Source organism: Solanum dulcamara, chromosome 9 (assembly GCF_947179165.1).
Source record: "Solanum dulcamara chromosome 9, daSolDulc1.2, whole genome shotgun sequence".
Lineage (NCBI taxonomy): Eukaryota > Viridiplantae > Streptophyta > Magnoliopsida > Solanales > Solanaceae > Solanum > Solanum dulcamara.
In genome coordinates this window covers 8892261-8964349 of record NC_077245.1, presented here as the reverse complement: position 1 = coordinate 8964349, position 72089 = coordinate 8892261, and the positions used below count along the sequence as shown (strand labels likewise).

At 33.8% G+C, this 72089-nt stretch overlaps 4 protein-coding genes and 2 pseudogenes across 7 annotated transcripts in view; 5 read left to right on the top strand and 1 right to left on the bottom strand.

The window, feature by feature from the left end:
- LOC129904538 (uncharacterized) overlaps positions 1–3603 on the top strand; it is a 6743-nt gene extending 3140 nt beyond the window's left edge. Inside the window, exons 4-6 of the mRNA XM_055980095.1 lie at positions 1–4; positions 139–478; positions 3105–3603. The exon at positions 1–4 is cut by the window's left edge and continues 30 nt beyond it. Of these exons, the coding sequence (XP_055836070.1) occupies positions 1–4; positions 139–478; positions 3105–3181 (421 nt within the window). The 3' untranslated portion in view covers positions 3182–3603. The remainder of the gene's footprint in view (positions 5–138; positions 479–3104) is intronic.
- An 11642-nt stretch (positions 3604–15245) lies between these two features.
- On the top strand, positions 15246–16348 carry LOC129904466 (protein TRANSPARENT TESTA 1-like). The gene is made up of 2 exons (XM_055980034.1): positions 15246–15629; positions 15956–16348. Exons 1-2 carry the CDS (start codon positions 15246–15248, stop codon positions 16346–16348), a joined length of 777 nt encoding a protein of 258 aa, XP_055836009.1.
- Positions 16349–21558: 5210 nt separating this feature from the next.
- LOC129902555 (7-deoxyloganetin glucosyltransferase-like) lies at positions 21559–65639 on the bottom strand. 3 transcript variants are annotated; one of them, XM_055977863.1, is made up of 3 exons: positions 65020–65639; positions 63966–64923; positions 21559–21705 (listed from the first exon to the last, which is right to left on the bottom strand). In XM_055977863.1, exons 1-2 carry the CDS (start codon positions 65537–65539, stop codon positions 63983–63985), a joined length of 1461 nt encoding a protein of 486 aa, XP_055833838.1. In that variant the 5' UTR covers positions 65540–65639; the 3' UTR covers positions 21559–21705; positions 63966–63982. The 3 variants fall into 3 exon arrangements, with proteins under 3 accessions (XP_055833838.1, XP_055833839.1, XP_055833837.1); XM_055977864.1 differs by lacking the exon at positions 21559–21705 and adding an exon at positions 60409–60907; XM_055977862.1 differs by lacking the exon at positions 21559–21705 and having other exon boundaries at positions 63860–64923.
- On the top strand, positions 44554–46916 carry LOC129902554 (7-deoxyloganetin glucosyltransferase-like). Of its 2 annotated transcripts, none has more exons than XM_055977860.1 (2): positions 44554–45147; positions 45812–46916. In XM_055977860.1, the coding sequence occupies exons 1-2, from the start codon at positions 44649–44651 to the stop codon at positions 46756–46758; spliced, it is 1446 nt and encodes a 481-aa protein (XP_055833835.1). In that variant the 5' UTR covers positions 44554–44648; the 3' UTR covers positions 46759–46916. The 2 variants fall into 2 exon arrangements, with proteins under 2 accessions (XP_055833835.1, XP_055833834.1); XM_055977859.1 differs by having other exon boundaries at positions 44555–45165.
- Positions 57540–58748, top strand: LOC129903498 (uncharacterized; annotated as a pseudogene).
- Positions 61385–63552, top strand: LOC129902553 (7-deoxyloganetin glucosyltransferase-like; annotated as a pseudogene).
- Positions 65640–72089: the final 6450 nt, after the last annotated feature.

The window sequence follows — 72089 nt, the reverse complement described above, 5'->3', positions numbered from 1 at the left end:
TCAAGTAAGTACCGATATTTCCTCTTGCTCTTTTTTTTTAAACATACTACTCATGATCATCAACCTCTCTTTTCACGTTCAAAATAAATAAAACTCTTTATTGAAAATGATAATAGAAGGAATTTAAATGATGAGCAGGCGGGGATGTACAATCCATCAGGGACGTACCAGCAAGCAGCAGCAGCAGCACATTATTATCAACAAATGTATGGAAGTTCATCATCACCATCTCCTGCATATTATTACGGATATTCCATGCAGGGATCAAGGGGAACATATTCTGCAGCTACCGGACATCATCATCAACGCTTTCAAGGCCCAACTGCTTCTTATCTTTATTATCCTACTACTGCTGCTGCTGCTCATCACTTGCCTGCCGATGCTGCTTCTTTTACTCCGCCGCCTCCGCCTCTACTCCAACATCCTCCTCCTCCTCATACTGCAGCTACAAGGCTTCAATTTCCTTCTACTACTACTGGTAAGTCCCCTTTCTCAATGTATTCATTTTTGACACATGAATATAACATATTATAGGAATTAGCGACGTATAACTTTTATCTCTAAATTAAAAAAAATCCCTTGCTAACTCACATGCATGTGATTTAATTTTACGCATATATAATCAGACTTAACTTATGTACGTTTTTGTCCTTTCTCTATCTTTTTTTTAATAGTATAAAAATTAAATTCCATAATAGGAATAAGTACAAGCGGGGGCTAGGCCTTACTTTACGAGTCCTAATTAGATACCAAACCTATACTAATTAACAATAATGGAGAAAATAAGAGGTAGAGAGTACTAGATATTCTATTGTCATCATATAATTTATTATACATTTAGGAAGATATTACATATGAGAGGATACTTAGATAATGCAAAATTCTAAAAGTGAAGAAGTAGTAATAATAATAGTATACGTGATTATTATTTCAGTGACCTGATAGAGTAGAAATTCTCTATAGTGTATGGTGTGTATATACGAGTTACACTCTCTAAGAAAGTAACAATTAAATATTAGGAACAACATATTGTGTAACTTTTCTTTTTCTATCTAATAATTTTTTTTTACCCCTCTTTAGGGACTTTCTTACCCCCTTTTTTTTCCTTACTTAGTGATTCGAACCCCATAACCTTCGAATCGAAGGTGAAGAATACTTACTATTTGTAAAAATGACAATATTAGATATGGATTTAGATGAACTTGATAATTTTTCTTTTAGGCGATTATATATTTGAATTAGAAAATTTATTAAATATATATAAATATTTAATTTGCGAACAACACAGTAATTAAAACAAGCTATAAATTTCTGACTTCAGCATGACATAAAGTTGGAAAAGAAACACTAAACCAGATATGTTTCAATTATTATATATAAAAAAAAAAGTTGCAAAGTGATTATACTTTTAATCGAGAATAATTGTTACAGTCTGTTATAGTTGTAAACATTATAAAATGTGAAAAGGTATTAGTGTAAAGATAGAGAGGGCAGGGAAGAGGGCCATGTGGGGGAGCCTAAGCATGTGACATTAGCTGTCTTGGGCAAGGTAGTGATGTATCAATGGGTCAAATGAAAATCATATGCCAGGGAGGCATGTGTGTGGATTTTCTTTAGCTGAGTGTAAAATAACAGTAAATGCATGTGAATGGTCATACAATTATCTAAGACTATAGTCTATAGATATATATATATAATGGTTGGTTCTCAATAGGCAGTGAATCAAGTGGCTGAATATAATGCATATGAATCCCCCCACTATATATCCTCCCCTATTTAAAAATTAAACATTATGCTATTTTTGGTACAACATGTAACTAGCCACCCTGCTGTTCTTTCAGTGCATGTCTTCATTTAGGAGATTTAATTGGGACCTCTCTTTTATACTACAGTGGACAAGATTGAATATTTAATTTGGATTTTTTTTTCTTTTTCGACTTATAATATGTTTGACTAAGTTTTTGGAAGTAAAAAATATTTACCTTAAAAAAGTGAGGTGTTTAACTAAGCTTTTGAAAGAAAAAATACGTGTTTTTGAGAGGTGGCAAAATTAAGTTGTTTTTAGATGTTAAAAACATAGTTTTGATTCAAAATGCACTAGAAAAATATACTTGAAAGCACTTTTAAAAAACTTAGACCAAACAATTTAAAATTTATTGTAAAAAACAAACTGTTTCTCACCAAAAAATCACTTTAACAATAATTTTTTTTAAAAAGTTTGATCAAACTGACTATAATTAAAACATGTGTATGGAAAGACTAGTACGGATTTCAAAAGTCTTAATTAACCGAATAGTACTATGGCGTTGAACATATATATGAGTTAGAAGGTAGTAATAATTAAATCGCGACTCCAACATGGATTGTGATGGGACTCTTCACCCTAAATCAGAGGTAGTCTTGGAAATGAAATTTTTTTTGTTGGGAGTGCCACCCCCGAATGGACATGCAGTGCACGATTCGAATTTAATCGAAGCTCCGGACAACGGGTGAAAACCAAAAAATAAAAATAAATGATACTCCATAGATTGTGACTTCAAATTTATTTTCCTATTTGATAAGTAGTATTCCTTTTCCTGCAATTTCCAGCTGTAGCTATTAATTGAAGAAATTAGTGCAAAAACAACTTACTCCCTGTAGACTGTAGTAAATTACAGCAATATCACTGTATTTGTATAATCACAGTTATACATACTAAATAATGGATATACATAATGTGTAGCTACTAAACTACATCAATAGATAGAAAATGAGACGAAATGATCGATCTCTTATGTCCACATACAAATTGAAGAAGAAAATAGTTATATTCAATTCTCTTATGTGTAAAGATTGATTCTGTTCCATACGTTATAATTTTTGTGACAGTATTAGATGGGATACTAGAGTTAGAAAAGAAAGAAATACTTGTGGAATTTGTGGTGTTAAATACGCTTTGAAATGTTTATGGTTATAAAAGCATACTTTTGAAAACATACTAATGAAAAAAAATATTCCCTCTATCCCCTCCCCCCCCCCTCCCCCAAACCAAAAAAAGAGACTTTTTTTCTTCTTTTTTAAAAAAAATGTACTGATGATATTTTGTGTATAATTGTAAATGACAGAATCACAAATTCCACAGCAAACCTCAGCTGAAACAACAGAAGTTGGGGCAGTGACTACTGAGAGTCCAAATACATAAAAAAAGAGAGTACAAGCAGCTCATCATCATCATCAAAGAATATTTATCAGTCATCAAGCATGGTGAAAATAAAAAAAAGAAAAGAAACTGTACAATCTTTAACCAAAAAAAAAAAGAATTAACGAGACTTTACTCTATTTTAAAAAAAGTCTATCCATTAATTTTTCTTAATTTGGTCCATGCATTCCAGAGGGCAGAAAACAACAAGAAGAAATGGCTGATAAAGATGGACTAATCAGAGATATTACATGGCCAAATTCATCTCTTCTTTTATTTTATTTCTTTAATTTTCCATTTTAAACATTTCAATTGTTGTTCATTTATTTATTTATCATTTTTACTAAACATCCATCGATCCTTTTTATTACTGTACCAACAGTAGGACGGAAATATTAAGCTCTCAATAACGAATTTATGACATATTTACCCTCTTTTTAAATTTGTTTTATTATTTTTGACGTTTCCTAATTCCTGTGTGCAGTTGGCTATACGTTATGTATTCGTTCATTATTTATTTATTTATTTCCTTGTTTAATTTACTGTTGGGATCATCGAAAGTTAAAAGGATAGAAATGTAAAAAAAGTCTTCTAAAGACGGCCTTATTATTGTTGAAGTGTGTTATTATCTCATTCAAATGTTTAAGTTTTTAGAGATATCACACTTATATTTTACTAATTAAATCACCGACATGTCCTCTCACATTCGTCCAGTTTTTAGAGAGATCACACTTGCATCATGATCGATCTCAAACTCAAGACTTTTGCATGATTTGAGATCGATCATGATAAAAGAACAAAGAATCTTTAATATTCTACCTCGAGCTTAAAAGTTAGTTTAATAGGTAAGGATTGTCAAGAGTTAGTTTAATAGGTAAGGATTGTCGAGATTAATTGTCATGCATCCACGCAACAGTTAATGGTGAAGAAGACAACATAAAGGCCCAATATTAAGTTAAACAAAAACTGATTGAATTTAATTTTAATATCATACCGAAGTTCATCACCAATATTAATAAGCGTATTTACCCCCTCAAAGGGATACTCTTCAATATATACTATCATAATATGAACTCTCTTTTTTTGGTAATCATACTATGAACTCTCTTGAACATAAATAATGAACGTGTCAACCCTCCCCTATGGAAGAACTTCCCAAGTACTTCAATGGGCTTATTTCTAAGATTTCATGATTAAATGGTTGAAGGTCACTGAAAATTGGGTGAAGATTAATACTGATAGAAGTTGAGATGCAAGTGCAAGAGCTGGAATTGGAAGAACTTGTAAAGATCACATAATATTTTTTTAAGGCCTTTGATAGAAGTGTTGGTATGATCTAAATGACAATAGTAATGTAATTTTGCATTGTGACTCAAAAATTGTGGTTGAGATGATCAAACGCAACTACAATATTCCTCGACAAATGAGGAACATCATTACTCATATTTAAAATATATCAAGTACTATTAATTACTTGTAAGGTTCAACATTGTTATAGGTTAGCCAATCAAGTCGTAGATTCTTAGCTAAATGGAGTATTACAAACGATCGAGGATTTGGATAATTCTGCACATGTTCATCTTCCATTGATGGTCATCGGACCTTACAGATATGATCTCATACAAATGGAGTCTTTTTGATGTAAATAGAGGAAATATTATTTTATATAAAAATTATCCAGTTGAGATGTTAAACTAGGGGGTTCACGGGTCGATTTGAGTCGATTATTTATAAAACCAAATTATTTTAATTAATTTTTGAATTATTAAAACAGAAAAAGGTCAAAATTACTCTTGAACTATGCAAAATAGATTACTTATACCCTCCATTACATTTTGAGATCAAAAATACCCGCACTGTTATCCCAAGAGACCAAAAATACCCTAAAAAATTAAAAGCCTAAATTTTAGTGATGTAGCAAGCCACGCGGGATTAATCCCTCTACCTAAGTGTTGGCAATAAGGATTCACTATTAAAAACTGTACCTTTAGGGCGACAAAGTTACCGCAAAATTCAGAATATCGACATTAAAAATTTTCACTAATTTTTAACAGGGACATTGTTTTTAAAAAATCAAAAATTACGTCGATCAAGGAGGAGTTTGTAGATACTACATGTTTTATTTTTATTTCATATATAAATGATGTACAATAATGCATTGTGTAGTAGGAGATTCAAGTTTAGAAATAATTTTGGTGCTATTCGTAATAATATTGGCTTTTTAAAATACTGATAGTACATGTATATTGATTTTAGATAAATAGGTCGTAACCGAAAATAAATCACCATATTTTCTTTATTGAAAAAAATAGGCTTTGGTGGCGACTTTTAGTTGACACTAAAAATCAGTGCTATTGCCGCCTTTAGTCGCCACTGAAAATCAATGAAAACCTTTAGTGGTGATGTTCTTGAATTTTGTCGCAACTTTTATTACCGCTAAAGGTCCAGTTTCTTGTGGTGAATCCTAGTTGACAACATTCAGGTGGAGGGATTAGTCCACGTGGCTGGCCACGTCACTAAAAAATGAGGTTGTTAACTCTGGAGGGTATTTGTGGTAACTCTTGAGGGTATTTGTGGTCTGTTGGGATAATGGCGGGGGCATTTTTAATCCCAAAATATAACGAAGGATATACGTGGTCTATTTCGCATAGTTCAACAATTTGATTCTTTTCTGTTATTAAAATCAAACTAAATCAAATAGAATATATATTTATCAGTTTGGTTGTTATCGATTTTGGTTCGATTCGGAAGGGTTGTTCGATTATTAACTATATACAAAAATATAAGAAATGATTGATTCAAGTGAGAAAAAAAAATCTAACAATTCATTCAAAAAGAAATGAATTGTCTTCGTGCTATTTTTAATTTTATAATTCTTATACTAAAACTCCTTATGTTTAACTTCTGGCCTATATTGTCAGCTAATTCGAAATTATCCAATATATTAAACAACATAAACTTATTAAATAATGCATAAGCTATTGATATTTTTGCACAAATAAAATACGCATCATACTTTATTCTTTTTCATTAGAGTACTGAAATTTTTGCATAAAAAATTGTTCAAAAAATAGTATATTATGTATATATAATTATAAAGAATATGTATATAATTATAGGTTTGGTAATCAAATCAAAATATTATTAGTTTTTAAAAATGTAAGACCAAATCAAATAAAAATTAATTTATTTTATCGATTTGATTTGATTTTTTTTTGTATGCATTGATTTTTGTCCAAATCCTAAACACCTTTATGCTGAACTATTATTTTTGCCTCTTATGCTAGACCTGTATATATATTTAAAACTTTCATAATTTCTGCATATATATGCTATACAGCATATATATGCTATACAAGTAGTCATTGATTTCAAACTGGAATAGAGGGTCTAGCTATATTTTCCTCAGCTTTGTAATTTTTAATATTATACCAATATAAAAATAATGCCATCATATGACGATAAGTTTTTGATTTTATCATATATTGATAGTAAATGCAGAAAATCAGAAACAATGAAATGAAGAAGAAGAGAACTATTTTTAGAGAACTTTCATCCTTCATTGATTGAATGAGTTGAATTGTACCAGAGAAGATATGCTGCATATATAGCTCTTCTTTCTTAGTTAGTAACTCATTCTTTTTAATTAACTAACTGAAGGTTGTTATAAGTTGTTATAACTAACTACCACAACTGACCATTCTACTCTCACACTCTAACTAAATCTTAACAACATCTTCATAACACAACACTCTCCTTCAAGCTAGGAGGTGCAAAAATGTTTAAAACTCCTAGCTTGGATAGAAGATGTTCATGTTGTGTTCTAGACAACCCTTTTGTCAGTATGTCAGCCGGTTGTTCTGTAGTAGAAAGATAGTTCACTTTGATTAGCCCTTATTATATTCTTTCTTTTATAAAATAACAATCTATTTCTATGTGTTTGGTCATCTCATGGAACAATGAATTTACTGCAATCTGGATAGCAGCCTTTCTATCACAATACACTTGAACTAGCACTTGTATTTCAGCATCAACCTCTTTTAACATCCCTAGAAGCCGCACTAATTCAGATACAGTCGACACAAAACTTCTATATTCAGCCTCTACTGAACTCCTTGACACAGTGGCTTGTTTTTTTTGCTTTCCAAGACACCATAGAACCACCAAGCTTTATCATGTAACTTGTTACAGATCTTCTGGTAAGTGGACATGAAGCGCAGTCAGCATTACGAAAGGCAGTAACCAAATTATCTGAACCACTTGATAGTTACAACCCTTATTGTAATGACCCATTAGGTAATTTTGAGAACGAGTTCTCCTCCTTTCATAAAAGACCCTTTTCGTAAATTTAAGTTGAAAATTTCGGACCTTTAGGTAACTTTGGTTATTTAGTTGAGGGGTAACTTTAGATAACTAATTTAATTGATGGACTAAATTATTAATTTAGTTAATATATTATACCATTTATCCCATATTTATGAAAATTAATTGGTGGTAAACGGAGGTTACAACATTATTTTCATACTCAAGGCGCCGCGGCAAAACTCTCTCAACAACAGGTTCTACTTTACATAATTTATTCCTACGATTTATCAATACCAACGTGAGGGTGATTGGAAGTTAGGCTGTGGGAGTCGTGTGCCTTATTTATTCTTTCTAGTGTCTTTAGAAGTTAATAGGAATTCGGATAAGAATAATTGTCATATGTAATAAAATTGTTTATGATCATTAATCAAGGAAACAATAATGATAGTGGCTCATGCCTGCAATTGCCAGAAATAAGGTATTATTTTCGTGCTAAAGGTTCTGTACATTAGTTCGTAATAGTAGTTTCAGTTTTAAATTTTTATTTTTCTAATTATCACATTATAATTCAAGTTTTAATATGTTGAGATAAGTAATTAAATAATAAGGGTATTGTGTTATATGAATTTCATTAATTTTTTGATATTGGAGAAAGTTGAGATTTAACCCTAGTTTTAAAATTTAGAAAAAAAATATGGGAGTTGACTTGTTATTTGACATCAACATTAGGAACTTGATTATAGATTTGGGTATGTTTTGGGTCTAGGCTAGACATATAATAATATGAGTGTTGTTAGTTTCAAAAAATCTTATTATGATTATTTATTTGATTAGATTATACTTATTTGGAGGCCCAACGAAAAGGGAAGGCTCAAGTACCAAAGAAATTGCTTGATTAATTAAGGCAAGTAAATTTTTAAAACTCAGTTTAAGCTTATAGATGCTTGTATTTCCATGTCATGTATACTAGGGAGTAATGAGAATTGGACTGAGTTATTGACTGTATGACTGACCTTAAAAAAATGGAGATGGAGGGTATAAAATGGTGATCTAATGACATGTATTGGTGGAATGGATATGTTGTGATTATGAGTTTATTTTGGACATATGAAATGATTATGTCGGTGTGAGATATGAAGAATTATTGTTGTTGTCATTTTATTATCGTGAATTATATGAACATGAATTGATTGCATTGATTCTGACATATTATGTGAGACTGAAAATGATATGAAACAAAAGGGGTCGGGCCACACGCTCCGTGGCAGGTATTATAAAATAAAGGAGGTGGGTCACACGCTCCATGGCAGATATTATGAAATAAAGGGGTCGGGCCACATGCTCCGTGGCAAGATATATATGTTGAGGGAATGGGTCACACATTCCGTGGCAGGTTACATGGACAGAAATGTCCCCCATGAGTTCCAGACTGTGATTTAGCGGATGTGTACCGATAGGACAGACATGCATTATTTTATTGCATTGCATTTCATTACACCTTTCTGATATTTGTGAATTTGTGTTTACCCCCATATTGCTTTGTGTGTGCTGAACTTGACGTGGTATGATTCATTGACGAGACTATTGATGAGTATTGACTGTATTACTGTTGTTATTGTACAAGTGTAGAGTTCAGCTGATTTTATGCAGGTTGTAGTTAAGGAGGTTCGGTTGGGAGGACAGGAGTACTTGTATCTATTAAGCTTTGCTTAATTTTAGTTATCCACTTGCTGAGTACCGTGTTGTTTGGTACTCACCCCTTGCTTCTACACTTGTGTAGGTTGTGAGCACAGGCCTGCTTAATCTTCTAGCATTTTCTATCACTTTCGAGGCTATCACTTCGAATATCGAGGTAGCTGTTACATCCATCTAGCAGACACCTCTTGCTCTTTTTTTATGTTTTAGTCCTATTCTAGAGACAAAAACATTGTGACTGTATTTCTTTTCGTACTTTGGTAATAAATTAGTGGATTGTGCACGTGACAACCAATCTTGGGGGATGTTGAATTTATTTTACGTGTTTTCGCTTAAGTTAAATTTTGATTCTTTTCTTTTTCTTCCGCATCTACTTTTCGTTGGATATTAGGCTGAGTTATCTCGGTGGATTGAGATGAGTGCCATCACACTCAGATTCGGATCGTGACACTTATCCAGGTTGTCTCTTCACATATCTAACTATTCTTAATGCATCATCCATATGAGACTTCTTAGGCTGCTATAAGAACTGACTCAATATTTGAGTAATAAAGGATATAGCAGGTCTTGTCATCTGTAGATACATTAGCTTTCTTATCAACCTTTGATATATTATTTGATCTACCAAAGGATCTTCTGAGACTTCCTTGGTTCTGTTCACTTACTCATCATACTTCTTAGAGGTTAGTTTGATATTAATATCAATGGGAGTTCCTGCAGGCTTGGCTGCTGACATTCCAACTTCAGCTATAAGTTCAAGAGTGTATTTCCTTTGGTGCATCAGTATACCTTCTGATGATCTGATGAGCTCAATACCTAAGAAGTACTTTAAGTCACCTAGATCTTTCATCTTAAATGCTTATTATAGGGCCTTCTTTGTTTCTTCTATCATTGATGCTGCCAGTCACCAACATATCGTTTATATATATATGTACAATGATGATCCCTTCTTCTGACTTGTTGATGAATAAAGAATAATCATATTGACTTTGCCTAAACTTTAGTTTGATGAGAGCTTTAGTAAGCTTATGGTTCCATTGTCTTGGTGCCTATTTCAGCCCATATAAGGACTTTGTCAGTCTACATACCTTCTCCCTTTGACTGACAAAGCCTTGAGGCAGTTGCATGTAGATTTTATCCTCTAGATCACCTTGTAGAAAGGAATTAAACACATTCATATGATGAATATGCCATTTCTTAGAGGCTATAAGTGCCACTATAGATCTTATTGTAACTATCTTAACCACAGGTGAGAATGTTTTCTTGTAATCTATGCCTTCTTGTTGACTATAGCCTTTAGCAACAAACCTGACCTTGAATCTCTCTATTTCCCCTGTTGACTTAACCTTATAGATCCATCTACAACCAATAGGTTTCTTACCCTGTGGAACCTCAGTAACCTCCCATGTCTTGTTGCTTTTAAAGGCTTGGATTTCAGCTTGTATAACATCCACCCATCTTTTGTTCTTCACTGCCTCTACATAAGTGGTAGATTTCTTAATGATGGAAGTTACTGCAATATAACACTGATAAGCAGGAGATAACTGCGCATAGCTCATGTAGTTTTCTATTGGATATTGAACTTCCTTATTAATGTTAAGAGACACACAAAGTCTTTCAACCAAGTAGGAGTGTGCTTTGTCCTGGTAGATCTCCTGATAGGAGGTGGAATTGAACCTTTTTGAGTAGTAGGAACTAATGCTTCAGTCAGAGATTCAACATCTGAATGATTAGGCTCATAACTATCTTCAATCCAGTTATTCTCCAGTTCAACATCAATAGGCTCATCTGATGTAGTATCCACTAATACACTTGGTGCTTGAGTAGGAGTGCTAGACTGAGAAACTGGTTGAGTAAATTTTGGAAACAATACCTCTAAAACTGGCAATGTGTCTATAAATACTGGTGTGGCTTAGAAATGTGTAACTGAGAGAAAGGGAACAGGTCCTCTTTGAATATAACATCTCTACTAAGAAAAAATGATCTAGTAGATAGATCAAACAAAACATAATCCTTCTTCACTTCTGAGTATTCCAAATAGACTGCTGACCTGGATTTGGGCATCATTTTATTATGCTCAGTAAGATTTGTTGTAAAGCACAAACATCAAATGGTTCTTAAGTGAATCAAAACAGGTTTGGAACCATAAAGTCTCTCATAAGGAGTTTGATAATTAAGTACACTACTAGGTAACCTATTAATGAGGTAGGCTGATGTAAGTATACAATGACCTAATAACTTCAAAGGAATTTTAGACTGAAACCTTAGTGCTCTTGTCACCTCAAGCTTATGTCTATGTTTTCTCTCTCCCACTCCATTCTGCTGTGGAATATATGGACAAGTTCTTTGATGAATGATTCCCAATTCCTTGAACATAGTGTCACACACTAAATTGACAAATTTTGTATCATTATAAGACCTAATTACCTTGATAGACTTCTCAAATTGAGTTTTGACATATTGAAGAAACACTTTAAGAGAGACACACACATTAAACTTATTTTTCAGCAAAAACAATCAAGTCATTCTTGAAAAATTATTCACAACTGTAAGGAAGTATTTGTTGCCATCAAAATAAGGAGTATTATAAGGACCCCACAAATTAACATATATCAAATCAAAGCATTCATAATTTTTGATATTACTATAAGGAAATACAAGTCTTGTCTGTTTAGCATAGGGACAGACTAAACACTTAGAAACCTTACACATGTTTTGTTTGTTCATAACAAATATCTTAGTGAGTATTATAGGAGACATATGGCCTAATCTTTGATGCCATAATTTCATATATTATTCTTTAACACCTGAATGTACTTGATTAACATCTACTGCAGACTTCTTTTCATCACAATCAGCCTTGTGAATTAACCATTTCAATAGAAGATACAGTCCACCTTCTTCTTTATCAACTTTCTTCACCTTCCCACTGTAAAGCTCCTGAAAAACACAAAAATCAGGGAAGAAGGAGACTGAGCATCCTAATTTCTTTGTGATCTTGCTTACAAACGTCAAGTTATACTTGAAATCTAGTAAATGAATTACATTTGTAATGACACTTCCAGCTGACAAGTTACAAGAACCAATATGAGTGACTTGAGTAGTAACACCATTTGGTAAGAATACATCTTTGGCAATATCAAGTTTTTTTACAGAATTTTTGGCCAATATATCCAGTCTAGACACCATATGATTTGTTGCTCCAGTATCTATAGTCCAAAGCTCACTGTTTTCAGATACAAATAAAGCTTTACCTGCTGTATTTGCAGAGGATTCTGTCTTTTGATTAAGCATCTTAACAATATGATCATATTGCTCATTTGAGAATGTGCATCCCTGAAGCAGTTGTTTCACCTCCCTTTCATCTTGACTCACCTGCTTGTTTCTAAATGCCTCAGCTGTTTCAACTGCATTTTCAGCACTATTAGTATGATAAGCATGTTTACCTTTACCTTCAGGTACAGGAACATTAGTGTTCATGCCATAAAAAAAGTTAGCATGCCTAGACTGAGTTTGACTATGATAGTTGGTGTCATTTGCATTGTAGGCTGAGTTTCCATTAGGAATTTTCTTTTTAGACTTAAAATCTGAAGGATATCCTACTATCTTGTAATAGAATTCCTTGTTGTCCTTTGCATTTACAAAAGTCACATACCAATATAAAGTTCCTTTTGAACCTTTGAGATACCCTTGAACTACTACCAACTCCTGAGCTATTACTAATCTTTGAGTACACAGCAAGAGGATCCATACTTCCTAAGTTCAACCCAATACTATTACCCACAATTGTCATTTTTAGACTGTTAGAGCTAGTGACAACAACCTTCTGACTTTCATCTCCTACTATCAAGACATATGTATGATTGATAGTTGGCAAGAGATCCATCATTAGAATTTGACTCCTAGTTGATATGAATCATTTAAGCCCATTAAGAACTAATAAAGCTTCTGTCTATTCATGTTAGATACAAAGCCATTGGACTTTTACAGTTACAACAAGGAGATGAAACCAAAACTTTAAACTCATCCCATAAGGTTTTAAGATTGGTGTAATAAGCAGAAACTGAAGTTGTTATAAGTTGTTATAACTAACCACCACAACTGACCATTCTACCCTCACGCTCTAACTAACTCTTAATAACATCTTCATATCACAACATATATGACGATAAATTCTTGATTTCGTCATTGCTTAGGATACAAAAAGTGATAAATTCTCTTGGAAATCAATACACCCCCAATTGAGAATTTCAACACGAAGATATGTCACCAAAAAACTTTGTAGTTCAGGTCAATATGTAGCTAAGGGGATGTCACATATGGGCCTACGTTACTATAATTAACTAAACACATAGTTATTTCATGGTTGACCCATGCAAGTTTGTTACAACATTAATCTTTCTAGTACTAATTAATTAATGCCTTCTATATTTGTTACCTGCATTATTTCTCAAATCTTTTCCATCTCACTATGTTCATTTTTGTAAATTCAACTTTTTTTATTTTTTTGTGACAAATTCTCTTGAATCTACACCTAAAAATACAGTTGGTTCGTGTAATAAATAAACCTTAATATACACTACAAAATTTATGGTTGCCTCCCCAGCACACGCCTATCACAAAATTGACTTTTCTTTTCAACGTTATTAATAAAACCACTAATGAAAATAAGGATTGCATGGTACCCCTTTTTGTGATTTTCGGTCCTTAATAAGCAATTTAGAGTTTAATTATCGATTAACTACCACCTATAAACCTACACCAAGAAGTCCGTTGAATTATCGAAGAAACAATAATTGAAAAAGAGTTTAAACTATCCATCGTCAGTGCAAGAAATTTTACATCACCAGATTTTAATTAGAGGCAGAATTAGAATTTTTTGATTATGGATTCTATATATGGATATCATGATTATTTTGCTTACTGGATTCTTGATAGTTTTTTTGTGCATATTATATGATTTTTTTTGACACAAATATAAAGTTTGAGCAAAAAGTGTTGGGTTATGGTGACCCAATAACTATCATTGTGGATCTACCTCAGGTCACCACTATTGATAGCCTATTTTATTTTTAAGATTACATATATTAGAAAAATACTACAGAATTGATACACTAAACTAGAACTAAAATAATAAATAAATTATCACAAATATAGTGTCGTTGAAAGTTATTGTCTTGCAAGCATTTTGGCCCGAGAAAAATATAAATCATTGTAATTGGTCGCTCTCCAAGATTATGCAACCACTTTCAAACACGTGCATTCTTGATTGGAAATTTGCTGAGTTTGCACAAACCAATTGCCCAAAAAAATAAAAGAAGAAGAAAAACTTTGAAAAAGAAGAGAGGACAAACAAGAGAAATCTAAACATGTATATACAGGTAGACTACAAAGTTTGGGTAGTAAAGATCTTTTAATTCGGGAAAATGTACCATGACTAACTTTAATTTTAGGGAAAATATCTTGATTAATTCGGGCGAATGATCCTTAACTAACTTAAATTTTGAGAAAATGAATCTTAGACTTTGCACTACCACCCATTAACAAATATAAACAGATCCCATATTTTAATAAGTCTTATCGGTAAATAGTAGATTATCTTTTGAGTGTCTTGATGATGTAATTTTTTTTTACACTAACGATTTATATAACTAATTAAACTTTAAAATTAAAAAAATATCTGGTGATTAAGATGTTGCCATAAATCTAAATCCCACTGCAGTGAGGCTCATGCAAATTATAGAAGGCATGGTCCACCATAATTAAGTCTATTACATTGCATACCAAAAGGAGATGAAGTTGACAACCAGCTAAGATTAACTATCTTTTCCCTTTAAACAAATTACTAATTAATGTTGTTTACATTTAACGACCAACAATGTACCCCATTTTCTCCAGTGTCTTTTTTCTCTCAATTTTTCCCTCTAAAAGATAACTTTTAAAATCAAACCTAAGGACAAACATTCTTCCTAGGCCTATAAAAACACCTTGAATATCATAGGTTGCTTCATTCTTTCACTCATACTAGGTTTTATCATTAGAAGAAAAAAAAACACGTATACAAAAAATGGAACACTCATATTTTGCTTCATCTTCTAGTACTGTAGAAAATCAAATTGAACCATTTGATTTTTTTGCAGATAAAACCCAAAATGCATTTGAATTTCTTAGTTTGTCTCAACCATCTGATCAGAATATTGAAAAAATGTCTAATTATCAAGAAAACCCTAATCGGGACAAAGAAGATGATGTGACTGTTACCTTACACATTGGTCTTCCAAATTCCAGCAATAATAATAATATACCAATTGATCATAACAAAGGTGATGGAAATATTGTTGGAGCAGCCACTCAATATTGGATACCAACTCCTTCACAAATTCTTGTTGGCTTCACCCATTTTTCATGTCACATTTGTCACAAAACTTTCAATCGTTACAACAATCTTCAGGTGCATTCTTTATTTTCCGCGTATTAATTACATTATTACTTGTATTTTTGGTTGAAAGGAAATTATTATAAATACTTAATATGTTTCGTTACAAAAATGAGGAACTAGCATTTCCAAAATACAAGTGCCTCGATTTTGTCTAACAAAAGAAGTTTCTAATTTATCTGTTTCAATTGCTTCGAACAAAAAGATTGTCACTATCTTCTATACATTCATCTACGACCAAAAATTCAATACTTAGTTCCCAAAATTCCAACGTGTGTTTCTAAATAATCTTATATTTTTTTTTATCTTCAATTATTCAACCATTTTATTTTATAAAGCAGATGCACTTGTGGGGCCATGGTTCACAATATCGAAAAGGGCCAGAATCACTTAAAGGAACACAACCAAGAGCGATGTTAGGGATTCCATGCTATTGTTGTGAGGAAGGGTGCAAGAACAACATAAATCACCCAAGGGCTAAGCCATTGAAGGATTTTCGAACATTGCAAACACATTACAAGAGAAAGCACGGGACAAAGCGTTTCGTGTGTAGGAAATGTGGCAAGTGCTTGGCTGTGAAAGGAGACTGGAGAACACACGAAAAAAATTGTGGGAAACGTTGGCTTTGTATTTGTGGTTCCGATTTTAAACATAAGAGATCTTTGAAGGATCATATCGCGTCGTTTGGTGAAGGCCATGGACCATCTCCTCATACTCATACTAATAGGAGTTGAACCTGCAAATTTTTGAGTTTGAGTTTCCATTAGGAATTCAATTTAAAAAAATTATCATTACGAAGTTTCTTGTTATCTTTGTGCATAATGAATTGCAACTTATAGCACAAAATTAGTAAACCTATCCAAATAAATTCCCTTGTTTTTTTTTTGTGCAACTTATATTCATGTGCTCCATATAATTCACGCTTTTGTACGAAAAATAGAAGAGATGTACTAAGAAAAAAGTAGCTCCTAGACTGTTTTTTCCTAAATCGTTGAGAATGTTCCTCCATCCGAATATGTTGCTTTTTTTTTCAATTATCAAGTATCAGTGAGATCGAATTTTGGAACTAAATCAACATAATATATTCATTTTAAATTAAATGGGTATTCAGTTTGTATTATTTATGAGTTTGTAAATTTTAAATTTTTAAAAAAGAATTAAAGCGATGGTTTTTATTTCTAAAAGTTGATCAAATTAATCCTCTATGAGCGACATTGACATGTAAGAGAGTAAACATTTTTTTCCATTTCAGTTTTATGTAATAAAAATATTTTGGGCAGACTTGCAACCCTTTAAACTTATGTATCACCACTCACTAGTTTTTTGAATTCTACATACGTACACATCCTGACAAAACTTACTATACGTAATGATTTTAATTAAATGAAGTTTTTCCTTACTATACCTTAATGATTTTGGTGAGATTTTTTTTCTTTAACTTGGAGTTTTGTACTACTACTACTTGGTTCAAATGGTTTCTACTGATGTCCTAAATAGTCACTCACCCAATCACTTGAACTAAAAATAGTTGCCGCCTGCCAAATATATAATATGTGTATAATTTTTATATATTGATTCTAGAAATATAAATAGTAAATTTGTCCGACTATTTGTATAAAGATCCTCGAGTTCCATACTATTGTGGGTTTTGATGTTTTATTTGACTTCTTTGTTTGGGCTTCAAAAGATTGTCACAGGTTAGTGGAGTAGGAAGATGATACTTGCCTCTTTGTAGAGATGCATTAATTTGGTCCCAATAAGATGAATCTTTCTTTCTTCATTTAAAATCTGAAAGGGAAAATTATGCGAATAAAAAAAAAAATATTAATTAATTAGTTAATATAGTTATAATTTAGTTAATATATAATTCGCCACTAATATTTACCATTAATTACAGTTTGAGTTTGTATAATATAATTTGTATAACTTTTGTATAGTGTAATTTTGTATAATATATTGTATAACTATTTTTTGTGTTTGTACAAATTCATTATTTTGAGTTTATACAAAAATAGTTCAATTATACAAACACATCCGCGAATTTATACAGTCCATAACAAACTATAGCTAAAACGCCTAAATAAATTTATTATAATAGATATTTGCGAAATTTCCTCAATCTTAAATGCATCTCAACATTTACAAATTCAATGAGATCGATGGTGAGGTGTGTGGTATTTGGATGCAAATTTGTAGCCCAAGTTTTAGGCATGGGTCCATTACTAATTGGTCGGACTTCAGTAATGCAGCCACAGCTGAAAAATAATGCTCCCTCCGTTTTGATTTATTTGTCTTATTTTTCATTCTAGTCAATTTTAAAATGTCTCTTTCCCTTTCTAATAATTCCTTGATTTATTTTTTTCACATGACATGCACAACACTTTGTTTTGATGATTGGTACCAATGTATTGTATTGTTTGTTTAAGTACAAAATTTATTTTGATTGTTACTTAAATTTTATTTTATCATATTATTTAATTTCATCGTTAGATAACGAAGAAAAGTCCTATTTTGTATAACGACCTATTTTGTGTGATCGTGTCGTTACTTTAATATTTTCTTTTCATTTTATCTGTACTTATTATTTAATAATCCTATTTTATTCTTTATCCTGCCTTTTTATGATATTTTTCTCTTGTACTATACTTTTTTCTGTAGATTTATCATTCAAATTGTAGATGTGTGACATTATGTTACGATTGAGAATGATATAATCAATTCAAATATTGTATTCATTAAAACAATACAATAGGATATGTTATGAAACAACACATAACAACCATCAAAACAGAGTATAAAACTGTAATGAACTCAAGTCTAATGTAACAGCTAGGGCTGTACAGGGCAAACCGATAAACCGCACCAAACTGACAAACCGAACCAAACCGGAAAAAAAATCCGACTAGTGGTTTGGTTTGACTTGATTTGGTGTTTGGAAAAAAAACTCGATCATTATAGGATTGGTTTGGTTTTAACTAAAAAAAGTCAAACCGAACCCAAACCGACTCGATTATAGATATACTACTTTTAAATTATGTTATACATAAAAATATTTATTAAAATGTAATTTATAAATATTTTTTAAATTTTTTTCATAATTTTTGTTTTCTTTCTTACATTAAGATTTGGACTTGAGAAGCTCATCTAAATAATATACAAAAAGCCCATCTTATAAAGTTATATTATAAAGTTAAAACTTCAAATAGTATTCTGCCTCCATCTTTTATGTTGATATTTTGTACTAGAATTCTTTTTAAGAATGTAACACCCCTCAAAATTTTTCCCTAAGACTCGGACCCTTCTTGTATATGGGTAGGGTCGAACTCGAGTATTGAGGAGCGTATGCATGAGCTAGGATGAGTCCCTAAGAAATTGAAGGAGGTTGGAGGTGATGTGGGGTCACAAGGGGCCTAGGACCAAATTAATTCCAAAAGATTCGTCGTGGCTAAGTCTTGGGAGGAGTTCGTATAAGGGGTCGACTTCTAACGACCCTATCTTTTCAAAGACGATAATATGGGTGGCCCATGACCTATCAAATTAAAGGTCGTCAAGTCTTCTTTCCAACGCCACCAAGAATGTAAATTTTGAAGTTCGGAGTCGAAAGATATGACGATCCTAAGACGAACTAGCACGGCAGGAATTTTATTTTAGGCCTGGGTTGCAACTGCTGGGGAAATGGCCTTGGCGCTTTAAGGGCGCGACGCGCCACTATCGCGCCAGGAACATACCTCAATAGTTTGGTCCTTGGCGCGGTGCGCCACTACGAGGTGTGTAGGGTCTTTCAAGCCAAATTTCCAGAACTCAGATAATATGGCCTTAGCGCTGTAAGGGCGCGACGCGCCACTATCGCACCCAGAATGTGCCTTAGTAGTTTGGTCCTTGGCGCGGTGCGCCACTAACAGATGTGCAGGTTTTAGGCGTAATCGACCTGGAGCTGCAATGGCGCGACGCGCCACTATCGCGCCAGGAGTATTTTAGCCTATTTTCAGAACTTTTGAGAAGGGGCAATTTGGAAATTTACCCAAATTATATATGTATCACCCTTGAACATTTTGGATCAAAATTTCCAGCCCTCTCTCTCTATCACTAAAAGCCCTAGGAATTTCTCTCTCTCTCTCTTCTTCTTCTTCTTCTCCATTTCCAATAAGAAGTGTTCCAAGAGTTTCAAGATTCGAGTTTCCATTGAATACCCATCATCAAGGTTTTCTCCAAGTCTTCACTAAGGTATGTAAGGCTATGTAAAATATGGGATGAGTCCACCCATGTTCCCTACTCTTGCTTTGAGGTTAGAGGTCCATGAGAATGGAGTTTCTTGGTATGATTTGTGTTTGAATGAGTTTTGTCTCCTATTAATTTGATCCTATTTGTGTTGATGTTGTTGAGCTAAGAGTCTCTAAAACCTTCATGTTAGTGTGAGTTGAGGGAGATGACTTGTTAATATGTTTTGTTGATCTCTTTAACCATGTGATTATGTTGCATAAGTCAATTTCCTTAAATGTGTTATTCTACTTGAATTGTTGGGCTAAAGCCATAGAGTTGTGATGAGTCTTGAGGAGATGTCATAAATGCTTATCTAAATGAGGCTTGATTGAGTTGATTGGAGGATAGAATTGATGAGTGGACAAGGTCCTAAATGAAACTTGCCATTATGACTTGATTGAGTTAAAATGAGAATAGAGTTGATGAGTTGGCAAAGTCCTAAATGAAACTAGCCGTGAGGGCTTGTTTGAGATGATTGGAGAGAGTCTTATGAGCATGGAGTCATGGGAGGAGTATTGAGCACCAAAGCGGGTGAGAGTATAGTCCATACTCGAACCCCAGAAACTACACCGCTAACGTAGGTAGGGATGGAATTGTTAAAGTCGGATGCTTCCCATGGGATCGAACCGTTAAAGTCGGATGTTTCCCATTTTATTGTCCTGAAATGATAGGACTTGACTAATCGATTCTATCCATGATTAGGGAGGCGTTCATGCCCTGGCAAGGTATGGACGGACATGGCAACAACGTTTGATTATTGTACTATCACTGGCTCATAGGTGATGGTTGTCGGATAAGAGAAACTCCCATTTAGGTCTTGATAGTGCTTCGAGTCAGTTGAGTTGAGTGGCTTATGAGTTAGTCCCATCTAAACCATTTCTTGTTAGACTTAGGACACTTGAGTGAATTGTCATTTATTTATGAGTTGAGATCCCGAATTGATATTTATGTTTTCTTGATGTTTGTTTCATCCGGCCATTTTACATACTCGTACATTTCACGTACTGACGTCATTTAGCCTGCATCGTTTTATGATGTAGAGACAAGTACCAAAGATCATCAACCGGCACACCGCTGATTATCTATACACTTCCAGCTACGTGGTGAGTCCTCCTAGCTTCCGGAGGATTTTGAGCTCCCTGTATAATTTTGTGTGGTCTCCTTTATTTTTATTTTTGGTAGCCATGAGCTTGTCATGGGCACCTTCTAAATTGTAGATAGAGGCTTCATAGACCGGGGCGTGACAAAGAAGCATTGCTCTGTGCTTTTTATTAGATATTATGAAAAATACGAGAAATTCGAAAAAACCCAAAAAATCCGAAAAACCCGAGAAAAATTGATATCAAAAAACCTGACTTTTATTGGTTTGATTTGATTTATAGATTTTATAACCCGACACAAATGGTTTGGTTTGATTTGTAAAATATCCGAACCAACCCGGTCCATGTACATCCCTAGTAACAGCAACCAACTTCTCAACCATGTTAATACGACTTAAGTTCAGTTACAATTCCATAAAGTAAATGCAACAACTCAAATAGCAAAAACCAAAACAAAAATGTAGAACTACTAAACATAAGAACTAAGGATTGATACACTAAAGAAGGGAGAAGAAGGGAGATGAGAAGCTAGACTCTAGAATTGGGGATGAGAAAAACAGAGATGCCTTTGTACATAATTCACGATATCTCTGATAGTAATGCCCTGTTCTATTTAACGACGACCAACGGTATCCTCAATCTGGATCCCAAATTATCCTTTGTGAAGACCTGTCCCTATTGCTTTTACTTGGGCCAATATCTATTTGTGTGATATTCCTATTGGCCTGGGGCTGATTCATAACAAAAAATCATAAGATTAATTGAAACGAACAAATTGAACTTCAGATCAAATTAAAATTAGACAAATAAATTGAAACTAAAAAAATGCTATATATTTTTATAAAAAATAATATTACTCATATGGATCAAATATTATCTTTAATAGATACATAAATTTAAATCTTGAATACATTTAGCATTCAAGATTGATTCACCCATTAGGACCACTCTTTTAGTGGGAGATGCTCTAGAGCTTGAAATGTCATATGTACAGCGAAAAAAAGAAAAAGAAGCAAATATTAATATGTTAATGAATGGATATTAAATACATCGATGATCTAAGAATAAAATTAAACGACATGCTTAAATTAAAAAGATAAAAAAATTATATATTTTTTCATTTGAAATCTATTTTTCAACCTTTTTGAGATGCAAAGTTATATATAATTTTTTTTATAATCAATTTCTTCTAATATTTTTTTTCAACATGATACTATAGTCAATCTACTTAAGAAATAAAAATAATATTAGAAAGATAGAATGATATTTATCCGAATCAAAAATTATGAGGATTTGATCCCAAAATATTTTTTGGCTGCTTCAATTTTTTTTTCAAAACTTGAAAATTAAACTAATTTCTTTTCGCACTGATCAAAAAAGTCCTAGAATTGTTTGTCAAAGAGGCTTCAGACTTAATTGATGAATCAGAAAAGGAAATTCAACAAAGGAGGAAAATGGAGGAAGATGATAACATGGAATGCAACATTCAACAAATCAAAAAGGCAGGAGACTTATCACCAAGACACACTAATAGTTTGAAAGCACAAAGAGAAAGAAGACCCATAATTCCTCTACAAGTCAAAACAAGAAGTAGCAAGGAGAGAGCCACCAATAGTGATCAATCACAGAAAAAGTATCGGTTAACACTCAGAATTCTTTTGGGAGGTTAATAAACCTAAATAGAAGGCATTATTATTCTTCCATAGTCTTAATGGGACATTTTCAAGATCCATTATAGTTATATCAATGCAAAAGAAAGTTAGGATTTGATAAGGCCCTGGTTAATAGTTTTGGTAAAATCTGAATTTCTGGAGAGATGATTGGAAGGCACTGTAATTCTTGATTCTATACAACAGTTAACTGTGAAATTTTGTAAGAACAACTCTTACATTATTTCATCAGTTTATGTGAGGTGTAATGCTATTGATAGGTTGGAGTTATGGGAGGAATTAGAAGGCATTGCTGAAGATACTCAATTACCTTGATTGCGCAGTATATTAATAGATGTGTGTTGTCTGAGATGTATTTCTCTGGGAACAAATACACTTGATGGAATGGAAGAATAGAAGAAGATTGTATCCTAAAGAGACTGGACAAAATTTTGGTGAATAATGTGTTCATTGATGCTTTTTCTTTAAGTGAAGTTCATCATTTTTTTTGAAAAGGTTCAGATCATGCACCTCTCAATGTCATTTGCAAGTCAGAAGAGGAGCCTACTCACAAACCCTTTAGATTCCTAAATTTTTGAACTAAGCATCATTAGTTTAAAGGAGTCGTGTAGCAGAACTGAAGTGTTAATTTTGTAGGCAACCCTTTCTTGAAATTTCAAGCTAAAATAAAAAAAGTGAAGATAGCCCTGTCAAACTGGAGTGAGAAAGTTTTTGACAATATTTTTCAGCAAATTGCTATCATAGAGGATGTTATTATGATAAAGAAAACCCAATTTAAGATAATGTCATCAGCTGGAAATAGAATGAAATAGAGTAGAAGGAAGGCAGAACTAAAGAAATATCTCAAGATAGCAGAATATTGAAAATAAAAGGCTGGGATGAAGTGGTTTGTAGATGGAGATATGAATACTAAATTCTTTCACTCTTATGTGAAAAGGAGGAGGAGAAAGTTGCATTTTTCAGAGATCAGTAATGAGCTAAGGAAAATTATTCAAACAAATAAACAAATGGGTGAGGCAACAATGTCATTTTTTTTGAAGCAGTTCAAAGAATAAAGAAATAATTAGGATTTTTCAATGTTGAAACATAATCCTAGTCTTATCACTGATGAAGAAAACGAAGAGAAGACAAAGCTTCCTACTCATGAGGAGGTAAAAAGGGTGATTCTTGAATTATATGGTGACAGTGTCTGTGGCTCAGATAATTTTTTAAAAAAATTCTTTCAGAATTGTTGGGAGATTATAGGGGTTGACATCACTAGATTAATGAGAGCTTTTTTTTGTGGGAAAAAGGTTACCCAAATTCATTACTCATACTAATCTAGTGTTACTACCTAAGAAAGAGGGGATGAAGAATTTTTCAGATCTGAGACTTATAAGTCTAAGTTATTTATCGACAAAGTCATTTCAAGAATGGTGCATGAAAAAATGGTGGAGGTGTTACCAAAGATTATTTCTCCTACTCAATCAGGTTTTATCAAGGATAGGAGCATCACAAAAAATGTATTATTGGCTCAAGAGATAATCAGGGATATCAACATGAGAAATCAAAATATTAATCTGATGGTGAAGCTGGACATAGCTAAAGCTTATGATAGAGTTTTTTTTTTAATCTTTTAAACAAAAATACTAAGAAATTTTGGGTTTCAGAAATCGTCAGTGACATGGTATGGAGGCTGATTTCCAATAATTGATATTCACTTCTAATTAATAGTCAATCGAATGATTTGTTTCAATCTTCTTGAGGCATTAAGTAAGGAGATTTTTTATCCCCTACTTTTTTCGTCATTGCAGCTGAAATTCTTGCTAGAGGTTTAAACAGTCTGCACATGGATAAAGAATTTAACAGATATGACATGTCAAAGTGGAGTCCAGATATAAATCATTTATCCTATATTGATGATATTATCTTATTCTACTCTGGAGATAGATCATCAGTGATAGACTAATGACGGTGTGTTGAGAGATTATGAGAATATATCAAAAAAATGATCAATAAATGAAAGAACTTTTTTTTTATCATCATGATAAAGCTTCTTTGATAGTGGCGATCAGACTGAGAAGACTAACCTGAATAAGACAAGAAAATTTCCCTCTCAATTTTCTTGATTGTCCGGTTTTTTATGGAAGAAAGATCAAGAATCACTTTGAATAATAAGAAAGGTAGCTAGAAGAATCCTTTCGTGGCAGAACACATTTCTAATCTAAGGAATTACAACTCTTCCATGAAGGGTCAAGAATCACTTTGAATAATAAGAAAGGTAGCTAGAAGAATCCTTTCATGGCAGAACAAATTCCTCTCTTTTGGTGGTAAATACATTCTTATTAGCCATGTTTTTTCAATCTTTACTAGTGTATTTATTTTCTTCTATGAATCCTCTCAAAAAGATTATTGAGCAAATTTATCAAATATTTGCAAAATTTTTTGGGAAAGTTCATGAGGTCTTAAAGGTAGGCACTGGATAGCATGGGATGACATATGTCTCACCAAGGAGGAAGAAGGCTTGAATTTTAGATATTTTTATGATGTCAATAATACTTTATTTTCTAAACTGTGGTGGAAAGTATTGCAAAAATTACATCCTACAATTGTTAGGAGTTCTGGAGCATCCTATGTATGAAGAAATATGTTAGTCATGAGAGAGGAAGTAGAGCATGAGATTTGATGACTAGTAGAAGCTGAAAACTCTAATTTTTGATTTGATAACTGGACTAAACAAGGAGTATTATATTTTACTTAATGTGAAGCTGTAGTAAAAGAGGAGGTTGAGGTGAAGGATTTTATTGGCAGTGGTTCTTGAATGGTAGAGAAATTACAAGAACATGTTTCGAAGGAAATGGTAACTCACATTGTATAATGCATCAAGCATGGCAATGATGAGATTAATGATAAAGCTTGATGGATGAGAAATTCTACAGGTGAATTTACCGTCAAATCAACTTGCCATATTTTATGGCATAAAAGAGATAAGATAAACTGGATGAATTGCATTTGGCTTAAAGGCTTACCTTTTAAGATATTTTTCTTCTTATGGAGAGTTTGGAAGAAAAGAATAGCCACAGATGATAATTTGAAGAGTATAAGAATGCAAATTGTCTCTAAATGCTACTGTTGTGACGAAGAAGAAATGAAAACCATGACACATTTGTTACTAACATCTCCCATAGCCCACATGCTATGAAAGCAGTTTGCTTCTTGTGCAGATTTTAACATAGATGGGTTACATTTACAATAACTAATTCTAAATGGTGGGAGTATGAAGCAAATTCTAAATTGCAACAAATAATGAAGGCCATACTTGCCATAATCATGTGGAAACTATGAAAGCGAACGAATGCGAGGAGACATGATAAGGATATCTCTTCAACAAAATGTATTGACAATGTCAATTGATATTACATCAGTTGATTATAATTAAATATTCATGATTGAGAAACATTCCTTATCACTGGAGTGGGATGTTCGACTTGCTTCAAGGATATAGATCCGATCTTTACTTTTATGTAAAAGCGGTCACTGCCAGAGGAAAGATGGGTCAAGTGCAACATTGATGGTGCAACCAAAGATAACTTAAGGGTGAGTTCATATGATTTTTGTATAAGAGACAGTAATGGAGATTTACTGTATGCGGAGGCACAAAACATTGGAATCACCAAAAACATGGAGGAAGAGGAAACATTAATTTGGAAAGCTCTAAGATATTGCAAAGCTGAAGGTTTTAACCAAATCAAGTGAGAGACTGTCACGATCCAAAATGGGCCATGAGTGACACCCACACTTAACCTCCTAGGTGGAAGAACCAACGATACAACCCAACTTACATTAACGATTCAACTTATAAAACATGATAACAATGCGGAAGCTCAAACCTTATTAAAGTAAGAACTAACAAAAGGCACTAAAATCTATTACGTAACGTTCCCCAAAATCTGAAAGTCATCACATAAAGGACATCTAAATTCTAAAACTAAGTCTGGAAATGTCAAACACCAGAATAAATAAATAACATAATGTGTCCGAAAACTAAGAACACCATGCCATGACCGAGAAAATCCATCACACGCTAGAAAGATAGCTCATCCTGAAATCCGATGATCTTGAGACTGACTAGAGCTGAGGTTGAGTCGAAGTTGATGGAACACTCGTTGCACTCCACAAAATAAAACAACGAAAAAATACAAGTAGGGGTCTGTACAAGACAACATATACTGAGTAGGTATCATCGGCCGACTCAAAATAGAAATCAATATGCATAAAGTAATAGCGGGAAATCAACCATAGCACTTAACAGGTGACAACCAACAAGATCAAGATCAAGTGACAACACAATGAACAATTCATAACCAGTCAACAATATCAAGATCACACATGAGGACTCAGGCCTCCACATCACGCTCTTTTGGAAATGAGTTATTAGAGGTTGGGTAGCATTAAGTCATTTTAATTTATTTTCTTTTAATATTACCGTGCCGGAACGTGACATCCTATCCAAATATAATTAATTTATCATTCTTTATTATTACATTCTACTTCATTAATAATATTTCATCAAGCCTTCTTTATTCGAGGCACCATTTTTGATAGGGCAAGTTCAAGATTATGAATTTCACGGTCTTGGAATTTCAGACCAATCACAACAACATACCAACCATCCAAACCACAACAATTAAATGCATAGTAAACTTCACACATTACTCAATGACTATCAATTGCTATTAAAAGTCTATCTATGATATATAATAAACCATAACCTACCTCAACCGAAGAACCAAAATCAAGCAAGCTAATTGACCAACGGTTTTCCTTTCTTCAATGCCTCAGGACCTTTCCAATCTATCAAATATATAATATTCATAAGTAAACGAGTTCGTAGACATCCATACTATATGTCTACGCTAGACCCAACAACTCTCACAACTCTTTAATCAATTTCCTAAATCTCAAGCCTAGTGTTAAGTCTTAATTCCTCCAATATCATAACTTTAATGATATTTAGGTAATACAATACACCTAATATTTAATTATTTATCTCAATACACCAAAACTTGAATTATAGTGCAATAATTATGTGGAAATAAAGTCCGAAGCCACGTTTTACAATTGGCCGTGGTGTTACTGTACAAGAAAAATAGGTTGCAGCTAGGGGTGTTCATGGTTCGGTTTGGGTCGGTTATTGATTAAAACCATAACCAAACCAATTTAATCGGTTATTAAATGTCTAAAATCATAACCAAACCAAGTAAAATAATAACCACGGGTTTGGTTATTGTCGGTTTGGTTCGGTTATTCGGTTTATAACTAGCCGAGATAATTCAAATATTCTCTCTCTACATTCTTCAAATTCTTATGAAGCTCTTTTTTTCTCACGACCCACAGAGATTCAAAATAGAAAATGAAACAACTTAAACATTCGGAAAAAAAAAAGAAAACAACTTAAAATCAATTTAAAATTTGAAAAACTCCTTACAAACCTTCTCAAAATTTGACAATCTTATACTTGGGGTTGAGGAGTTGTGGTTGCTCTTGAGCCTTCACTGTTAGTCTATGACTGTGAGTCTGTGACTTTGTGAGAAACCAACGTGAGAGGAACAAAAATGTAAAAGAAAAACAGATACTAGGGTTTTAAAGTTTTAACTTTTACTTTATGTTGTTGCCTGCTGCTCAAGTGCTTAGTGCTTATTAGAAATTTAGGATTTAAAATTTAGGATTTAGAATTGGGCTTGAGAGTTGGGCTAATGAGTTTGGATTGTTGGACTTGGACCGCTGTTTAGTGTTTATTAGAATTTATAATTGGGCTTGAGAGTTGAGTTTGGATTGTTGGGCCTCAAAAATAAGTATATTAATATTAAATTAATAATTAAAACGTATAAAATATCTTTAATTATTTATAAAAAACTAATATTATACATATAAATAATTATAAATTTTAAGTATATAATTATCGGTTTGGTTCGGTTATTTATTCGGTTATTTTTTTCTATAACCTTAACCAAACCAAATATTATCGGTTATTCAAATTTAAAACCAAACCAAATCAAACCAAACTGAATGTCGATTTTTTTATTCGATTTGGTTAAATTTTCGGTTTGATTTTGGTTTTAACCAAAACTGTGAACAGCCCTAGTTGCAGCTTGATCCAATACCTAACGTGCAATGTACATGGGTGCAAGATTTTCTAATTATCTTATTGCCATGAACAACATTACCCAATAGCTACTTTAATTAAGAAACCAACATTATGCTTCCTGTAAGTCATTATATGTGTATAATAATATATAATCTCTAACTATTACTTTCCTAAGTTTCATTGTTATCACTATTCAGTAAAACAAAGATGGGCAAGGTTGTGATGTACCTGAAGGTTGTCGCCGCAGGTAGGTTCCTCGTTCCTTCACTTCTTTTTTTTTATAATTTTTTTTGTACTACAATTCATAAACCCTACTCTTTTATTTTAATAATTGGTATAGAGTATTAAATAAATTATCAACTTAGCCCACTAATTAAATTAATTATTTAAATTTATCCCTCAACTAAATAACCATGGTTATCGAATAGTCCAATTACCCATTAAAAATTTACTGAATAAGTCTTTTACAAAATAAAAAGTTCTAGTTCTCAAAATGATCTAATGGGTCGTTACAGAGACTGATTCATTAAGTCTCAAGAACATGATTCATAGGAATTGGAGAATACCTTGGAGTCTAGCCGAAAGAATAGAAGAGATATATGGGATAATAGCTCATTATAACACAAACACAACCATAAATTTTAAGAAGAAAGACAGTCGTATGAAAATTTCTATCAGCTACGAAGCAAGGCAAAAAGAAATTTAAATATGGGCGAGCAACAAATATGAGTAATCAAAATAAGAACAAGAAGAATCATTAGCATTAGCAATCATTAGCATGAAAAGCAGAGAAATGACCACAGAAACACACAACTATTACATTTACAGGAGAGTTTGTGGCCTCTTCAAACTCAAAATAGTTGTGCGAAAATTAACTAGCCTAATGTCACGGACTTAGATTCCACCTAAGATAACTTTTATGAAGAAACTTCGTATTACTCGAAAAAATGCTTGATTTTTGAATGGTTTGTTACAAATGAATGCCCCCTTTATTTATACTACTCCAAGTGGATTTAAGTATAAATAAAAATTGTTATACAAGTCCTTCTATATTTACAAAAAAATCCTACTCTATAACAATCTAGAGCTCGTTTGGATGAGCTTAGAAAAGGTAACTTTTATGTATGAAGTGTTTTTAGAATTTTGAAGTGCTGAAAGTTATTTTTATAAATAAGCAGTTGAGTGTTTGGATAAAAGTACTTAATTAAGGAAAATGATGTGAATTTTAGGGTTAAAAGAATAAAAAGTGTAGTTTGGAAATTTAGTTAAAATATAAGGGATATAAAAGTAATTTTCAAGCACTTACAAAAAAAAAAGTTAGGAATCCTAATTTTTCATTTTTGACTGACTTTAAAAACTTTATGACGTAAAGTTAATATTAGGCAAACACGTTCAAAAGCTAAAAAGAGACTTTAAAATCCAAACGAGCTCCCAGAGAACTCTAATATTCCACAAAAATCTAGAGTCTCCTCTCCAAGACTCTAGATTCTTCCCCTTCTTTAAAATCTAAGTAGTAGGTCATAACACTAAGCTACACCAACCAACAAAAAGCGAGAGTCATGGAACCAAATCTGAGTTAATGCCCTTGTGTCCATCTAGGAGATCAGCAAGAAGATACTTGGGAGCAACTTATTTTTCTCCATCTTGGTTTCAACCGTGGAAATGGATGGCATTAGGAAAGAGGACAACAGAAAGAAGAAGAAGGAGAAGGAAGGTCCTAACACGGATCTATGGAGCTAGAGCATATGGTTCTGACTCTCTCCGAGTTTATAACAAACTCACAAACCGGATGGTACACCTACTAAACAGAGGACAATGTTCAAGGGTTGTTTGTATATAAGAGGAAATGGAGAATGAAGAGGAGATTACCTTTGATAGCTAATCAAGGAAAATTTGTCACTTTCATCGTGGAGGATGTTGATCACCCAAAAGCGAAGAGAAGGAAGCTCAAGCTTGGTTTCTACAGAAACATCTTCATCGGCGGAGAAAAGTGTTAGTAAACTGTATTGGAAAATATTAAACAGTAACAGAAACTTCTGAAAATAATAAAAACAGAATCTGGAAATTTAATGCAAGAACAAAATCAAGCCCACTGACTACACAGTGTGTCCTTAAGGAAATTATTCCCCTCAAAGTACCCGAGGTATTGGAATCTTTCCTCCCAGGATAGAACGATTTACTCACCAAAGTAGAGGTACTGCAAATCTTTGATGACTTCGAACCACTTGATGGCTGTATTTCACACGAGTTTAGGAAGTGCAGAAAGAAGAAGAAGATTGTATATTCAGAATTTCGTATGGAACATTCTGAAGATTTACAGATATATATATAGACTGTTTACACCTTTTCAGAAAAGGCACCTGTTGGGAAAAGGTTTGCCTGTTGAGAAGGTTTGCAACTTTTCGGACAAGGTTGCAACCATTCAAAAATCCATTGGAAAAACAGAGGGAAATTTTAAATTAATCCGAGAAGAAATGGGTCGCGGGTTGCGGGTTGCGGGTCAGGATTTTTTCCACTTAATTAATTAAATAAATAAATAATATTAATTAATTAAAAAATTAAAGAAAATTTGGTCCAAAAAGATTATCAATCAATCATATCAATTGACCAAATCCAAATCCAAATCCAAATCCGAAGCCGAAGCCGAAGCCGAAGCCGTAGCCGTAGCCGTAGCTGAAGCCGAAGCCGAAGCCGAGTCGAGCCGAGCGAGCGACGACGACGACGGCGCGAGGGGAGACCCTCTTCTTGACCCTTTAGCAACATGAAGGAGTGCTTCTATTTTTAAATAGGAGACTTTTCATTTCCACCACCTATGTGGGACCAAAGCTTATTTAATAAAATAAGAGAGAACATATCATTTTCTCTCCACTTCTTTTTCCCTCAATTTCCCATTCAACCTATCAATTAAACCCAACAATCCCCCACATGAATGGGGAATGTCTACAAGATAAAGGAATGCACGGATAAGTGTGTGATATACAAGCGAAGATTAATTGCATCTGGATAAGTAGGTTTCCCTTTGAACTTTCCATAGTGAACTTATATAGGATATACTCGATTAATCGGTAGATGCGATATCTTTGAACCGTCGAACTTTGTTGTATAACTATACAACATAAGTCACACAATCAATCATCAACCATCTATGGTTCTCACGGTTGTGTTCGTTTCAGCCATGAACACCGCCTGGTTTCGTGAATGCATAAAGAATGGGCCTTTACTGTTATTCCCCTTGAAGCGGCTTATACTTCACATTCACATAGGTGATTTCTAAACGTGTAGTCCTATAGACACACTATCTAGTCATTTTCCGTCAGATTTAGATAATCATTAAAAAACCTTTAAAGCTTTATTAACTCATTAAAAAGCCTTAAGGTTTTATCCTTTGTTTCTGAACATTGTCATTATCACGAGAATGGGTTGAGTTATTTGACAATGTTGAACCATCAATCATAACTTTGTTTGATCTCTTTGAACCTAGTTCTTGGGATCTCCAGTCTACTCGGTAGAGTTACCGCCATGCTGACTTGTCCTAGGCCTTAACCCCATTCCCCTCGATGATCTTTCAACAGCCTCTCTAGATAAGCCTTTTGTTAGTGGATCCGATATATTATCTCTTGACTTTACGTAGTCAATAGTGATAACACCACTAGAGAGTAGTTGTCTAACAGTATTGTGTCGCCGTCAAATGTGACGCGATTTTCCATTATACATAACATTTCCTGCCCTTTCTATTGCCGCTTGGCTATCACAATGTATACATATGGGTGCCAAAGGTTTGGGCCAAAATGGAATATCTTCCAAAAAATTTCGAAGCCATTCAGCTTCTTCACCAGCCTTGTCTAAAGCTATAAATTCAGACTCCATTATAGAGCGGGCAATGCATGTCTGTTTTGATGATTTCCAAGATACTGCTCCTTCACCAACGGTGAAAATATATCCACTTGTGGATTTAACTTCAGATGATCCGGTGATCCAGTTTGCATCACTATATCCCTCAATTACTGCGGGATATTTATTATAATGCAAAGCATAGTTTTGGGTGTGTTTCAAATACCCCAAGACTCATTTCATTGCCATCCAATGAGTTTGATTAGGATTATTCGTGAATCGACTCAACTTGCTAATAACACATGCTATATCTGGTCGTGTACAATTCATAATATACATCAAACTTCCCAAAACTCGTGCATAGTCCAATTGTGAGCCACTTTTACCTTCATTCTTTTGAAGTGCAAAACTTACATCAATTGGAGTTTTTGCAATATTGAAATTTAAATATTTAAACTTATCAAGTATATTTTCAATATAATGTGACTGTGATAATGCTAGACCTTGTGGACTTTTATGGATCCTAATTCCTAAGATTAAGTCAGCAACCCCTAAGTCTTTTATGTCAAATTTGCTAGCAAGCATACGCTTCGTAGCATTTACATTGGCAATGTCTTTACTCATTATCAACATGTCATCAACATATAAACAAACAATGACTTCATGATTTGGAGTATTTTTAATGTAAACACATTTGTCACACTCATTAATCTTAAATCCATTTGCCAACATTGTTTGGTCAAATTTTGCATGGCATTGTTTAGGTGCTTGTTTAAGTCCATAAAGTGACTTAACAAGTTTGCACACTTTCCTTTCTTTACCTGGAACTACGAAACCCTCAGGTTGTTCCATATAAATTTCTTCCTCCAATTCTCCATTTAAGAAAGCTGTCTTAACATCAATTTGATGAATTTCAAGACCATATACAGCTGCAAGTGCCACTAACACCCGAATAGATGTTATTCTTGTTACCGGCGAGTATGTGTCAAAGTAATCAAGACCTTCTTTTTGTCTATAACCTTTGACCACAAGTCTTGCCTTATATTTATCAATAGTGCCATCAGCTTTCATTTTCCTTTTAAATATCCATTTTGATCCTAAAGGTTTATTTCCTGGAGGAAGATCAACCAATTCCCATGTATGGTTATTCAAAATTGATTGAATCTCACTATTGATTGCCTCTTTCCAAAATGCTGAATCAGAAGAAGACATTGCAGCTTTAAATGTTTGAGGCTCATTTTCAAGCAAGAATGTCACAAAATCTGGTCCAAAGGAAGTAGATATCTTTTGACGTTTGCTACGCCTTGGATCCTCTTCGATTGGTTTACTTCCCTCTTGAACTTCTCTTGGTCGTTTAGATCTTTCACTTGAGGATTCACTTTTAGTTTTATACGGATAAATATTTTCAAAAAATTCAGCATTATCTGATTCAATTACCGTATTAACATTAATTTCAGGATTGTCCGATCTGTGAACCAAAAATCGACAAGCTTTGCTGTTTGTAGCATAGCCAATAAAAACACAATCCACGGTCTTTGGTCCAATTTTTACCCTTTTGGGCAAAGGAACTTGGACCTTTGCTAAACACCCCCACACTTTGAAATATTTCAAGTTGGGTTTTCTTCCTTTCCATAGTTCATATGGAATAGTTTGTGTTTTGTTGTGGGGTACTCTGTTGAGTATTCGATTAGCTGTAAGGATAGCTTCCCCCCATAAGTTCTGCGGTAAACCGTAACTTATTAATAAAGCATTCATCATTTCTTTTAATGTTCGGTTTTTCCTTTCCGCAACTCCATTTGATTGAGGTGTGTAGGGGGCAGTAGTTTGATGAATAATTCCATATTCTAAACATATCTTTTCAAAAGGAGATTCGTATTCTCCACCCCTATCACTTCTAATCATTTTTATCTTTTTATTCAATTGATTTTCTACTTTGTTCTTGTATTGCTTAAATGCATCAATTGCTTCATCCTTACTATTAAGCAAATATACATAACAATATCGAGTGCAATCGTCAATAAAAGTTATAAAATACTTCTTTCCACCACGAGTTGGTGTAGACTTCATATCACAAATGTCTGTGTGAATCAATTCTAAGGGACTAGAATTCCTTTCAATAGATTTATAAGGATGCTTAGCATACTTAGATTCAACACATACTTGACATTTTGATTTATTGCAATCAAAGTTAGGCAATATATTTAAATTAATCAGTTTTCGCAAGGTTTTATGATTGACATGTCCTAAACGTGAATGCCATAAATTATTTGACTCAAGTAAGTAAGAAGAAGCTTGAACTTTATTATCATCAACAACCATTAAGGAAATTATTCCCCTCAAAGTACCCGAGGTATTGGAATCTTTCCTCCCAGGATAGAACGATTTACTCACCAAAGTAGAGGTACTGCAAATCTTTGATGACTTCGAACCACTTGATGGCTGTATTTCACACGAGTTTAGGAAGTGCAGAAAGAAGAAGAAGATTGTATATTCAGAATTTCGTATGGAATATTCTGAAGATTTACAGATATATATATAGACTGTTTACACCTTTTCAGAAAAGGCACCTGTTGGGAAAAGGTTTGCCTGTTGAGAAGGTTTGCAACTTTTCGGACAAGGTTGCAACCATTCAAAAATCCATTGGAAAAACAGAGGAAAATTTTAAATTAATCCGAGAAGAAATGGGTCGCAGGTTGCGGGTTGCGGGTCAGGATTTTTTCCACTTAATTAATTAAATAAATAAATAATATTAATTAATTAAAAAATTAAAGAAAATTTGGTCCAAATCCGAATCCGAAGCCGAAGCCGAAGCCGAAGCCGAAGCCGAAGCCGAAGCCGAGCCGAGCGAGCGACGACGACGACGGCGCGAGGGGAGACCCTCTTCTTGACCCTTTAGCAACATGAAGGAGTGCTTCTATTTTTAAATAGGAGACTTTTCATTTCCACCACCTATGTGGGACCAAAGCTTATTTAATAAAATAAGAGAGAACATATCATTTTCTCTCCACTTCTTTTTCCCTCAATTTCCCATTCAACCTATCAATTAAACCCAACAAAAAGTGGAGAAAGAAGAAGAGGAGACTGAGGTCCAATTTAGGAAACCTTATTATTAAGGGTCATTGTTTTATGAAAAAATGACACGAATTAGCAAATATATATTAATTAGTTAATATACATAGCTATAGTTATCGAGAATTTATATAATTAATCTCTCAATTGTATAAATTTAGAATTTATATATACTTATCCTACTATGTATATAATTATAATATTGATATATTTGATTTGTATAAGTTCTAAAGATTCCCAAAATGTATAAATATAAAATTCTATATATTTATCATGTTTGTATATTGTCAGCGAATTATACAAACGAATTTATATATTTACAGCGAATTATACAAACGAGTCTGCGAATTATATAAACAACTACTATAACTATAATTATCAAATGTAATTATCTAAACTATAACTATTTCGGCCTATTAAAATTTTTATAATAGCTATTTGTGAAATTTTCACTTGTTTTATTCACCTGAAATCGGTCACTTTTGGACAGACTTTTGTATATTTTTGTTATTGTTTGGCTCTATGTTTATTGGGGTCACTTTGAGTCCAACAAACTTTATTATTAATAAAATCGGACCAATGATCCTAATTTAACCCAAAAGTAAAAAAAAAAAAAGTTCTCTTCAAGTTTAAATTATCAATGAGATCAGTAAAATTATCAAAATCCTTAAAGCTTTGAATTATTCAACTATGAACTCTTGAACTTTGAGAAAGAAAGGAAGAATAAAGAGGAGAAAGAGAGTAAAATCTGAGAAAGAATAGCTTATAGAGAGTGCCTGACTTTTTAAAAATAGCTTATAAGCTATTTCTTCCATTTACTTTTTCTTATCATATTTGAATTTGACACATCTATTAAAAAAAAATAATTGACATGTCTATTTTATCAAATTACTTCTATTAATTGATGTTTAATATTAAGTCTAGGATAATAATTTATGGAATAAGTAATTAATGTTAATAGTAAAATATGACACTAAAAAAAAATGCATATATAGCTATAGATTACATCGTAGCTAAATATGAAAAATTCCATAGATAAACACTTTAGCCACATATTTTATTTCCGTATCATTCATAGCAAGATGGTCCGTAGCTAAGGACTAACACTTAGGGGTCGTTTGGTGTGATGTATAAGAGGGTTTAATTCCGGAATAATTTTTAAGTGTTCTTAAATCTCTTGTTTGGTTGCAAAGGATGAATAACTTATCTCAGGACTAATAATTAGTATTGTAATAAGTTATCTCTCCCTGAGGGTGGATTAGTAATCCAAGATAACTGATTCTAAGATAAAGTATGTAAAATAACAAAAATACCCCCTTAAACTCTCTTTTATACACCATGTTTTATATTCATGCATATTAACATAATTTTTAACAACATTTATAGTAACATTCACAACCTTAAATCATTATTTTTATGATAATATATTTTTCTATTAAAAACTATATTTTATAAATACAATTTCTATTTATTAATATATTATAAGTTAAATTTATTTGTCTAATTCTTATGTTTATTTATATTTTGATTTCTCTTAAAACATTCACTTCACTACTAAATTGCATATTTTTGATTAAATAACTTATTGCTCACTTAAACATTATATTTTATATATCAATTAAAATGTAGATAATTTTAATAATAAAATTTATTTTACTTTAATAAACTTAAAATGGAAGTTTTATTTTTAAGCTAAATAAGATGGAAGTTTTATTTTTAGGTTAAATAAGATGAAAATTTTATTTTAAAGTTAAATAAGATGGAAATTTTATTTAAAGCTAAATAAGATGGAAATTTTATTTTGAAGTTAAATAAGATAAAATTTTAATTTTAAAAAACACACGGTACAATCATGAAAATACATACATAGAAATATTTAAGTTAAATAAGATGAAAATTTCGTTTTAAGAGTGAATAATTAAAGCTTGCAAAGAAAATACAAAAAAAAATAAGGTGGAGGGTATTTTTGTAACACAAACAACTTATTCTTAGAAATTATGCAATGAATATAATTTTGAAAACGACAAACCAAACAAGCAACAAAAACTATTATCAGCATAACTTATCCTAACATAACCAATCTCATCATAACTTATATCCAAACCAAACGACCTCATGTAGCTACAAGAAAAAGTAATATTGTAGGGGTGATGGTAAAAAAAAAAATTAAAATTGCTACAAAATATATACTTATAGGTTATAGCTAATGATTTTACTTTATTGCCACATCAAATATAATTTTTAGCATTTCTTTTTTATGTAGCCTCAATATATTTTGTTGTGGCAAAACACTTGATTTGCTTGCTATGAAAATTCAAACTTTGTGGCTATTTTATATTTTTGTCTCGTGGCAATAATATTGATACTTAGCTATGAGTTAGAAAATTTATTGCTATGAGTTAGAAGTATTTGCTACAAACATTTTTTATGCGTGGCTAAGAATCCATTCATTTTGCCACGTAATATATAAATTATACTAGCTAAATTTTCCTTTGTAATTTGTTAAAAAAAAAGTGAAAATGTATATCTAAATTTTAGATAATCTATATATTGATTTAGCCATAACTACAGAATATTCATGGTCACAAATGAAGAATATTGTCGTAAGTATTATTAATCACAAGAATTCCAATTATAAGGCTAAAATTATAAAAAAAAAAATTGTATTCCAAAATAGATTTCAAGTTACACATAATTACATATTTCAATTTCAGAATATTTACAATACATAATTCTTCTACCATAACTATTACAATAAGAGTATCTTGCTTGAGATCCTAAGCGGCATCTCTTCTCTTTTTTCTCGTGACATTGTCTTCAAGCTGCTCTAATAATTCTACAATTTTACCTGCAAACTTTTGATAAAGTAAATCAATAGTATCAAAAGGCAAAAACAATTGTAAAAGTGAAAAATATTTGTCAAGTATCTTATAGTCCAATATATATGAAAAGAAATTATAAGAAAATAATTAAAATATTTTGCAATAAAGTTTAAGAAAGCTTCATGGAGATTTGGCATCATTGATACATAAGTTATACTCTTTTCCCCCTTTACAATAAATCTATTAAGTCTATTACAGAATGTATCCAAGATCAAAATTAGCTTTCTAGATTTCACTTTACTTTTCTAATGCAGTACTTCTATATGACTACAATAACTTACAAAAATCGTATTAATTAAATTAAATATCTTTTTTCTGGAATTTAAAGTTGAGACGAAGGAAGAAGACTCCTTTCTTCATGGAATGGTTTTTGGATATGTTTTGAGAGTTTAGGGTTTTTGATTTTCCAATCCTGTTTGTGTGTTATTTTACTCTCTAATTTCTATAATAGGAAAAAAGGATTGTAATTTAGGTAAAAGAAAATTAGAGGGAAAAAATTTAGAGGAATTTTTTCAATTAATTTCCTTTTCAATTTGTGAATACATATTTCTCTTCTAAAATTATAAAAAGGGGCTTTCGTTATAATTTTCTATATGTAAGATGTAGATTTATCATATTTACTCATTTTATTTTTTAACTTATTAAATTATTGAACATTATTTAAAGTTAATACATATTAGATTTAAAATAATGGTATAGATGAATTCCTATATTAAACTATATTCAATTATTAATCCTTTGTTCAACGAATTATAATTATATTTATAATAATTATTAATTAATTTAAATTAATATTATATCACAAAGGTATCGTCCTGATGTATTCAGTTCGAGTAAAATAATAATTCTCAAAATATTTGCTCAAGATAAATTTGAGTGAGATTTGGTGAACTTTTATTTTTTTTTTAGATATAATTAATTAATCAAAAGTAATTACATGTAATAACCTATTTATATAAATTATAATTGAAACTTACAAGTAAGATCATGTAAAATCGAAATTGAGTTAAATGATCATGAACACCTCTAATTACACTAGTCGGTAAATATTTTATTCCAAGAGATCACATGTGAGTGAAATAACAATTTTTAGAACACTTAATTAGGATGAAGCGAGAGTGAGATTTATTGAAGTTTTGTTTAAATTTGACATAATTAGTTAATCAAAGTTAATATAATCACATATTTATTTAAGTTATACTTGAAACTTACAAGTAAGAGCATGTAAAATTGAATTGAATCGAATAATATGATTAACACAACTAATTGCGATGAACATTCTTGAGAAAAGTAACAATTCAAGGGGTAATTGATTAATTAAGATGGAGCTTTAGGAAGACTTAGTGAACTACTTTTGTTTAAGTATGAATGTATGATAAGTTAGTTAATCAAAATTGTTCAAACGATTAACGCCTCTAACTACACTAGTTTGATAAATGCATTATTCTCATGGAATAAGTTTGAGTCAATCGAACGATTAATACCTGTAATTATATTTAGATGCAATAAAGGTATTTTTTGACATGGCTAAAGATTAGTATTACTACAATGTAACAAATTTCACTTTGGGGTAAACAATAATTATAAGCTACGAAATTTTAAAACAATAATATATTTATGGTTATATCATTTCGTCATGACGATAAATAATAGCTCTTCAACCAATTATTGCCACTACTTCTTAGCACTCAACGAAAAAAATATTTATTTAGTTATAATATTTCATTTTAAATAACATTTTGTGGCTACTTAGTTAATATTTCTACAAAAAGTTTCAACACGTGACAAAAAATAATATTTAGCGATGAAATTTTATCCCAACAAGAAATCTACGGCTATATCACTAACTAGGGCTGTACAGGGTAAACCGATAAACCGTACCAAACCGACAAATCGAACCAAACCGGAAAAAAAACCCGACTAGTGGTTTGGTTTGACTTGGTTTGGTGTTTGGAAAAAAAAACCCGACCATTATAGGGTTGGTTTGGTTTTAACTAAAAAAAGTCAAACCGAACCCAAACCGACCCGATTATAGATATACTACTTTTAAATTATATTATACATAAAAATATTTATTAAAATGTAATTTATAAATAACTTTTTAAAAAAAATCATAATTTTTATTTTCTTTCTTACATTTAGATTTGGACTTGAGAAGCACATCTAAATAATATACAAAAAAAGCTCATCTTATAAAGTTATATTATAAAGTTAAAACTTCAAACAGTGTTGTGCCTCTATCTTATATGTTGATATTTTGTACTAGAACTCTTTTTAAGAAGCACTGCTCTGTGCTTTTTATTAGATATTATGAAAACCCCGAGAAATCCGAAAAAACACAAAAAACTCGAAAAAAACTGAAAAACCCGAAAAAAATTGATATCGAAAAACCCGACTTTTATTGGTTTGGTTTGGTTTATATATTTAATAACCCAATACAAATGGTTTGGTTTGGTTTGTAAAAAATCCGAACCAACCCGGTCCATGTACACCCCTATCACTAACTATTGCCACATTTTTTTTATAACTTGAAGCAAAAATATTTATTTAGCTAGAATAATTTATTTTAAATAATTTATTGTGGCTAAAAAGTTACTATTGCTACAATAAATTTTAACTCCTGGCAAAAATTAATAATCAGCTATGAAATTTATTATGGCAAAATATTTGTGGCTATATCATTTAACTATATATTGCCACAATTTTTTATAACTTGAAGCAAAAGTATTTATTCAGCTACATCATTTTGTTTCAAATAATTTGTTGTGGCTAAAGGTTACTATTGCTACAGTACCTTTTATCACGTGGCAAAAATTTATGACCAACGACAAAATTTTATTGTACCAATAAAGTTGTAGCTATTTTAGATAGATATTGCCACGGTTTTAGTAATTATAACAAACATGGGGAATTAGCTTTATCAATTTAATTTTGTAGCTAAGGAAATTTACGAATTTGTAGATAGCTATAAAATTTGAATTTTTGTAGCTATTACTAAATAATAGCCACAATTTTTAAATTTATAGTTTAATTTTTCTAGCTAAAAATACGTTGTGTTGTAGTGTGAAAAAATAATTATCTTTTTCTTATATGTTAAAAATAAAAAGTAAAAGTGAAAACTATTTTTGAAATATAAGACAAATAAAAGTAAAGAGGGGGGTAAAAACTAGAAAAATTTGGCCAAAATCATCCCTTAATTATAACTAAAACTTAATATACATCCTTCAACTAACATATTGAACTAAAATCATCCTTAATGTATTCAAAACTCAGCAACTTTCGTCCTTGTGAAACTTCTGTTAAAAAACATTAACAGACCCTATTCATGTGCAAGTCACATGAGTATAACACCCCAAATATCAAGTCCCTCAAATCAACCACAGGCCATTTTTCCTGTTCTGCTAAAAAATTAAAGCTATTCCAAGTTAGCTTTTGTATGTGTCAATTTTGTTGGGTGTATATGAACAATTAAAAAAAAAAAAGAATATGTCGTTCGCGAAAAGAATATGTCACCAATCCTCTAACTTAGCGTTAACTCCATTACGAGTCTCATCGATCAAGACTATGTCGTTCGCGAAAAGCATACACCATGGAACCTCACCTTGAATTTATCGCGTCAATCCATCCATCACCAAAGCAAATAAAAATGGACTAAGAGTTAATCCTTGATGCAACCCCATCACAACTGAGAAGTGCTCTGAGTCGCCTCCGACTGTCCTTACCCTGGTTTTGGCACCTTCATACATGTCCTTGATCACCCTAATATATGTCATAGGTACACCTTTAGCCTCCAAACATCTCTATAGTATCTCTCATGACACTTTATCGTAGGCCTTTTCTAGGTCGATAAATACCATATGCAAGTCTCTCTTCCTCTCCCTATATTGCTCCACCAGTATAATAAATTGAGTTTATAATAGAAAGAAAAAAAATGTTCTTTTTTGATTTGTCAAAATTGACAAATAAAAAAGAAAATTAAATTAGAAAATATTCGACAAGTAAATAAAAATGGAGGGAGTATTTTTTATCTTTTTCAAATACCACAAAAAATATATAAAAAAAGAACTTAAGAATCAAAAACACTATCCTTTCTCTTCTTTTGCGTGCGGCCCGTGATGTTTTGATCCTTTCCGCTGAAGAACAAATATTCCAAATCGATCAGAATTTAAGACATCCAAATACCCTCGAAAAGAGAAATGGTAACTTGCAAAACCGAAAAAAGTGCACGTGTTTTTTTGTTGAAAATTAAAGGTAAAAAATAATTGATCCTCTCAATCATCAAATCAAATTACAATAAAACCTCTATAAATGCATATGTTTGGAATCAGAAAAAAATATTTATTTATCGAGATTATTAGTTTATCGATAAATGCATAAAATATTTATTTATTGATAAATAAATATTTATTATTTTAGAGAATATTTTGCAGTATGTGTCATAAGAAAAAATAATATTTGAATTAAGAATTTCAAAAGTTTAAATCTAGAAAATTAAAAAGTGTACTTTTTGCATATTTATTATTTAAATGTAGGAAAGCTAAACGAATTTAGTGAAGTTTAATATTTCTAATTGCATTCATGTATATAGAATATGAAGAGATTTTATGTTAACTATAAAAGGAAAAAGCTAGATGTTTAAAAAACATAATTCAAGTATAATGCTTTCTCATTATTTGACTGATTAAATATATATAATTTTTTGATGTATTTTAGTAATTATTACTTTATATTTTTTCTGGGCCTTTAATACTTTATTTTTAATTATTATCTAATACATTTAGCGAGAATATTACTTTAATATAACTGGCCCAAATCGGGATGGGAGAAAAATATTTATTTAGCGAGATTATTACTTTATCGAATATTACTTTATCGAGGTTTTACTATATCTGTTCGAACTTCCTACATTTTTTTTTGTTCAACTATCTACTTTATTTTTCTTTTAAAAAGTTTTCTTTCTTTTACGTGAAAATTTACTTTTTATAAAACAGTACTGCTTTTTTAAAAAAATTAATTTAAAACCTACAAATTTTTATTTTTTTTGGTTTCTCATCCGGTGTTCTCAGTCCGTAGAGCCCCGATAAAATTCAAATCGCGCACTGCAGGGCCCATTCGGCGGTGGCGCTCCCAACAAGATTTTTTTCATTTCCAAGGCTCAAATCCGAGACCTCTAATTAAGGATGAAACAGTTCCACCACTGCATCACAATACATATGGATCCTACAAATACAATTAAAAAAACAGCCCGATACACTAAAACTCTCACTATACCCGGAGTCCGGGAAAGAGCCTAACAACAAACAAGTGTCCACAAATTCAATTATTGTTAGTAAATGAGGTCCTCCAAATTTGGGGCCCAAGGCAGCATCCTTTTTTCTAAAGCTTAACAGCCGGCCATGTAAGAAAAGAGGAGACATGGCCGTCTGTGAAGAGTGAACCGCGTCAGAAATATATTTAAATTATTTTTTTATTAAATTTCACACTTAAACTATCAGTAATAAATTTAAGAAATAAACCTCAAGTAATATATGATAATGAGTGTATTATACTCTTTTTTTAAAAAAAGAAAAAAAAATTGTTAGATAAAAAACAATTCCTTTGTAGTAAAAAGTTAAAAATTAAAATGAAGAACAAATTAAATTAACTTATAAAAGAAGAAAATGATGAAGAATGTTGATAGAGTTTTAAACATATTTACTCATTACATTTTTCAAAGACATTAACTCGGTGTTAATAAATTGAGGGTAGAATAGAAAGAAAAAAATTATTCTTTCTTAATTTGTCAAAATTAACAAGTAAAAAGAAAAATCAAATTAGAAAATATCTGACAAGTAAATAAGAACGGTGAGAATATCATCTTTAACGACAATACCAACACTCAATATAAATATGGCTAAAAATTTTAACAACTTTGAATATAATGATATTAATTCAATTGAATTATTGTGACCAAATGTCTCTTTTCACTGTAAGTGATAAAAAATGAATGGAAAGGGATAAAGTAAATTTGTGTTGAGTGATCTATATAAGTGAGCAAGCCCGTTACTGCTAATATTCACAATTTCTAAAAGGAAAAGGAAAAAAAACATAGCAATATGAAGCAGACAGAGGAATCCAAATTGTCCAAGCCACATGCAGTATGCATTCCATTTCCAGCACAAGGCCATATTAACCCTATGCTCAAACTAGCCAAACTCCTCCATATACGAGGCTTTAATATCACCTTCGTTAACACGGATTTCAATCACCGGCGATTGCTCAAATCGCGGGGTCCCAATTCCCTCGATGGCCTACCTTCCTTTCGTTTCGAGTCCATTCCTGATGGACTCCCTCCCTCTAACGAGGATGCCACACAAGACGTTACGTCTTTGTGTGAGGCATGTAAGAAGTCGTGTTTGGTTCCTTTTAGAGAACTCGTCACGAGACTAAATGATAATTCCAATTTCCCTTCTATTACTTGCATAGTTTCTGATACTGCTATGAGCTTCACTCAGCAAGTTTGCGAGGAATTGGGTGTTCCCAATGTTGGCTTTTGGACTGCTAGTGGTTGTTCTTTGTGGGCTTTCACACAATATCCTAAACTTGTGGAGCAAGGTTATGCTCCGCTAAAAAGTACTATCTCTGTTTTCTTTTACTTGTTAAAAATTTTCTAATTTGATTTTTCTTTTTACTTTATCAAATTTGATGAATCAAAAAAGTACAATGTTTTTTTTACCTATTATACCCTCAATTTATTGAGAGAATCAATATCTTTGGTATCAAAATATTTTGAAATTTGAATTATGGCTTTAGTGATTAATAAGGATAAAATGGTAAACTCACCATATCAATAATTGGTTTCTTAATAACTGTGTCAAGTCAAAAATTGACAAGTAAAAGAAAACGGAGGGAGTATGAAAATAACATGTCTTATTTACTATTAGGTTACTAATTTCAAGTTTTATGGACAATTAGGTATAGCCAGGATTTGACGCTTTAGAGAGCTCTGACTTCTAAATTAATAGTTTGTACATATTAAAAAAAGAATTTTTTAAAGACAAATACAATATTTGGATCAGGGTTACTAGATTCAGTTGAAACCGTACCTTTAGCTCCACCTATGTGTATAGATCTTTTTGAAGTTACCTTAACAGGTTGAAAAGTTCGTTGAGTGTTAGTTTATAGATATTAAAATTTTAAATTTTAGTACTTGGTAACATCCCTTGTTTATAACCATTTCGAAATTAATTCCAATTTCTTTTTACTGGTTGAATTTCAGATGAAAGTTATTTAGACACGATAATAGATTGGATACCGGGCATGGAAGGCATCCGTCTAAAACACTTGCCAAGCTTCATCAGAGCCAGAGTGGATGAACCAAGCTATATTATGATGAAATATGTAATGGAAGAAATCGTGGACAAAATTCCCAAATTCTCTGCACTAATTTTGAACACATTCGACATGCTAGAGAATGACGTTTTGCAACAAATGGCAACGAAGTTCCCTGTAGTTAATTATCCTATTGGACCCTTACATCGCCTTATGTTGAATAATACAACTCAAGACGAAGACTTGAAATCAATCGGTTCAAATCTGTGGAAAGAAGATACTCACTGTCTCGAATGGCTGGACACAAAGCAACCAAATTCTGTTGTTTATGTGAATTTCGGAAGTATTACAGTGCTGAGCATTGAGCAGGTAATTGAATTTGCGTGGGGACTTGCTAATAGCAAGATGAATTTCTTGTGGATCGTCAGATCCGATTTAGTCATGGGTGATTCAGCCATGTTACCACATGAATTTCTCGCGGAGACTAAGGAAAGAGGTTTATTAGTTGGTTGGTCTCCTCAAGAACAAGTTTTAAGTCATCCATCAATCGGAGGATTCTTAACTCACTGTGGATGGAATTCGATTTTCGAAAGCATATCATTTGGTGTGCCAATGTTGTGTTGGCCTTTCTTTGCGGATCAACAAACAAATTGTTGGTTTAATCGTAACCGTTGGGGTGTCGGAATGGAAATTGATAGCAATGTGAAGAGGGATGTAATTGAGGAACTTGTGAGAGAGCTGATGATTGGAGAAAAGGGTAAAGAGATGAAACAAAATGCATTGAAGTGGAAAAAATTAGCCGAAAAAGCTATCAATTCTTCAAATGGATCATCTTCTATGAATTTTGAGAAGTTGGTTAGCCATGTACTATTAGGAAACGCTCTTTCACTTTAAATTTCTTACATTAGATTGAAATGCTGAAGGTCCAAGTCCAATAGTTCGAATCTGACAACAGGTTCAAAGATTTAAGTTTTGTGAATGTCATGTTTCTCCAGGATTGTACTTTGTAATTGCAATATTTAGTGAAAATAAACTTTTCCATTCCAGCTAAAAAAAGCACTATTATTTCAAATGAAAATGATTTCTTATGACCACCTACAAATTACATAATTTTTTTTTTGATATTTTCAGATTTTTTATGTATAAAAATAAAAATCTCTGATAAAAAAACATAAAGCAAATAATAAAAACAATTTTTTTAAAGGCTACGTAAACTAAATTCTCAGTCCATGTCATTATCTTATGAAGATTTTTTCAAGCACATGTCACATGCCTATTTGGATGGCAGGTGGAGCAACATAGATTGAGGCCTAACCCGTAAATACTCCAATTGATTCGACCACGCTTAAGTTTATTTTGCTAGAAACTGTTAAATTTGACAAGGTTTTAGATGAATTAATTTAAATATATGGTAGAAAGATAATTTTTTATTGATACAAAAAGTCAAGATAGTAACTTTATAGGTGAAAGTTTGGTAGATCATAATTTGATTTCACAAGTTAAACCTTGATATTTTGACACATAGTGATGTCATCCAAAAGAAGAATTCATTTCTATAAATAGGTAATTTTTGATTTATTTGAAATACACATTTTACCCGTCTTCTCATTTTTTAAGACATTTGATAATCTTTCTCTCTTGTAGTATTTTATTTGTATTTTTTAGAGTGAAATAAATATTGGTTGGTTGTGTCCGAGGATTAGGCAAAAGTATTTTTATTATTGTCTCATTTACTATTTATTAGCTTTCTTTAGATATAGTAATTGTGATTACATCACTCTCTATATATTCGGTTTCCACAACAGAAATACAAATTCAACATTTCATTTTTAAAATGGAAAACGATCAAAAAAATTTCATAATGTATTATAAACGACTTAAAATATATTTTTTCCTTTTATTGGATCAAATTTGCACCTCTCCCCCTCAACGAAATGACTCAAAAATGCGCTCCTTCCGCTCCTTCCGCTTGTTGATTCAAATTTACCCGTGACGTTATTTTCACATCTGATTTCCCCTCAATTAAAATGCTGAGGCGTTGAAATTCTTCTTAAATTCCACCCAATTACCAATTCTGGAAATGAAGCTATTTATTTTCATTGAATGTGATGGCAACAATACCAATTAACTCCAAACAAACTTAATGCTCTGATGTTGGCCTCAAGCTAAAAAAAGTATTTCCTGTTATCTTTCAATTATATCATCTATATAAAGTAGCAACCATCCCTTAGTCTACCAATTTGTTTGCGTGGTGGATTATATATCATCTATATAAAGTAGCAACCATCCCTTAGTCTACCAATTTGTTTGCGTGGTGGATTATCTATTAGTTCATTTTTTCGGTGTTTAGGCACCTCAGCATGTGCTTGTAAAATCTTCATAAATGATTTACAAAAATAACCTTGAAGTTGGGTGGTCTTGGATTTTTGATACCCGCTTGTAGAGCTGTCAAAATGGGCTAACTCAATCCAATTCAATCCAACCCTAAAGGGCTAGAGACTTAAATGAGTTAGGACGAGTTGACCCTTTTAAATGAAGAAAAAATTACACGAGATGATAAATATTACTAGTTTATTATTTCATATGGGTATAGTTTTATTTTATTACCATTAGTGGGTATATTTTGCTGAGATTTGCAATAATTCGTGGGTATATCGCTACATAATTCGTAGTTTTTGTACATCGTTTGTATAATTCGCTATACAATTCACAGTTTTTGTATAGCGTTTGTATAATTCGCTATACAATTCACAGTTTTTGTATAACGTTTATATATTTTGTTATATAATTCGTGTACACCATTTGTATAATTCGCTATACAATTCGCAGTGTTTGTATATTTCAGTATACAATTCGCACACAACGTTTGTATAATCGCTCACATCATTTGTATAATCACGCATATCATTTGTATAATCGCGGACATCAGTCACTTTAAAGGAAAGGAATTTTGTATATTTTTTTACTTAAAATTCCGTTTATACAAATTTAAATGGACCATAGCAAACATAAAATTGTCATTGTGAGTAATTAGGGATACTATTCATATGAAATTATTGTGCTTAAAAGGTTTGTCATGTATGGATTTTTTTCTTAAATAAAAGGCCTATAAAATAGCAGCCAAATCCAGCCCTAAGTGGGCTACGGGTTGGAACGGGTTATCCCTTCAATCAAAAGATGGACAACATTGACCTATTAAAAAGACTATCAAACATTGATGAACACAACACAAATACGTCAAAAATTCACATGTCCATGAGCTACACATACTTTAGTGAAATATTTACAAAACAACAAAATAGGCAAAATACAACAGTCAACATTCATAGAATTCATCATAACAACTAGGGGTGTTCATGGTTCGGTTATTGATTAAAACCATAACCAAACCAATTTAATCGGTTTTTAAATGTCTAAAACCATAACCAAACCAAGTAAAATAATAACCACCGGTTTGGTTATTGTCGGTTTGATTCGGTTATTCGGTTTATGACTAGTCAGGACAATTCAAATATTCTCTCTCTACATTCTTCAAATTTCTTATTAATCTCTTTTTTCCTCACGACCCACAAGGGCGAACGTTGCTGCATATTGAGGGAAAAACATGTTGATGGCAAATCAGGTGGACCAAACTTGCAACGTAGTTTAGATTTAAAAGAACAAATCAAACAGAGGTTCCAAAATACAAACAACTTTGTCAATTAAAATGAAAAAATTACATATTTTCAACTAAACTAACTAGAGAATCCATAATATAATTAAAAGTTGGGCTTGAATTGTTGAACTTGGACATACGCTGCTTAGTGCTTACGACTTATTAGAATTTAGAGTTGGGCTTGGATTGTTGGACGTGGACCTTAAAAATAAGTAGATCAAAATTAAATTAATAATTAAAAGGTATAAAATATCTTTAATTATTTATGAAAAGCTAATATTATACATATAAATAATTATAAATTTTATGTATATAATTATCGGTTTGATTCGGTTATTTTTTACTATAACCATAACCAAACCAAATATTATCGATTTTTCAAATTTAAAACCAAACCAAACCAAATGTCGGTTTTTTTTATTCGATTTAGTTAAATTTTCGATTTGGTTTTGGTTTTAACCAAAACTGTGAACACCCCTAATAACAACATACATTACATGATCATTATTTTTATAAACTAGACAAGAAAGGAGAAATAAAAAATTATGCATCAACACAAAAGTAAAAGAGGTCAAAGATTCATAGTTATAATAACTTCAATTGCTTAGTTGCTGAAGATTTGACAAAATAAAACAATACTTAAAATATATATAATAAATATTTTTAAAATTCATGTCCCACGGGCTGGCGAACCAATGAGGCTGGGTTAGAAAGCCTCATTCCTAAATGGGGTAAAATTTTTTAGCTCAATCCCACTTAATTCAAGAATTGAGTTGGACCAATTTCACGGATCAAACCCATTTTGATAGCTCTACCCGCTTGCTTCATGGATAAAACTTTAGACTTTTTGAACATAATGAAGATTTATCCATGAGACAAGGAAGAGTCAAAGTCTCAACACCAACCACATTCAAGATCATTGGATTGTAATTACAAAATGGTCTATATGAAGGGAGCAAGCTTGATCAAAGTCTTGAACAACCAATAGTTACATTTCTTAAAGGGAAAAGGGTCAAATTTGCCCCTGAACTTGTCGAAAATGTCTAGATATATCCTCCATTTGTAGTTTAGCTCACTCATGCCCTCACCATCTACATTTGGGCGCATATATACCCGTTTCAGCGTTATTTGCTTTGTTGAAAAATTTTCTTTTTTTTTCATATTACACATGGAATTATCAAATCCCCATTTAATTGACACATGACATTTATATTAACTAATAAATTCAGCCAATTGAATATATAAAAAACCAACCCATGCCCTTCTCCGACCCATAAATACCTTTTAAACCCATTTTCATCAAAAGCCCTAAATGGGGTCTTTTCTTCTCCACCATTTTTCTTCTGTGCCGCTGGGTTTCTGAGAAGAAGAAGAAGCTTGAAGAAAGAGTGTTCACAGTTATGCAAGCTAGATAGTGATTGATTCTGTTAAGGTAAGCTTTATCTATTTGATTTTCTTACATTTTTCAGTTAGATTAGGGTTATATGATTAAAGTCGACCTAATGAGGCATGTGTGGGTATTTGATTGTGTCTACCAAAATCACATGAAATCTATTATTTTATGTTAAAGGATGTACTTTTTATGCCTTTCTAGGCTTTGTTTTGTTTGTCTTTTGGTGGTCTCGAGATGATGTTTTTAAATACTTTATTACATTTTTGTAGCTTTTGATGTGTTTGGTTTGATGTGGTCCTCTAATTTTGTTTTGAATTTACTTTTTCTTTCATGTATTTTTGAAGGATGATGAAGTTGATATTGTGTAGCATGTGTGGGTATTTGATTGTGTCCTCCAAGGTCACATAAAATCTATTGTTTAATGTTAAAGGATGTGCTTTTTTATGTCTTTGTAGGCTTTTTTTGTTTGCTTTTAGTGGTCTCGAGATGATGTTTTCCTTTACTTTATTATATTTTTGTAGCTTTTAATGTGTTTGGTTTAATGTGGCCCCTCTGATTTTATTTTGAATTTTACTGTTTCTTTCATGCATTTTTGAAGGATGATTGATGAAGTTGATAATGTGTTCAACTATGGGGGTAGTTGGTTCATTTCACTTGAGTTGGCATACACTAAGAAATTGGTGCACTTTTGACATAGTTTTGACCCTGAATTATTGAGTCATAAAGATATATGTAATGAGTTTACTTCCAAGCTAGGGCTTTCTCAGATTAAACAATTGATAGCCACTGGTCCCTCTAGTAAGTATTATATAGTAGATGGGTGTAACATCCCCTAAAAACGTTGTATATGATGTTTCAATTTTTGCCTAAATATGATACAGCCTCTGTATTTTGGTCATAACTTTTCATAGGAATATCCAAATTGAGTGATTCAAATTTCTGAGTAACCACAATATCATTACCTACAACTTTTATGAAGACCATATTTTAAGATTTAGAGGTTAAGTAGGTCAAATAAATTAATCTTTGTAAGGTAGGATGCTGTGACGGAAATGAGTGTTTATAGAAGAAAAATCATATCTCACTGTAGGTTTATCCAAATTGGTTGATTCTTGAACGATATGAAACTAGACTTCCATATCTACAATTCTTATGAAGACACCAAATCCTAATAAGGAATTTATCTTATTCAAACGTAGCTCCCAAAACGAGTATTCTGTCAAAGATAACTCATTTCACCTACCATAGAAAGATCTAGATACATTTGACATCACTCATGACATAAATTGTCCTCCATTTAACATCATCCATGACATCAATATATTCCACTAAATTTTCAGATTTTTATTTATAATTATTTTATTTATTGTTAGGTCCTCTTTCCCACCTATAAATATTCACCTTATTTCCTCATTTTATTCATCAAGCTTTCTCAAGCAAATCTTCTCTCTATACACTTCTTTACACATTCTCAAATATAGTTTTAGTTCTTAGTAGTGAAGAAATACTATTCCGGTAATTCATATATTCCGGGTAGTACACAAAACGTTCCATCAAGGAGAAAAGCTAGGACTCAAGAGTGGTCATTAAGTCTTCCGGTACCAACTAAAGCTTCGGTTTCCAGGTATATAAGGCTTCAATGAGAGTATTCCTTCCACTCTCATGTCTAAATTATTTTGATTATATGATAAATTATATTTATTTATTTTAAGCTTTACTCTTAAGTTATGTAGATGTTTATCCATGAGTTCTTCCATCTATATAGTCCAAAAACTATTTCAATTTAAGTCTCTTGATTTTAAGTAATATTTTATTATGGTAAATTCTTATTTTTACTTAATAATATGAATCATGGTTAAACTAATGATTATTGCTCTATTTTGATGCAACATAATTTCATATTTATGAATTGATGGTTTACAAGTAATTCCTCTATTTATCTATTTAAAGACTCTTGAAATTCATGGTGGATTGTTTAAAGCATGATTTTTAATTAATGGATTTCAAAGTATTTATGTATATTTATTTACATACATATTTGCAAGTTGAAGTGATTTGAACCCACCTAGTTTTACTATGTTTTTAATAAAGTTTGACTTGAAAGCTTTGACTCCAAATAAATGTTTATGAAAGCAATATCTATGATCAAAAAGGGAGTCTTATGAAATGAAAGAATGATGAAATGATATGAATGATGGATTCTTTATGCAATAAGTACAATTCTTGCATATTTGAATTATCAAATGTTTTAATGAGCTATTCTACCGAATATGATGTTTGAATTTTCAAGTTATATGCTATGAATATTTTGAAGTATTAAACTATTCCGTGGGATTGACTTAGCACCGAATGAGGCATTGAGGTGGGATTCGGTAAGGGAATCCTAGTAGCAACCCCTTGTCTCATTAACTATGTGCCAACATAGGAGCCCTTGTAGGCTTAGGCTAATGGATACATAAATAGCCCTTAAAGTTAAAGTTAAAGAAACGAATGAAGTTGACGGAGTTCTACCCGGCAAGTAGTCTCCCCGGCCAACGTAGGGGGTTATGTTGGATTCCATGTAATAGCTCGCATGGTCTTAAATGTCGGTTATGGTTAATTTCCCACAAAATGAATGTTTTAAAGGATATATATATATGATTTATTATGCATACATTAAATTATGTTCCATATTACATAAATGTTTTAATGTTTTCTCAATGTTCATGCATCCTTACATACTTAGTACATTCAAAGTACTAACGCATACTCTTTTGCCTACATGATATCACCATGTAGGGATCAGTGCTCCTCCTCATTCTCCTCCACGTGGCTAGTTGATATTCCATTGAAGACTACTTTTGGTGAGTTCCCATGTTCCGGGAACAATACTCCTTTATCTTTCTAGTTTATGATATGTTAAGATATTTTACTATCGAATTTCTTCTATTATGATTGAGGGTGAGCTAGGGACTTGTCTTAGCCCCGTTAAATCTAATAGTTAGAGGTATTGTTGGACATATGTAAGTTGAAGATTTATTATGATTTCCGCTTGTTTATTTATCATCATTACCTATGAAAGGCTAAAAGAATGCTAAGAGGCTTGTTTGAGGTACTTTCGGGTTCCTCATTCGCCATGTCACGTCTAGGCCCTAGGCTTGGGTCGTGACAAACTTGGTATCAGAGCCCGAGGTTTTGAATGATCCTTGGAAGTCCAACATACCGCGTCGAATAGGTTCTTGTTCATGGTTGTGAAGCGCGCCACAATTATGAATATGAGACTATGAGACGTTTAGGAAAATTTTCACTTCTTTCAAATTCATGTCGTGCCTTAGAGTGTCCTAAGCTTTCCTTTAACTAATGACCCATTTTGTGTTCTCTAGATAATGACTCGTGGAAGACCACCTCGAAGAGCAAGGGTTGATGATGAGGACCAAACTCCTCCGATTCCTAATGCCCAACATCATGAGGACGGGGTAACCCATGCCGAGTTTCGCAGTGTTATTACTTTGTTAGCCCAAGTCGTAGCTAACCAAGGGAATCTAGGTGTTCCTCCTCCCCAAATGCAAAATGCAGCCTCTAGGATTCGGGATTTCCAAAGGATGAATCCACCCGAGTTCGATAGTTCTAAACTAGATGAGGACCCTATGGAGTTCATTAATGAGGTGTACTGGATTGTGGCTATCCTGGGCGTGCCACCAAATGAGAAGGCTGAGCTAGTGGCCTATCAACTCAAAGGTGTGGCTCGAGTGTGGTACGAATAATGGATTGTTGAGAGGGATGAACAAATAGGGTCGATAGGATGGGAAGAGTTCAAAGGTGCCTTCCTAGACCGCTTCTTCCCATTGGAGCTAAGGGAGGCCAAAATCCAAGAGTTTATCAACCTCCGTCAAGGAAGTATGAGCGTGAGGGAGTATGCTCTCAAATTCACTAAGTTGTCAAAGTATGCTCCCTTCATGGTCTCCGAGCCAAGAGCTAGAATGAGCAAGTTTATTTCCGGTGTCTCAAGCTTGGTGTCCAAGGAGTGCAAAACGGCCATGTTGATCAAGGAGATGGACATCTCTCGGTTAATGACTTACGCAGAACAAATTGAAGAAGAGAAGCTTAGAGAGAGATCAAGGGGGTTCAAAAAGGCTAGAGTGGATGGTGGAGGGTTTAACCCTCAAAGGTCCGATCATGGAAACATGGCAAAGGCCAAGGTGGGCAAAGATTTGTGGGACAAGGTTCCTCCAATACTCCTCCTCCAAAGTTCAACAAGGACAAGAGTGGTAAACCAATGATTCCAAGAGAGAATGTTGCTACTCAAACTTTCCCCACTTGCAAGAAGTGTGGAAGGACTCACAAAGGGGAATGCTTAGCCGGCTCCAATGCATGCTTTAAGTGTGGCAAGCTGGGCCACCATGCTAAGGATTGTAGAGATGGTGGTGGTGGTAGGACTCAAGGACAAATTGATCATGGTCAACAAGTCCAAGGAGGTGTCCAACGCACCAACCGCTTTTACGCCTTGCATGGGAGACAAGAGGTTGAGAATGCACCCAATGTCATTACCGGTATGTTAAAGGTCTTTTCTTTTGATGTGTATGCACTATTAGATCCGGGTGCAAATTTATCTTTTGTTACTCCATTCCTTGCTAATAGATTTGATGTTTTACCTGAAATGTTATTAGAGCCCTATTTGGTGTCTACCCCCGTTGGTGAGTCAGTTATTGCTAGAAAGGTCTATAGGGGTTGCCTTTTGTCTATCTTGCATAAACTTATTCCTTGTGATCTCATTGAGCTTGACATGATAGATTTCGATGTCATTCTTGGGATGGATTGGTTACATGCATCTTATGCTTCCATAGATTGTAGGAATCGTCGAGTCAAATTCCAATTTCCAAATGAGCCTGTTATTGAATGGCAGGGTCATGATTCGGTGGTGAAGGGTCAGTTTATTTCTTATCTTAAGGCCCGCAAAATGATTTCTAAGGGATGTATTTACCACATTGTGAGGGTTAGAGATGTCAACTCCAAAAGTCCTTCTCTTGAGTCAGTTCCTATAGTCAATGAATTCCCCGATGTCTTTCCCGATGACCTTCCTGGTGTCCCTCCCGAAAGGGAAGTTGATTTTGGTATCGATCTCCTCCCTGATACCCAACCTATCTCTATTCCTCCTTACCGTATGGCCCCGACAAAATTAAAAGAGTTGAAGGAACAGTTAAAGGACTTGTTAGAGAAGGAGTTCATAAGACCAAGTATTTCTCCATGGGGTGCTCCCGTTCTATTTGTAAGAAAGAAGGATGGGTCACTTCGAATGTGCATAGACTACCGGCAATTAAATAAGATAACCATTAAGAACAAGTACCCACTCCCTAGAATAGATGACTTGTTTGATCAATTGCAAGGGGCAAGTCACTTCTCCAAGATCGACCTTCGGTCCGGCTATCACCAACTACGGGTAAGGGAGTGTGACATTCCCAAAACAGCCTTCCGAACAAGGTATGGTCACTATGAGTTTGTTGTGATGAGTTTTGGGTTGACGAATGCACCGGCGGTGTTTATGGACTTGATGAATAGGGTGTTCAAACCTTACCTTGATACCTTTGTAGTAGTCTTCATTGATGATATTTTAATTTACTCTCGGGGTGAGGAAGAACATAAAAATCACTTGAGAGTTGTGCTTCAAACATTGAGGGATAGACAATTATTTGCAAAATTTAGTAAGTGTGAATTTTGGTTAAAGGAGGTAGCATTTCTTGGTCACGTAGTGTCCGGTAATGGAATCAAGGTTGATCCTAAGAAAATAGAGGCAGTCAAAAATTGGCCTAGACCATTATCTCCTTCAGATATTAGGAGCTTCTTAGGTCTAGCCGGGTACTATAGAAGGTTCGTCAAAGGCTTTTCTTCCATCTCATCTCCTATGACAAAATTGACCCAAAAGAAATCCAAATTCATATGGACAGATGAGTGTGAGAAGAGTTTCCAGACCTTAAAAGATCGACTTACCTCTGCTCCTATTTTAACTCTCCCAGAAGGATTAGAGGGGTTTGTAGTTTATTGTGATGCTTCAAAGATTAGTTTAGGTTGTGTCTTAATGCAAAACGGCAAGGTCATAGCCTATGCTTCTAGGCAATTAAAGGTGCATGAGCGTAACTACCCTACCCATGACCTTGAATTGGCAGCCGTTGTTTTTGCTCTGAAGATTTGGAGGCATTACCTCTATGGGGTGCATGTGGATGTGTATACTGATCATAAGAGTCTTCAGTATGTGTTCACCCAAAAGGACCTTAACCTAAGGCAAAGGAGGTGGCTAGAACTCCTTAAGGACTATGACATGAGTGTGCATAGTTTTAGATTTTCATATTTTAATTTCATGTTTCTCATTTTTTTATTTCAATGTTACAGGGATTATTAGATGTTGTTGAAAAAGTGTTGCCTGAAGCTTAGCATAGGTATTGTGTGAGACATATTGAGAGTAACTGGTGCAAAAAGTGGAGGAGTGATCAAATGAGGAAGCTTATGTGATAGTATGCATGGAGTTCATATGATGAAGAGTTCAAGGACCAGTTGAATAAGTTAGGAAATTTATCAAAAGATGCTGCAAGGGATTTGGTGAAATATCCACCAAAGGCATAGTGTAGAGGTTATTTTGATACTCAGTGTAAGAACATGATGGTTGATAACAACTTCACTGAGTCATTCAATGCATGGATCCTTGAAGCTAGAGGAAAGACAATAATCAATATGTTAGAAGACATAAGAGTAAAAGTGATGGGACTGCTAAGGAAAAATGAAAATAAGTGAGGACTTGGGTTGCTGATTTTAGTCCAACTTGCATGAAGCTGTACATTGAATTTAGGGCTATATCATATCACTGTAAGGTGGAATTCAATGGAGATTAGGGCTATGAAGTGTCTGATGGAGAAGATAGACACACTGTCAATCTTGAGCAAAACAAATGTACCTACAAAATTTGGGATTTATCAGGTATTCCCTACCCTCATGCCATTAAAGCATTGACACACAGAAAAGTAGATCCCAAAACTGAAATTCATTGGTGTTATAGCAAGGAGGCTTACATGCTAATCTATAAACACAAGATGCAGCCTGTAAGAGGTCAAATGTTCTGAAAGGTTAATCCTTCAAGTGCAATGTTGCCTCCTGATATTGTCAAACAAGTTGGCAGACCTAAAGTGAAGAGGAATAGAGAATCAGATAAAGCAAGCGAAAGAAAAGGTGAGTGGTCCCAATCCAGAAAAGGCACTCAAATGACATGTAGTAATTGTGGTGAACCAAACCATAATAAAAAGGTTTGTTACAGGGTAAGCTACAAAATACTTATTGGCAATATTCCTTTTTTCTTACTTTTTCTTATTATAAGTTCATTAAAAACATACTTATTGATTGCAATTTTTTTATAGGAAAAATCTGCTGAAAATAATGCATATTCAAGGAAAGGATTGACTGGCACCAGTTCACAATCAAGAACAAATGGGAAGTGAATATGAGACTGAGACTGGAACACAAGAGTCTACTTTTCAACCACAAGCTGCAACACAAGAGTTTGAACCATATGGCCCTAATGTTGGAAATGAAGAAGACCCACCCCTAAAATTAATGGTTATTCGTGAATCAAATTTACGGGCTGAGAAGTTGAATACAAGAAGTGTTTCAACTGGTACAAGAAAAATTCAATTTACTTAAGATCACACTGGTGCCTCAGTGCTAATTAATCTACCTTATTCTCCAATCAAAACAACATGGAAGGGCAAAGAAGTTGTCCCTTCCGGACATGTGCAAATGGTGGCAAAAAAGAAAAGGATCAAGATGATGGAGGTTATGGGAAGAGGAGAACCAGTACTCGATGATGATTTCTAGTAATTTATTTTCTATGTTAGTTTTTATCTTAATCCTCTGATAGTTAACCACAGTTGGTTGACAAACAATATAGCTTGTAGTAATTTTGGGGGGCTAGTTCATTTAACATATGGAGATTAAGTTAGGTGGAACTTTCATTGACAACTTCTTTTCAATTATGTTGATATGCATAAGCAAATGATTTCCAGTTCTACATTCTTGCTTCAAGTATTTAACTTGTCACCACAGGAAAAAATGTAAAAGACAACAGAAAAATTAACAAGACATGTAAAAACATTAATCAAAAGGTATTCATTTACTCCTAGCCTTGTCTTATAATCAATTTTCAGTTCTCCTTCCTTAATCTAACACATCAGGTTTGGTAATGTAAAATCATTTGTAACACCCCAAATTTTTTCGCTAAATATTCGGATCATTATTCGTATACATATAGAATCGTACTCGATGAGACAATTAGGTAGGCTAGTGCCATTCTACGACACGACGAATTGCTCTCCAAATGATGCCTGATCTTGGGCACATTTACATGCCCAATAGCAACTAAAACCCATAAATTATTGCTAGATTTGAATACAAAATTCCTAAACTTGAGTTCATATTGTGCGTATTTCATATTGTTGTAACTAAATAGCATGTTTAGAAACTTCCAGGTCTAATTGAGTACAAATGGACATTAGAAGCATGATTTGATGGAAATTGGAACTCAGGGGAGAAATAAAATCACAAGGCGACTAAAACAACAAAGCAAATCAACATCACGAAATAAGGACCTATAGTTTTTATTCTAAAACATGGAATGTATTGGACAAAACAGTGTAGTCCGTACTAGGTCCATGTTGCGGACCTGGCCATGAAGAATCAACAACGAAGAAATAAAATTATATCACGAGGTAGTATAGTCCGCGACAAGCCCGCATCGTGGACCTTGAAAATGTGTTGATAAAACATCGAAGCATGAAATTATTTGGCGAGACAGTGTTGTCTGCAATAAGTCCGCGTTACGGATCTGGATGTGGGTAAGCGAAATTCTTCCCAAAAGCGGTTAGTAATTTCTAATATCCCCGAAAGGGTATTCTCAATCTTTTACCCTCAATTAACTTCCCTAGGTATACCTTATAGTCTTATAACTCTCGACTCATTCAAAACTCTAAAAACGAAATCAAAATTTACACGATCAAAGTTAGTTTTCAAGAGGAGAAACTGATAGGGTTTAGTGAGAGGCAGTCCCGTGAGGTGGATGTAAAAAAGCCAGAGATTCCAGGTTTAATTCCCACGAAGCCCTGTAGGGTGAAGCAAGAGATGAATTGGCTGATCCTGACATAGACAATACCTGAATATGTGGGCCAAAGAGGGGGTCGTCACAACATTAATCAAAATGTGCTCATTAATGTAACTGGCAAAATCAGCAGCAATTCATGCTATCATCTTTTGGAAATGGGATTCAATAATGACCATATGACTAACACTGTAGCAAGTCAAATATGTCCTTAATGACATTACAATTGTTGCTATATTGAAATTGACAAATCATAACTAAATTAAAATATGAACTAGAATTTCAAAGTCATCATCCACATCACATATGTTTAATATTTTCTAAGTTAAACATTACAAAATAGAAATGACAAAAGTTAGAAATTCCTAGTTCTTCATCCAAAATGTGATGAATCCTGCAAAAAAATACCACGACATAGCTAACACAATCCACATTTTACAGACTTTTTTCTTACATTTTTATTTTCCATCACTATTATGCCCCAAAGACTTATCGACAACAACCTCTTCATTATCGAAAACAACTTCCCCACTATTGGAAACACTAATTACATCTGGACGTTCACAATTTTCTTCAATATCAGATGTCAAATACTTTTCAAGATTGGCCATCCTTGTCTCCAAAGCTTTCTTTTCATGATGGAGATTATCATTTTCCATCTTTAAACAACTTCTTCACTATTGGAAACACTAATTACATCTAGACGTTCACAATTTTCTTCAATATCAGATGCCAAATACTTTTCAAGATTGACCATCCTTGTCTCCAAAGCTTTCTTTTCACGATGGAGATTATCATTTTCCATCTTTAAATTGTGGATAAGATTTGCAACTCTAGGATGAAGTGGATCATCAACCCATTTCCAAAAATCACATTTAAAACCCTACAAAAAATATGAACTTGAAATTAATGGTGGTCGAAAATTTTAAAATCAACGAAATTGTATGATAAATTTACATTAGGCTTAGAACACTTATAAAAGCGTCTTCTAGCATTCATTGGAGTAAAAGCCGTGAAAATCCTCGTTGCAATACCACAATGACAGTTCATCGTCGGCCTACTGAAACACTCGAACGATGACTTATTTCTTAAAAACTTGAAATGAAATCGATGGGAGTAATCTTCTCAAAATCCTAGTGGTGTGAACTTCTCATTTTTGATGGTAATGAAACCCAGCGGCGCAGAAGAAAAACGGTGGAGAAGAAAAGACCCCATTTAGGGCTTTTGATGAAACTGGGTTTAAAAGGTATTTTTGGATCGGATAAGGGCATGGGTCGGTTTTTTATATATCCAATTGGATGAATTTATTAGTTAATATAAATGTCATGTGTCAATTAAATGAGGATTTGGCAGTTCCACGTGTAATATAAAAAAAAGGAAATTTTTCAACAAAGCAACTAACGCTGAAAGGGGTATATATGCGCCCAAATGTAGACGGCGAGGGCATGAGTAAGCTAAACTACAAACGGAGGATATATTTAGACATTTTCGACAAGTTCAGGGGCAATATGAGCCAGGCAGAGGAATTCATATTGTTCAAGCCTCATGCAGCATGCAAACCATTTCCAGCACAAGGCCATATAAACCCTATGCTCAAATTGGCCAAACTCCTCCATGTCCGAGGCTTTCATATAACCTTCGTTAACACAGAGTTCAATCACCGGAGATGGCTCAAAATCCCGGGGTCCCAATGCACTTCCTGGCCTATCTTCCTTCCGTTTCGAGTCTATCCCTGATGGACTCCCTTCTTCTAACGAGGATGCCACACAAGATATTCCGTCTTTGTGTGAGGCATATAAGAAGTTAAGTTTGGGCGACCCTTTCAGAGACCTTGTCACGAGACTAAACAGTAATTGGTCAAGAATGATGAATTCCCCTCCTATTACTTGCATAGTTTCTGATGTTGGAATGAGCTTCACTTGTCAAGTTTCTGAGGAATTAGGTATTTCAAATGTTGGATTTTGGACATCTAGTGGCGGTGCTTTGTTGGCTTACATCCAATATCCTAAACTTGTGAAGGAAGGTTATACTCCATTAAAAGGTACCAAACAAAATTTGAACCCTTACCACCATGTATTTTAAGTTTCTTTTACAATTTCTAATGTAGTACTATTTACTTACAATTTCTTTCTTATTAGTTGAGCTTCAGATCATAGTTATTTGACGAATGGACATTTAGACACGATTATAGATTGGATACCTGACATGGATGGCATCCATCTAAAACACTTCCCAAGCTTCATCAGAGCCACGGTCAATGAACCAAACTATATTGTACTCAAATTTATAATGGAAAATATTTTGGAAAAAATTCCCAAATTTTCTGCACTCATTCTGAACACTTTCGACACGTTAGAGAGTGATGTTATGAAACAAATCGCGACCAAGTTCCCTACAGTTAATTATACTATTGGACCCTTTCACTTTTTGTTGAATAATCTAACCCAAGACGATGATTTGAAATCAATTGGTTCAAATCTGTGGAAAGAAGATACTCACTGGCTCGAATGGTTAGACACAAAGCAACCAAATTCTGTTGTTTATGTGAATTTCGGAAGTATTACAGTGCTGAGCATTGAGCAGGTAATTGAATTTGCGTGGGGACTTGCTAATAGCAAGATGAATTTCTTGTGGATCGTCAGATCTGATTTAGTCATGGGTGATTCAGCCATGTTACCACATGAATTTCTCGCGGAGACTAAGGAAAGAGGTTTATTAGTTGGTTGGTGTCCTCAAGAACAAGTTTTAAGTCATCCATCAATCGGAGGATTCTTAACTCACTGCGGATGGAATTCGACTTTCGAAAGCATATTGATAGGATTCTGTCTAATCTTTCCTAATTTAGAAATTGCACTCAATCAACATAGTTTCCACTCATTCCTTCTTGACCGCCGCCTCTGATCCCAGAGCTCCACCCTCCGCTTTTCGATGACGACACCCATCGAGTGGAGCTCACGAGTCGGTTAAGAACCGTTTACCACTTGTGTAGGTCGGGGTTGAGAATTGGAGGGCCGCTCGATTTGCCATCTCGGCTCTTCCTGCCCTTTATCCCATGCCTGGATAAATTCTTTTAACCCTAGTCAGTAGACTGGCCTTTCCTTGGCGATTGGATCCGTGAGTTCAATCAAATCGGATGTGAAGAGATTGATTGCAAAGATCACTGGAATGAAGGGTTGAGGCAGAGAGTGAGGGAAAGCTCGGACAAGTTATCCCGTGATCTGATTGAGTCGAAGCGGATCGATAAGCAGAACCGTTGGTGTGCCAATGTTGTGTTGGCCTTTCTTTGCGGATCAACAAACAAATTGTTGGTTTAATTGTAACCGTTGGGGTATCGGAATGGAAATTGATAGCAATGTGAAGAGGGAAGTGATTGAAGAGCTTGTCAGAGAGTTGATGATTGGAGAAAAGGGTAAAGAGATGAAAGAAAATTCATTGAAGTGGAAAAAATTCGCTGAAAAAGCTATCAATTCTCCGGATGGATCATCTTATATGAATTTTGAGAAGTTGGTTAGTGAAGTGTTATTGTGAAAAGTTCTACACTTCTTCAAGTAGATTGACATGTTGAAATAATGTTGTACTTTTTTCTTCTTTGTTTTTGTGTTCTTGTTTTTCTTTTCTTTTTTTACTTGATCTGGAGTATCTAGATTAAAGAAAAAACAACTTGTGGCAGATGGAAAAACATTTGCTGTGTAGTTTATACGTCTCAAATTTCTTACTTCAGCTAATCAGCTTCCATGAGGCGTCTCTCTGTTGCACACATTACCCATAGTTCTAGTCATCTTGGTACATACATTAGCCCCGTCTCTGGTATAGCTCAGTTTTTAGTAGTAACTCGAAAAATAAAGCGTATATATTATACTGATAGAAGGAATAATACAATATACCGAGAAGAAAAACAAGCATAATATATCTATTATATCAACAGAATGAAACTCATCAACCTGTTAATTAGTAATGCCTAGTGTTTAGGAGAGAGGAGAATTTCGTTGATCAATTTGTCTATGTTCACATAAGATGATCCTGCTGGTTTTTTAACAGCTTCTTCAGCCAACTTCTTCCATTCCAAGGCCCTTTTCTTCATCTCTTTGCCTTTCTCCCCGGTCATCAGCTCTCTTACAAGGGCTTCAACTTCGTCCCTCTTCACATTATTGTTAATCTCCATTCCAATCCCCAACTTGGTGCAACAAAACCAACAGTTAGTCGGCTGCTCTGCGAAGAATGGCCAGCAAATCATTGGCACCCCACTGCTAATACTTTCAAGGGTCGAATTCCATCCACTATGAGTCAAGAACCCTCCAATTGCAGGGTGGTTAAGGACTTGTTCTTGTTGGCACCAACTTACTAGCCTCCCTCTTTCTTTAGTTTCCTCCATGAATTCGGGTGGAAGAACCGCTTGTTCTCCTAATACAATATCAGGCCTTATAATCCACAAAAAATCCAGCTGACTATTGGCAAGTCCCCAGGCAAATTCGATAAGATGGTTGAGAGTCATAACAGTAATGCTTCCGAAATTAACATAAACAACAGAATTTGGTTTCTTAGAATCCAACCATTCAAGACACTTTGGTTCTTCTTTCCAAAGATTGGATCCCAAATCCATCAAATTCTCGTCGTCAACATGTTTCAGAAGCAAATGCAAAGGTCCAATTACGTACACAGGAGGAACAAGTGTTTGAAGTGATTCAAGAACTTCCTTCTCTAATGCCTCAAATGTATTGACAACAATAGCGGAAGCATATTGTTTCGATCTCTCTGCTTCTTGTAAGGTAAATTTAATCATGTAATCGTCTGGATTTGCAGTCCTAAGGAAACTTGGAAGATCCCTTAAACGTACATCTTTCATGCCTGGTATCCAATCCAAAGTCGTCTCTAAGTAACCATTTGTCAAGCAACTTTCATCTACAATTCGCCAAGAGAAAGAAGTAGATTAAGTTAACAAGACAGATCCTTCAAGAAAAAATAAAATTGAGGCTGAATAATTAAAACAGGGGATACCTTTAAGTGGAATGTATCCTTTATCGACAAGGTTGCAGTAATGCATGTAGCCTAAAGTCCCACAAGCAGCGTAGGTCCAAAAGAAAACTGGAGGAATGCCCAAATCTTGAGCAGCATCTAGAATGAAGCTCATACATCCATCGGAGAATATGCACGAGACAGGTGGCACGTTAGATGAACAAGTGTCGTTGAGCTTCGTTAGCAATTCCTTGAAAGGACCTAAACAAGTAGTGGTGGTGGATTCACACAGAGGAGGAATATCTTGAGTTGAATCAGCATCACATGGTGGGAGACCATCAGGAATGGTCTCGAATCGAAAATATGGCAAGCCTTTGAGGGAATCAGGGCCACGAGACTTAAGAAGACGCCTATGATTGTATTCAGTGTAGACAAAAGTGATGTGAAAACCTTTGTGACTGAGGATTTTGGCTAATTTTAACATTGCACTAACGTGGCCTTGGGCAGGGTATGGTATGCAAACTGCATGAGGCTTATCAAGTTCAGGACCAGTGGAAGACATTTTTCCCCTTATCTTTCGGTTCTCTCAAAGTGCTGGAAAACGAAGGATATGTATTGACTATTGTTTTGGAAAGAGGAACAGTATGCAAAAACTTATATATCAATGCCGTAAGATATAAATTTATATAATGTGTCAATTGCCTGTTATTTTCATGATTTGAATTTCTGACTATTCACATGGTCATTATGATCTCTTGTTTATCTTGATAGTTCAGCAAAATTTGGGAGCATTTGAAAGTCGCAAAAAGTTTTCTGACTATTAATTTGGGCATTATCACAAACGAATGGCGAGAAGCATATGTTGTGGTATTATTAGCTGATAGGTCAAAGTGCTGACTTTGTTCGATGGTTGTTACATATTAATTCATAATGGATTATATTGTATTGTTTTAATAAATATAAAATTTGAATAGATTATATCGTCCTCCGTTGTTACATAATGCTACATAAGTAGGCGTTTGGATATTGAATATGAGATTCCAATTAAAGTTTTGATTTGAAATCAATGTTTGTTTATGAAATCTACTCAAATAATAAATTTCAATTTCAAATCATGATTTTAATTAAATTTTTACAAAGAGAAGTAATGTTATAAACCATACTCGACCTAATTTCGATATCTACACGTAGGGCTGTTCATGGTTACTGTTAAAAAACTAAATCAAACTGCAATCCGAGCCAAACCAATTAAAAAAATCAATATTTGATTTGATTTGATTTAAAATTTTGAAAACCGATACTATTTGGTTTTGGTTTAACTAAAAATGAACTACAAAAATAACCAAATTGAACCGAGAAGTTATATATATAAATTTCATAATTATTTATATATTATTCATAAATTTTGGTATATAATTATTTATCATTTTCTCAAGCCCAATACTTAAATTTTGATATATAATTTTCTTGTACTCCTGTCCCGGGTAGTTCCTCAATTGTTGAGTTTGAGATTACTTTTTTGCTATAAAGATTTGATCTTTGGTATATAATGACTTTAGTATTGCTTAACTAAATCCCTTTTTCATGTAATAATAACTTTAGTATTGCCTAATTGATTAATTGAATCTTCATTAGCTTTCTTGTAGATTGTTCATATACTAGGTGTTTGCGTATATCGAGATGTGCACGCCCTCAACAAATTTATTATTTTCAAACCCAAAAAATCAAAAAAATTGAACCAAACCAACTCTTATTTTTTTGGTTTGGTTTTGATTTTAACCAATATCCGGTTGAAAATCGAACCATGAACACCCCTACCTACATGGATGCCACACAACTAGTTATTGGGCTGAGAAGAAGCAACAGAACTAGAAGGCTTTGCGAAGGTTGATTTGGTATCCAAACTCAATTAACAACTATCTAAAAGGATGAAGGATGAGAAAGAACGGTTTATGCTTATTGTGAAGAAACTCTCTATTCCTCTCTTTTTTTTTCTAGAGTCTAAACTTCTCATTCCCTTCTAGTTATTTTCTTTAATAGTTCTCTTATTTTACTAGTCAATTGTTGTTCTACAATCTCTTTGTTAGTTTTATTTTTCTGTTGTAATTTTGAATTTAGTGATTATAATATGTGAATGTTTCTATTGTGAAATTGGAGTTGCTACATTGATGCTTTCATTGTTTCCATCTACCATGGTGGACCTATCTCAAGCCCCCGTAATGGGTTGTTTCAGTGGTGACAATTCTCTAGATTAGGTGATTCAGACAGAGAAATATTTCAACTACTACGACATATTATCGGATCATAAATTGTCATGGGCTTCATTCTAAAGAGAATAATTAAAGTGGTCTCAAATTTCAGAAAAATTGTACACTAATTAAATTTAAGTAGACCAAGAAAATATTTTTTATTTTTTTTTCCCGAAAATGCACGGCCTGAATGTCACGACCCAAAAACTGAGGTCATGATGGCACACATCTCAAAACCCAATCTGATGTGTAACCCTAAAAATAAAATTCATACAAGACTTCCAAAGAGGAAAGTGATTCCACGATTTAAATAAAAAGAAAAAAAAAACAATGAAGAAATTATCCCAAAACCTGGTGTCATAAGTATAAAGAGCATCTAATACAAGGTTCGAATCTGAAGATACAACATAAGTCTCTGAATGATACAAAAGACTGAAAAATAAAGATAGACTAGTGACGATCCGAATTCTGGGACCTCACCACTAATCTGAGAATTACACAATCCGCTAGAATATTAACTGCCACGTGGGGTACCCCGACTAGTATCTGCATCAAAAAGGGACACAGAAGTAGGGGTGAGTACAATACACATGTACTCAGTAGGTTTTAGCTGACTGAGTATAAGGAATTAATCAAACCTATGAAATAAACTAAGGAATGCTTCCACCTGCATATAGAAAAGTCCCACTTCGGCATCGGTGCCGCCAGTTTATATATATAGTGGCACGAATAAAGTATAATAACAACTCATAATCACAATTAATCAAATAATTCAAGCAGCACAAATGTCAATGCAATGCAATGCAATATGATGATGCAATGATGTGGTGGTACGGTGGAATCAAGACTGTCGCACAGCCTGTCGTATACACCTGCCGAGCTGTGCTACCAAGCAGGACCCATGGGGGTCTCGCAGACCATATACCTCAATCACAATATCTCATTATCCTTGCCACCTCCTCGTGGTCAAGGGATCACAATGCATCCACTACCCTGCCGGAAAACTGCCTCGGTCAGGGACTCAAGATACAAAGGTTAGGATCACAATGCATCCACTACCCTGCCGGAAAACTGCCTCGGTCAAGGACTCAAGATACAAAGGTTTAAAGGTGTTTCATTTTCTTTCTCAAAAAGAATTTCCATATTTCTCAACTTCCCATGTTTCATGATATGATGAATGAGGATGAATGCATCAAAACACATATGCATGGAAGTAATAATCAACTCACATGTGGTATAAGGTTCAAAGTTCTCAAAACTTAACCTACACATGATATTCACCCTCAATAAATAGTAACGGGAAGAACACACTTTCATTTAAATATTCACCCCTTTCTCAACAATATTTCAATACTCAAGTATGCTCAAAACCCCAACTCAATCTCTCAGGCGGCATCACAAGTCAAATAATATACTCAAGCCTCTCTCTTAGGCAAATCATAATTCACATGCTCTCAAAGCAAATAAGATAACAAATAAGGCCCCCACACGGGCTATGTAATACAAATAAACTCCGTCACGACAATACATTAATAAATAAGCCTTCACACAGACATCACAATATATATAACATTCTCAACTCATACTACAACCCCATCCCAAAGTCTATAACATATGAATGACTAATTACCCCATCTCAATCTCAAAGAAAGATAGCCAAACCTACCTCAATTGCCGAAACCGCACTCGAATACCTCCACCGGACAAGCAACTCTCGAATTCAGCGCCCGGAATGACAACCCACTATCAACAATGAAACATACACGTCACAAGGAGTCCAATGACACCCATATTGATAGGTTTCGGAACCGGGGGTAAAATGGTCCAAAAATTAACTATTTTCGAAAAGGGTCAAATCTGTAAATTTATTGAACAATCCCATTCTATTGGTAATAAGGAACTCATGGTTGAAAAACCCATAAAAATAGAGCTCAAAACGAGTTGGAAATTACAATTTTCCTTAAATTCGGATTAGGGAAGAAACAAGGATTTTTGGGGTTTGAAACTAAAATTTAAGAGTTAAAATCGTCAAAAACATAATGAAAAAGGAAGGTTTTAGGTCAAAAATCACTTACCCAACACTTTGCCTCGAAAATCTCTTCTCAAATCACCTCAAGGAGTTCAAGAACTCAAACAAATGTTGAAAAATATTGAAATGAGAAGAAAGGGGCATTTTCTGCCCAAAAAGTTACTGTTCACGCGTGTTACTGTTCACGCGTGTTTTGTACAAATTTACGAAAATCACCCTCAAGGTCATTACAATATCCACCACTAAAAAGGATGTTCGTCCTCGAACATAAGATAAAATAAAGTACCTGGGGTCTCAAAAAGCTGAGGGTATCGAGCCTGCATATCAGACTCTAACTCCCAAATCGCCTCCTCAGCAGGCCGATGCTGCCACTGCACCTTGACCGAAGCGACCTCCTTGGTCCTGAGTCTACGAAGCCGCCTATCTAGAATAACTGTCGGCTCCTCCTCATAAGTCAAATCCGGACTCAACTCTACCGCATCATAAGAAATCACATGAGACTCATCCGGTATGTACTTGCGAAGCATGGAAACATGAAACACCGGATGGACAGCTGACAATTTAGGGGGTAAGGCCAACTTATACGCCACTCCACCTACTCTCCTCAGGATTTCAAACGGGCCAACAAACCTTGGGCTAAGCTTGCCCTTCTTTCCGAACCTCATCACACCCTTCATGGGCGATATTTTAAGCCACACGCAATCACCCACCATGAACTCTAAGGGACGAACCCTCCTATCAGCATAACTCTTCTGACGACTCTGAGCTGTCAATAATCGACCCTGAATCAAACGTACCCGCTCCACAGCATCCCTAAGTAAGTCAGTATCCAATGCATCAACCGCAACAGAATCAAACCATCCAATGGGTGATCGACACCTACGACCATACAATGCCTAAATGGTGCCATTTGAATGCTGGAGTGATAACTGTTATTATAGGCAAACTCTGCTAAGGGCAAGTGTTGGTCCCATCGGGCACCAAAATCAATCACACAGGCCCTAAGCATATCCTCCAACACCTGAATAGTCCGTTCAGACTGACCATCGGTTTGGGGATGAAATGCTGAACTCATCTCTAGTCGCGTACCCAAACCACGCTGTAATGCCTTCCAAAAGTGAGAGGTGAACACTGAACCCCGATCCGATACAATAGAGATAGGCACCCCATGCAGCCTAACAATCTCACGAAGATAGATCCTAGCTAACTGATCCGCATTGTAGCTAGTCTTCACCGGAAGGAAATGAGCTGATTTGGTCAATCGATCCACAATCACCCAGACAGAGTCATACTTACCCAATGCCATGGGTAATCCAGACACGAAGTCCATAGTGATACGCTCCCATTTCCACTCAGGAATAGGCATCCTTTGCATAGGACCACCCGATTTCTGATGCTCATACTTCACTTGTTGGCAATTTAAACACTTAGCCACAAAATCAATAATGTCTCTCTTCATGCCACACCATTAATAGTGTTGTTTCAAGTCATGAAACATCTTTGCCACTCCCGGGTGAATTGAATACTTGGAACAATGAGCCTCCTCCAATATCATACGTACCCATTCACTAACCTTGGGCACACAAATGCGACCATTAATCCTCAAAACTCCTTCCGAATCAAGAGAGGCTGATTTTGCTTCACCACTTAACACTTTGTCTCGAATGGCCCTCAACTTTTCATCTTCAAACTGGTGTGTACGAATCTGGTCCATCAAAGTAGACCTAGCCTCTACCAAGGCCAAAATACCATGATGTGTAGAAATATCAAGTCGGACCAACTGTCTAGCCAATGACTGAACCTCCAATGCCAAAGGCCTCTCCACAGCCTTAAGAAAGGCCAAACTACCCATGCTAGATGCTTTGCGACTCAGGGCATCCGCTACCACATTAGCTTTTCCCGGATGATAAAGTATGGTAATGTCATAGTCTTTCAATAACTCTAACCACCTACGCTGCCGCATGTTCAGATTCGGCTGAGAAAAGATATACTTAAGGCTACGGTGGTCAGTATAGACCTCGCAATGCACTCCATAGAGATAATGCCTCCACAACTTCAGAACAAACACCACCGCTGCTAACTCTAAGTCGTGGGTAGGATAGTTCTTCTCATGTACCTTCAACTGTCGAGAAGCATAAGCTATAACTCTACCTTTTTGCATCAATACACCACCCAAACCGACTCCCGAAGCATCACAAAACACAATAAATGCCACGCCCTCCTCGGGTAAGGCTAGAATAGGTGCTGAAGACAATAATTTCTTGAGCTTTTGAAAGCTCGCCTCACACTCATCAGTCCACTGAAATGCCACGGTCTTTTGAGTTAGCCTAGTCAATGGAGCTGCAATAGAAGAGAATCCTTGAACAAACCGACGATAGTAGCCTGCCAACCCAATAAAACTCCGAATCTCGGTAACCGAAGTAGGCCTAACCCAATCACGAACCGCTGCAACTTTGGCTGGATCAACCATAATACCATCCTTGGTCACTATATGACCCAAGAATGTCACAGACTCAAGCCAAAACTCACATTTGGAGAATTTTGCATACAACTTCTCCTCTCTCAATCTCTAAAGGACTGTCCTCAGGTGCCTAACATGATCCGCCTCATTCTTGGAATAAACCAAGATGTCATCAATAAACACGATCACAAACGAGTCCAAATAAGGTCGAAATACCCGGTTCATCAACTCCATAAAAGCAGCCGGGGCATTAGTCAACCCGAAGGACATAACCACAAACTCATAATGCCCATAACGAGTCCTGAATGCAGTCTTCGGGATATCAGATTCCCGAACTCTCAACTGATGGTAACCCGACCTCAAATCAATCTTT

Coding starts and splice junctions, on each gene's coding strand:
- LOC129904466 (XM_055980034.1), top strand. CDS start 15,246: ATGGAACACTCATATTTTGCTTCATCTTCTAGTACTGTAGAAAATCAA. Junction 15,630..15,955: donor ATCGTTACAACAATCTTCAG/GTGCATTCTTTA, acceptor TTTATAAAGCAG/ATGCACTTGTGGGGCCATGG.
- LOC129902554 (XM_055977859.1), top strand. CDS start 44,649: ATGAAGCAGACAGAGGAATCCAAATTGTCCAAGCCACATGCAGTATGC. Junction 45,166..45,811: donor AGGTTATGCTCCGCTAAAAA/GTACTATCTCTG, acceptor GTTGAATTTCAG/ATGAAAGTTATTTAGACACG.
- LOC129902555 (XM_055977863.1), bottom strand. CDS start 65,539: ATGTCTTCCACTGGTCCTGAACTTGATAAGCCTCATGCAGTTTGCATA. Junction 64,924..65,019: donor AGGATACATTCCACTTAAAG/GTATCCCCTGTT, acceptor GGCGAATTGTAG/ATGAAAGTTGCTTGACAAAT.